The sequence below is a fragment of the Battus philenor genome, unplaced genomic scaffold (genome assembly GCF_028537555.1).
Source record: "Battus philenor isolate CCGP_79_NKW_IND1 unplaced genomic scaffold, ilBatPhil1.0.hap1 SCAF_46, whole genome shotgun sequence".
Classification (NCBI taxonomy): Eukaryota; Metazoa; Arthropoda; class Insecta; order Lepidoptera; family Papilionidae; genus Battus; species Battus philenor.
In genome coordinates, this window is record NW_027181711.1 from 8,400 (window position 1) to 79,610 (window position 71,211).

Genomic DNA, 71,211 nt, shown 5'->3' on the forward strand with positions numbered 1-71,211 from the left:
TCTGAAAAAATAAAAATTTCTAAAAGTAGATATAAACTTACTCTCATAATGTTTAAACAGCTATTTACAGCAGCTAAATAGTTCTTGTGTAATTAATTTAGGATGTGGTGGTTATTGTAACGTAACAATTTTATTATTTATTTATTGACATAAGAATTTCCTAGAGGTTTTTAACACTAATCATACCAACACTTATTAAGTACTTATTCCTACCATAATAGGTCTAATGACCCGACTTTGTTTCCTGCTTGAATGTATGAAATAAGTTTTTAGGAAGGAAATAAAAATTAAATTTAAGAACTGTAATAGCTGTAGATTGATTAGTAATAAAAAGATATGATATCAAAATTTTCAAAATCAATAACATGAACCTAAATGGGTCATTTTGACCCATAACGGTATATTTAGTGTTAATAAGACTGGTTGCAAGTAGCCGTAATCATAGAACTACGATCCCACAAGTGTACTGCGCTTGCCGGTCAGTGGTATCCTTTCCAAAATTTTAAGGCCACGGCGTCCATCAATTCTGCGTGCTACGTGACTGCTCAATGCCATTTCTACTTGCCAATCTGTTGGGCTATGTCGCTTAAATATAATTTCGACATTTTTCCATTAACCGGGCGCAAGCGCAAAATTGTTTAAAATGGGCGTAAATGAAAATCGGACGCTATTTAACGTTTAGTACAATACAATATATTTTACAATTGTTAAAAATATCTTAACGAATGAATTTAAAATTAGTAATGAGTTTCGATAAATAATTACAGCGTCCAGGTTTGGGCAATTTAGGTAAAATTACATTTACGCCCGGCTAACGGAAAACTACTGGAAATTCTTACTATGGATATCAGCTGCGAGAAGGCTTACTTGTATAGATAATTTGTAAAATATTGTTTATAATAGGTTGTCAAATATCTCCCTTCCGCCTTTTTGTCTTTTGAATTTCGCGGCTATGTACAAAGCGCTACAGAGCTCGTATCTGGCAATACTATACATAATTTGAAAGGTCTTGACATAACCTACAAAACGACGCTATGCATGATTAGTTTGGATATTGCGTTCAACAGTTATAGACGTGTAAACATGGAGTTCACTAATGCCGAAATTTGCGCTATTTTAAAGTTTTCGAAGGTTTGTATGTATAGCTAATTCATCAGCAAACCCTGGTCTCTATAAAGTAATCATTCAAAAATATTATTTTTTCCTAATTGAATTCGATCAGTAAATTACTTTTTACATTACAGTTTACAGGGACAGACAGCAATAAAAATAAAAATTAAGTTAAAATTTGAAAACCCTTTTTCCTACCAAAAAATTTTTTCATTGTCTTTGTATAGACTGCCGTATATTAATTAGCGGCAAATGTGGTATTCGCTGCTTTAAAGCCTATTTCAATCACCCTGTATAATTATATGAATACGTGATGAAACCAATAAAGCATATACCTAATCAAAGTAATACTTCCTTTTTTTGAGTGAAAATCTCTTACGATATCTTTATCTCTGCAGTAGTAGAAGGGTATAAGCCACAAAAAATCCATTGCTCTGACGGTAATACATTGTACCGATTATATTGCAATGCCTTGAATGGTACATCACTATAAGACATTTCTATTAGCAGCGTTTATCAGGCCTGAATACAGTAATGTAATTTTAATAATTCGATAACAGCAAACAATCGATTCTCAGTTTATGTCACAAGCACTCCTAGTTTCCGTTGCACCGTGTCACTTCAAAGAAAAAATAAATCCCTATTAGGCAGCCCAAGATCTAAGCGCCATCCCAATCTTATGAATCCCTAGGGCTCAGTTACAGCAGAAAAAGTTTAAGCGGAACTAACCCTATTCGGCCAGCTCAATCTCCATGAAACTTTTATAGCTAACGACCAAATAGCGTTCATCATCATTATCATCATTAAATCCGTAGAACGTCCACTGCTATGTAGATCTTCCCCATAGATTACTTATACAACCAGTTGAAATGTCTGTTTAAAAAAACTACTATGCATCTTAAACTAGATATATCATATTATGTCACCCTCACACTCACAGGGTGAGTCCAACGCTACGCAGTAAACTGGGAGTGGTTAAGGGCTCTGTCATTTACATATGTTGCTTTTAATCGTCGGTCTTAATGAAAACTGGATATCATAAAGGTCAAAAATAAAAGAAAATGTGACATTGAGAAAGCTAGATCTCTCTAAATTTTGGATCAAAAATTTTTCTGGTTATTCCCAATAACATTTTATTTTTGTACATTTATTTCATGTTTGGGTTGTATTTCTATGCATGTTACAAACGCCAAAATAACAAAACTTTCAATAATAAATGAATGCGTCAAACTGGAAGTAGACACAAATTTTACTTTTATTAATATATCTTTAAAGTATATATGACTAATCTGCTTTCTTTGGTCCGAACAAAAGAAAATATAAATTTCAAAGTAATTTCGTATAAAATTTTATGTACAAAGTTATCTAATTAAAACTATCTAGGAATTATATTTAAAAAACCATACTTAACAAGTAATAACATTAAACATAACAACTATACCGTACATTTTTATCATAATTTTTTTAAGGGTAAGACTAGGATAAAATGTTATTCACCTGTCATAATGTACAGGATAACGTTGGAATATTTTTTAGCGAGTCTTTACTCCTCCCCGAAAATTTGCAAATAAATTATTAATAAAAAAAGTATAATAATGAAAATTACAAGTAACACTTTTTAATTTGGTTCTATCACTATAATTTTGTTTCGATTTTAACCGTTATAAAATTTTATTGACCTTTTCTTAAAATAAATAACAGTAAGTTCCATATTTATTTTGCAAAATTCAGATTCTACGATGGTAATTCACGATTCTAAATATCAATGTCATAGATGTGACAATGAATTGTGATGTTATAACAATTTTTCCATGTATTCATATCCGTGTAGTTATATATTATGAAACAAATTATTGAACAGTGCGCAATTGATATATAATCTTTCTAAAAGTGTTATTCCCTAGATTTATTTTTAATACAATGGAGAATAACAGGAATTTTCAAAATTTACAATTATCTTTGTACCCGGAAACGCAATCTGAAATTTCAGTTCTTACTGAAAATGTAACCAATGCTAATATAGAAGCAAAATTATCACCAGTTGAAATTCAACAAGAATATTTTGAAAATTTACAGGATTATGATTGGTTAAAGTAAGTTAAATTTTAAAAATGATGTTATTTGTTATTAATCGATAAATTATTGCCCAATTATTTACGCACATACATAATTCACATACAGTTGATTTTTTTAAGTAAATAGAAAGCTTGTAATTAGTGAATAGTTGTATGTAATTATATTGCAATGTTAATGTTGAATATACATATCCACATATCTGTATTCAAATATGGTTGGTGGTGTTTCTAATGTGCTGTAATTAATAAAGGGTAATATCAAAATATTCTACATTGTTATTCCATGTAAATTTTACAGGTATGAAAAAAGTGACCGAAGGCTGTTGTTGCAAAATATTGCTTTTGCTTTATTTGGTGGGCCAAGTTCTGTAGGCGATTTATCTAATGCTGAAGATGGTACAGGGCAACTTGAAGGATACACCTCTAGACAAAAGGAACAAGTTATTAAGATATATGAAAAGTTATGTGAACAAAGTATGTATTTAATGAGCTAATTATTAAAAAGGTGCTATTGTAAATTATTAACTTTTTGAATTTCATTGTACAATACATTATAAATTTAAGAAAGGAGCCTTAAGGCTCCAGCAACTATCTGTTTTCTATGCTTTGTGGGAAACTGACTTGCTAATCTGTAGGACTATATTTGTATATTCTTATATTTATATTTTTATTCATAGTAAAACATGTTTAAAAAAAATCTTAAAAACATGTTTATCAGATACACTAGTTTAGCAACATGGTTAAATTTGAATGTAGTGAAAATATTGTATGCACAATGTAACCATAATTTCCATTTACAGAAGGGTTATAGTAACATAAAATAAAAATAAAAATATATTTGTAATGATGGTAATAGAAAGAACTTCACAAGGTGTTAATATTTCATTATTTTTTTAAATAGTCATAAATTAAAAAAAAAACCTGTGACAAAGATTGTTTAAGTTTCTAGGGTAAGCCTCTTTTTGCCTTTCACTGGATTTTGGTTTAATGTATATATCAAGGTCTTCTTTATGACCGTTTATTAAATGTATTATATAATTAACCTCTATAAATTTGTTAATTAACAATGTATGTGTTATTGCAAATTATAATAAAATTTTATGGCACACTTATTTGTTATGAGGTATTCTGTGCCATTGAAAGAACTTTTTAAACCCTCTTGTAAGCTTTTGAAAACTTTGGTAAATGTCATTATAGAAACTTTCAAATGTTTCTATTACTTTAATATACTTGATTATTTTCATTTTTAATTTATTTAAGTAAATTTATCTTTTTGCAGGTAAATATTCACAAAATGATGAGGATATTATGGTGTCAATACTATTAATTGTTTGTGCAAGACCTCAACCTACCAAATTTTATCAAATTCAACCATCAAACTATTGGTTAGACTTACATCAACGAAATGACATTGATATTTGGTGTACTGCTGTGTTCAAAGTCAGAAAATGCATTCCAACAACACTAAATAGTATGTTTTTTACATTAATTAATGCAATAGTATTTTAGCTAAGATTATTATAGTAACTACAACAAAATATTATGTATACCAAACATTAATTTTTACAAACACTAAACAAAAAAGAAATCAGTTTTCAAGTTTTCTATATCTAAGCAATACCTATGCTGTAACTGGACACTTGGACATTTTGATTGTTACATTTTTTATATACATGACTATGATGTTACTCTTAACATGAGGCCTAAAGGCTGAAGTTGCTAAATATGCTATATGTAACATAAGTTTTTGAAATATAACAGGGTCATAGATTTATGACAAAGATTGGCTAGCTAGTTTTGTAGTGTTCTCTTTTATTTTTATACTGTACTCGAATAGTGTAGTAAGTAAAAAGAATAATTTAGACAGATTGTATTTATAAAATTTTAGAATGTATGACTAAATTCAATGTGGGGGGGTACTTGTCACCATTTCTATTTGATATCTAAAATTTATAGTTATTAGCACCAGCTTGTTATTGGTTTTACAATTTTAATATATTTTCTTGATATTATCACTACTCAGATATATTACAATTATGTGACTAAAGACATTGAAGAATAACTATTATATTATTCTACTCAAACATCAAATATGATTGGTGTATTAACAATATGTTTTAATTTTTATGTTTGCAAGACATGTCTGCCATATAGTTTTTTTTTTTTTTTAATATGTTCATGATTTTTTATTGTTCTTATAGTCTACCTGTAAAATGGCTAAGATTAATTGCTTGCTAAATATTCGTAATAAAATGTGATAGATGTATTTGTATTTTTTATATTATTTGTTTTTTTAGCTAAACCATGTAGAATATATATTGATGATAATGCAAGAGTATATCAAGATTGGGATTCATATTTACAAAACAATACACTTCCAAAGTGTGTGATGATTGTTCCAGAAAATGGTGAATACAAAGGTATTATTGTTGAGGTAAGAAAAATAATTAATTAAAATGAAATTTTATTGAAACGTAAATATATGCATAAGTAGATACAAAGTACAACTTAATGCATGTGTACATCAGTTTTCATTTTATTTCTGAATTTCAAGTATAGATATTCAATTAGATTTATTATTTATATCTTTCTTCTCTCAACTGTGAGTCACATGATGTACAAATATATATAAACATATAATTTTTATTATGGTATAATTTAGAAGTTTTACTCAATTATATATTAATTGGTTTATTATTTTATTTCAAGCTACACACAATTGCTACACACTTAAATAAAAACTATTAGAACAATGATACCATGCAATAAATATTCCTTTTAAGTGAATGTTTTATTTTTTCAGGGTGAAGAAGCATTTGCTGTTAAACTAACAGCGGCGCCATCACCGGCCTTAGGCCTTAAGGCAAGAGTGCTGAGCTCTGTTGACACAGCTAACACAGTTGTGTCATTGGGGGCTGTGGGGGTTCTTGGTGCTGCTGCATTTACTCCTATTGGACCAGCTTTTCTTGTTGGAGCAACTGTTGCTACAGTGGCCACTGGCATATATGGTCTTGTTCGTTCTTCCATTCATCTCAATGACAGGAGGGTACATGAACAGGTATAATACTAATTACTCGAGTTACTTGACCATTATATAAATAATTAAAATTCGGATTTAACATTTAAACTGACTTATTTTTTGACAGCTTAAGCTTTAATATCCGTTTATGTAATGAGGGTGTGATTTTTAACAGGTTAAGATTGTTGAAAATTCATGTTGTTTTTTTGAGAGAAATTAAATTGTATTCACTTAAATCTGGAAACAGGGGGCTTAATTATATTGTTAATCAATCTATTTGTTTATTACATTCCAAACGTTTTATATCATAACTTAAAATAATATTTCAGAGTAATAGCCCAATGAATAGTGAAGCCCAAGGGAGTTGGTTAAATATAACAGCTTCAAGTGTTGGCTTAGCAGCCAGTGCAGCTACTACCCTGCTTGCCCGTTCCGCAGCTGCTGGCACTAACTTGTCAAAGGTCAGTTAATTTTGGTCATTCTTCACGTTAATATTACTTAAGTGTATATACATTTATGTATAATACACAGACACATCCCATAGATGTGTATATGTGACTGATATGTATGATACAAGGTTTTTCATTTCTTGCCTGATTAGCAAGCTCACAGTCGCTTTCAGAACCATGTAGAGGATTATTCTTTATAAGATTAAATCAGGAATAAGGACATCCGTAAAGGAGCAATATAACCCAGCGGATTGGATAATAGATCTCGTCGCCTGCTGACCAGATCGCAAACTAGTGGCAGCTTAAAATTCTATGTGGAAACCACTGATCTGTCATCTGTCCATCCCTCAAGCCGGATAGATGAACTTGTCAAGTTTGTTGGAAGATGGTGCAAGTCGCTTTCAATCGATCTATTAGGAAATTAATAGGGAAAACCTTAGTCCAGCAGTGGATGACCTGGGGCTGAAATGATGGTTACGATTTCAAAGATAAGCATGTATACACACTCTCGGACTCGCGCACAGTACATACTACGTGCAACATCGTATTGTTTTGCTCCTCAGTTGAAAAAGTTTTTTGATTGTTCAAAGTGACTCTCTGTCCAAATGACTGACTGTCTGTCTCTCTGCCCTCTGTTTGTGCATTGTGAGTTTAATTAACTGACTATGTATAACAAAGTGAAGTGTAATGTCAAAAAGTGTTTTAAACATCGAAATTAATAGTATCACCAAATAACAATTTTTTTATCTACCTTCAAACACAATTATTTCGCGATATACACGGGATATGCAACTCGTTTATTAAGAAAGCAAGACATTTATTAAGAGATCTTATCCTAAAACCACTAACAGAAATTTTCAATATGGGTCTTTTTAGTAGCATTTTTCTGGACGAATGGAATTTGGCTATTGTTGTCCCTATCCTTAGAAGCGGATCAAAGGATGACCCCGCTCGTTACCACTCTGTATCTTTTAAACTCATTCTCTAAAATACTTGACAAGTTAGTAAACAAGAGACTGGTGAGTTATCTGGAAACTATTAATCTAATATCGGAAAAGCAATTTGGCTTTCGTTGCGGCAAATCCACTGACGTCGCGATATCCCTGCTTACTTCTAAAATTTTAACGCACCTAGAACAAAAGAAAAGCTGTGTTTGCGTATTCCTGGATTTGGCCAATGCTTTTGACACTGTTTTCGTTCCAATCTTGATTAAAAAACTAGAGAACCTCGGAATTAGAGTATTTGCATTAGATTGGTTCCATAGCTACTTTACTTTCGTTGTTGCAACACTGTTTCCGTGTCCGATGCGTCCGTAACAACCATTTAACATTATTCTTCTTAAATTTAATTAGACCCGTCATAATTACTATACATACGAGCTGTTAAAAAAAAAAACTATCGAAAGATAAACTTTATGTACCTCTTCGACCTGATCTCACAGAGACTAAAAAAAAATCAAATTTACATATCTCGGCGGCTATTTATGTAAAGACGCTTATAATACCCAAGATCTATCACACAGATCCAAAAAATAAGATATCATTTCTTTAGTCAAGTTTAATAATGCTGTTTGTGTTTAAAAACTATGGCGCCATTACATATTGTAACGATAAATTTATTACCTTAACCTTTTGTTCCTAAATTTGTGTCTGGAGGTAGGCGCTATTTAAGCTATTGCGCAGCAAGATTAAAAATTAAATTATATTTCTTACGAACACGTTTATTCATATTATAGGAAAGTATGATTTAATAGTTTAATGGCTTTTTTGTTCTTTCAAATAATGTTGAAAATTGGTATTATACATACAATAACAACGAAATCTGATTTTGTTAATTTCAGTATGTTGTTTTTTTTTTCTTAGAGCAAAATTAATGAAATATTGATAAATATGATTTGTTCGCTTCGATCGTTACAATAAACAAAAGTTTTTAATATGTGTTTATAAATGTGTTCTAAGAAAACAATCGATAGTGGTCGTTTTAATGTTTTATTTTGAATGATTGATTTTCAATATCAAATTTACTATATATTATTTGCATATTTAAATTATTTTATTCTTTTGCATATATCTATACGCAATATATCGCCACCCCACCGAATTAAACGATAATTCTGAAAATACAACTTTTCAAAAGACTAAAATAAATATTGTTTATACCCCAACCCAATTGTATCTATTCTTAGCATGTTGAATAAGAGTAATAATAGAAAATAATAATAAAATCGCGATGATTCCGTCAGTTTGTCAAGCAAAGGCTCTCGAACTTTTAAATGCGCAACGCTTCCTAATCATCGTAATATCGAGCGAGAGTGCGTTCCAGAGAAGAATAGCTTGTATTGAAAAGGAGGAGTGGATAAAGTCGGTACTGTGAGGGGGACATCTCTGTAGACAATTGCTCGAGGAGTGAAGTGTCTTTTCGTGTGTATTGGCTAAGAACTGGAATTGAGATGTTAAGTAGGCAGGTTAGGTGGGAGAAAATAGTAAAGAGAAAAGCGTAGTCAGTGCACGCAAAGAACGGCACTGTCGGATAGGCAGCTATTTTAGCCGAGTAAGATAGGAAAATGTGGTCGAATTTGTTGAGGTTGAAAATGAATCGAAAGCAGTTATTCAGAAGGCGGTCTAGTTTGTTGAGGTCTGCATTCAGATAAAATAGCAAAGCTAAGGCATGTTAAGCCCAAACCTCGAGGAAAAGGTACTCAGCAGTAGTAGAGTCAGCAGGGGACGAAGCGACGAATGTCGGGTCGGTGACGCTACTTGCCTTTGGACCGAAGTTTAAGGCACACAGTGAAGGTTTGAGATGTCTGACAACCCTTAGCTCCTTCAGGACGTTGAGTACGACGTTACGGCAATCTCTGTTCTCTGCCTCTGGTACTCCCAGGAATAGTAGCGCTTTTGGCAGTGAAAATATTGTAGTGCGCGCTAAATAGGTTAGTGTGAATGATGTAAAGCAAGCTAAATAAGTTAGTATGGATATTGTAAAGCGCGCTAAATATATTAGATTAGTGCGGATGTTGTAAATCGCGCTGAGTAGTTTAGTATGGATGTTGTAAATCACGCTGAATAGGTTATTATGGATGTTGTAAAGCGCGCTAAATAGGTTAGTGTAAATATTGTAAAGCATGCTAATTAGGTTAGTGAAAATATATATATATATATATATATATATATATTGTATAAAACTACTTTATAAGATTAAAGTTACAGTTATAATAACGTAAGTGTGCCAACGCAAGTTCTGTTGCTTCTCACAGTAGGCAAGGCCTGTACCGCAGGGGCAGTACACACAAGAAAAAAAATAAATAAAAAAGTACAATATCACTTGGTACTGAATTTAAGCTCTAGAAGATACTATAAATTATAGAACTAAAAATTTTGTCATTGTTGCATACATATATACACACACATATATAAATATGTGTGTGTATATATGTATGTATAAATAATAAAAGTAATAGAATATAGTTTTTTGTTAGAAAGTCTTGCATCTCTAGCAAACAGATTTAAAAATGCAATATAAAGTGATAGCAGAGAACAATATCTAGCAGTAATTACACTTTATAATCAATTTTTACATTTTGTTCTACCATACAATTCTAATTTATGGTGTTGTGTAACGTTTTTCTTTGTTTCCTGTACATACTTATTCTATGAAGATTTTCATACTGACATCCGAAAACTATTTTCAGATACCAGTAGGAAAAGGAATAAAAATACGGGACCACATTTTTATTGCAGAAGCATATATATTGCTTTCCAAATTCTCCCTCTTCCAGATTTTCCCCAATTTTAATTGAGTTTAATCATTATTTACAATATTTTCAAATTAAATGATATTAAAATTTGCTTTTACATAATGCACTCAAACCATCGCTAAGAATTGATAAAAACTTTCTCTTCATTTTAATTGCAATTTTAGTGTAAACAGTATTATTGCTTTTACAGACGGGGCAAGCACTGGCAACGTCCGTAAAGGTTCTTCAGCATGCTAATATGATAACCGGCGGTGTCGGCGTTGTTAGCAGTCTTATGAATATTATTATTAAGGTAAATTTTGACTTCCATAAGTCTATCCTAACAAACCCAATATTATACATTACAGTGTTTGGTTAATAATCGTGTAAAGTGGTTAATCTATAGCTCATTTGTCAGCAAAAAGCTTTAAAGCTTTTATACCTATTAATAAAATAGTGATTAGCTACTGAAAGATGTTGCATTATATTATTTTTTTTATTTGATTGCAGGCCAATATTTTCGGACAGTAAAAGTTTTCAGGGACATGTATTAAACAATAATTAATTTTATTGTGTTATCCGAATCTTGCACACTTATTCTTACAATATTATACTATACCTACTATCTTATCATTACATTATTTTTTATTTCTGAAACCATTGATGATGAACCATGAGCTATACATTCAACTCTTTAAAGCTTCTACATCTATAACCAATCGCTCTGTATATGGTGATAATGTATGAATTCATATGTTTCAGTATCAAAAGCATGGAGAGAAGCCCTCAAAACTTGAGGTATTCCAGTTTTCAGCTGCAACACTTTTCTTTTTCCATGCAGTTGTTTCTAATAAAACTGCACAGAGCATTATTGAAGAAGCTCAAGCCAATACCATTAATGAATACAGAGCTTCTCTTAGAAGCAATAGACACAGGTAAGATTGCTGCTGTATTATTTTGTGTACACTGAATAATGAGATTTGTACATAGTACTGTTTATATTTTATAATGTACTCGCTGGCACGACAAACTTACTGTTATTAATTATTTATTCATATTAATGCTTCTTGGCACACAATATTATTTTTTAATGCATCTTTACTCGCTAACTTTATTGAATGACTTCGAAATTTTTCCAATTTTTTTCTCTCCATAAGAAACCTATCCAGTACCTTATTAGTTTTGATTTAGCGAATAATTTTTATTTAGATATATACACATAGATAATATAACAAATATTATGTCAATTTACTTTTTTAAGGAAAATATTCGATAAAATCAGCGCTGAATCTAGGAGAGTACAAGGCACTATTCAAGGAAACACAGAAGTCATTCGAGGCATCAAGACAATTCTTGATAAAGACCAATTTTTCACTGATGTCCTTCGTATAAACAAAGATGTTAATCAGCATAAGTTAAGGATATCAATGACAGCAGATGGACAAGTTAACTTAAATGCTCAGCACAAATTTAATCCTTCAGAGTTATATAATATGGGAAAGCAAAGCAGGTCCGAACTGTTCTCTAATCTTGGTCCAGCTAATGTTACATCAAGGAATGTTTCCACAAGGGTTATACCTAATTCATGTGTTGCAACATATTCAGATTCCAATAAAGATAATAGTTTCCTTGTTGGAATCCATCCAGGAGAAATAATAAGAGTTGGTGCCCATTTGATAAGAATAAGTGCTTTATGTGCTGAAGACATTGGAAAAATGTTAGAGAATCTTAGTCAAGACGTTTATGCTAAACTCATGACCATCTGTTTCAATGTACTCTCGAAACTCTTGCCGGTTGAAATCGCCAAAATGAAACTCTTGAGTCCAGAAGAAGATTTAATAGTTCAAGTTGTAAAATTCGTTTTCAACTACATGAAACATGAAAGACCTCTTGGCGAGCCATGTAGAAATTACGACAACAGTATTGTGATTGTTTTAAAAGAATTTTTCCAAGATGGAATGATTTGTCAAGAGACAGTATTGTTTCTTAAAGATCAATTGATGAAATGGGTTGATGAAGAAATCCTTCGAAAAAATACTCAATATCCTCAAAGGAAACAAATCATTTGCAAAACCTGTAATGGAATAGTTTTCGCCTAATCAAAGAAAAATAGTTTTAAACTTATGGTTACTTTTTTCTTATTACAATCTGCATGTACACAATTAGGAAGTTTTTACAAGTGTAAAACAATGAGTAAGGGAGAATATTAAACTATTGTTAGTATATATTTAACAATATCAAACAACTTCACTTTGGGTGAAAAATTCTGAAAAGCTTATTTAACTTTTCTTGCATATATTATATATATTTAGTTATAAGGCAGGAAAATAATGTTATTTAAAAAATTATAATTATATACGATCTATTCAGAAATAATATATAATGCACATATCAATATTTTTATTACTTATAGATATATTTATTCAATTAATATTATCATTCTAGAGCAGTGTTGGTATGTATAAAATAAGGTATTTTGTAAGATGAGAGAACTATGATTAATGAGTGTTTACTAACCTTTACACCAGTGCTTTTTTTAACTTCTGAAACTTATGCAATATGAAGTATATTACAAACAAGTAATTTTAGCGGAGGTTCGGCCCTTTCGGACGTCCTTGTATCGGAATGCTAAATCATGATTCCCACGAGCGCCTTTGAGCGTAGCTCCTGTAAATAGGTCTTAGTTAGTCTTAGTGCATGTCCAGTCCAAAAAAATATCTTAGTTCAGTGTAACACCTATAATCAGAGATTTGATATAATGGTTAAAGAAATTTATGTATCAAAAGAATTACATTATACAACTATATGAAAAAATTATACGAAAAATATCTTATAAATAATAATATTTTATAAACTGAGTCGCAGCAGCAGACGAATCAAAATAAAATGTAGGGTAATCTAATTTTTTCTATCACACGGGTTGTTTATGCTCTGCTGTATCCATCAAGTTAGTAGACAGTGGAAGTGGTAATTTAACTAAATGTTGAATGGTTCTCAAAATGTGGGTCTTGAGCGCTTTCTTGAAACATAGTAATGTTTTGCAGTCTTTAATGTCTGTGGCAAGTTTATTGTAGATATGTGCACCTTCATACATAATACTTTGTTTGCTCTTGTACTTTGTTTTTGGACACCATAGGACCAAGTTATTTGCACTTAGAACTTTTATAATTTATGACTTTTGTGAATGTTAAGGGGCTATCCGTTTTCTGTATTTCGTCCCCGTTAATTTTTAGTGGATCGTATTGTTTGTTTTTTGTAGCGTATATTACGTGTCTAACTTGTATTTACAGTTAGTAAGTTGATTTGGAGCCACCTGGAGAACCTATCAAGATGATTTTGAGCTTTGTTAACTATTTCATTAATTGTTGGGCCCAAATAAAACAAGCTAGTACCGTCCGTTTATAGAGTGACGTTACCATTTAGGCCAATTTCATGAACGCTGTTTATGTAAAACAGGAACAAAAGCGACCCAAGGATTGAAACCTGCGGGACTCTGCGTGTAATTTGCGCTGTAGTGCTCTGATGCTCACCAATTTTAACAACCTGGTACCTTTTTTCGAGATATGATTGAAAGATTTTGTGTGCCTTACCGATGCTTAAGCCGTCCAACTTATTTAATAGTATTTCGTGGCTAACAGTATCGTACGCCTTTTTTAAACCAAATAAATTTTTCCAGAGCAATAAATTTACAGTCTATTTGATGTTTTAGTTTAGTTGCGATGTCTATTGCAGTATGTATAAGTATAAGATATTTTTTGTATAAGTTTTTCATATAGTTGTATAATGTAATTCTTTTGATACATAAATTTCTTTAACCATTATATAAAATCTCTGATTATAGGTGTTACACTGAACTAAGATATTTTTTTGGACTGGACTAGCACTAAGACTATGTTTGATTTGGGTCGTAGCCTGTATTTTTTTTTTGTAAGGAAATAAATTTCATTTAGATGTACACAGGTAAAATAGATACAGGCCTGTAATTTCCAGGATCAGTTTTACATTCAGATTTGAAAATAGGAGATACTTTGGCTATTTTTAGAACATCAGGGAACATACAATTGCGGAGGCATTGGTTTAACCATCACGTAAGATTTTTGAGAATGGGGACTTTGATGCATTTTATAATCTTAGTGCTTATGTTGTCCAGTCCTACCGTCTGAGATTATTTCCGAAGGTGAAAATGTCTCTTTTTCTTTGTTGTTTTATAGCTCATTTATTAGCTCCCACGTTTTAAGAGGTTTCGTTTTACATTTCTTAAAGGTTTATGAAAGTAAGCAAGTTTCGCCTTCTGCATTGTTTCTGTTACTTTGTTTCTTTCAGCCTTAACCATTTTTTCAATTATTTCATTTTTTGGGTTTGCTTCATGTTTATGCCACAAGATGTGTCTTCTATTTATACCATCTATAATTGTTTTATTTATAAAATCGGTCTTTGATGTATTTAATATCTTAGTTTTAGTGATGGGTTTCTGTTAATACTTGCTATAATTTCACTCTCTAGGTCTTCATACTTTGATAGATCTTCAGTCTTAATCAATTCGTTTGTTTTATACATGGTTTCATAGTTAACGGCTTTATATCGGAACTTCTTCAGAGTAAAGTGTTTATACTTCTCTATTTCTTGGTAAATTTGTCTGTGATAGCTGATTCGATCAATGTATAGCAGGTGTTGTCCTTTAAGTTAATGCAAGCGTGGTTTATGCAGTTTTGGTCCTACGTATTCGGGTGTAATTCTGTTTGGAGTTACTAGTCCATTTTCTTTGAGCATTTCAATATATTGTTTGCTTGGATTATCTGGTTTAAGTAGTTTGAAATTGAAGACTGCCCGTTTTGCACAGAGTCTTGAAATTTGAATCTTTGAAATGGTGGCGTAATCAATTTTTTTTTGGGGTTTAGAAATTCCGAAAACAGCAGCTTAAATTTAAAGCTGTATATAATTCTAATAGGAGTAAGAAAGATTGCGGAATCTGCTTTCAATGAAATAACATGCCGAAAGACATCAAACAACATATGACTAATATTGTGAAACAAAACAAAATTTCTAAAATTAATTTTTAAGAAATTGTGTTCGTCAAAATGTCAAGATACTAAAATATAAAAGTTTAGTTTATGTAATTATTTTATGTTGAAGGTAGTAAATTCATAAAGAAAAGTATTCCGAAACGTCTCTAGTTGGTTAGTCTACGCGGAAACGTACTCGAGTGCCAAGGGTTAATATTCTTGTTTGCTCATCCATGATTTCTAAACCAAAATCTTAAGGTTCCAGCGGTCATCAATTCAGTGAAATCTTGTGACTTCCATACTATTATTTGCTACGTCGGTTATTGAGTTATTGAGAGAGGTTAATAGTCAAGGTACAAATCAAAACAAGAAAAGAAATATTTTGTTTTTAGTCTATGGACAAGCAGTGTTTTCGATTTTTAGCAAACTCTTCAAGTATATGTCCATCCGAACTAAACGTTTAACCTGCGAATAACAGACAAACCAAAAAAAAAGAAACTCCAACATTAATGACTTTCTATAAATTTATAGAAGTTATTAAACAGGAAACTACAGTATCCAGCGATAAATATTGCACATCGACTTTTGGAAAGAGATGGTCGACTATTTATCGCCAGGTACTGTAGTTTCCTTTTTATACAAACAAATTAACATGTTCAAAGATAAGTATTCAAATGCCGTTTAGTTTCAGCGAAACGCCCTGAATTATGTCCAGTGATATTTAGTACATTGATATTTAAATTTTATGTAAATACATGTTATGGAAACCAAATTAATGAATCAAAGCTTACATAGCTTTGATTCCAAAACGTTGTTTTGATTATACTTATACGTGAAAGAACGAACGAAACCAAGAACGTATTGGATCAAATATAGTAATTAAGTGCCTTCTTAAAAGCTTTTGTCGGTAAGGGTTTTTTAATTTTATTTATTTGTAAATAAAGGCTTTAAAATAAAATGCGTTATATTTATTGAAAAGTGAGACAAATTTAATTTTGTGTCGTTGTCATTGGCACAGTATCACCTTCATTTTGGCCATAGGATGCCCACAAGTGGACATTGCGTACTGTGCACTTCATTCCAAAACATTGTTTTGATAATATATAAATGTAAAAAAACCTATTTGACTAAATATAGTTATGTGCCTACATAGAAGCTTTTATCTTGTAAGGTTTTTGATTTATTATAAATAAAGGCTTTAAACTAAAATGCGTTTTATTTTTTGGAAAATGTGAAACTTTAAATTTATTGTTGACGTGACTGGCACTATCATCATTTCAGCATTCATAGGAGGTCCTCTGGTAGACATGGCGTTCCTGTAGATTTCCGATAGACCGTTAAGTGGCGTTGAAAGGTCCTTACAAAGCTCTTGGTCATAGGTGTAAAGCATGTTTGCACAGACTTATAAAGACTAGGAGCCACTCGAGCAAATCATGACCTGATGGCGGGTCTGCTGCCAGAAGTATAGGTAATTAAAGACAATAAAGAATTGATAATAACTTGGTCGTTATGAATTCAATATTTTTCGAATGTACGAGAATATTATTTTTGCTGTCCCATCAGTATTCGACCGGCGGACCGCGGTCTGTGCATCCATGGTGTAAAGACTGCTCTTCGCTATCAGCGACTGTAATGCCACTGTTAGCGACCGCTTGGCGACTATCGATGCGGACTAGTCTCCGTGGACGAGAGGCGCTTTACTGTATAATAGCGTTGAACACATTGTGCTTTGAAGTAACTGTTATGGATTTAATCCTTTTCTGTTATACGCGCGCAAGCGAAGTTAATTATTTTAGAGTACAACGTAAATAGATATATTAATACATAAGCACAATAATTTAGTTTCATATTAGCTTATATATCATATTCATAACGTTTATATTAAAAAGGAAAAGTAAAAACAAAACTTATTAAATAAACAACTAAATTATTCTCTTGAAAACAGCTCCAAAAGCATTCTATAAAATTTTTCAATAATGTCAAAGTAAGTCAAATTCATCACCAATACTGACTTACAATAACCTAACTTAATTAATGTTAAGGTGGTAATAAAAAAAAGTTGTGTAAATTTTTTATTATTATTAGTTCATGGTTATATTTTGGTATGCCGCTGATCTTTGAAAGCAAGTTAGCTTTCTTTTATTTTTTGATACCTTCTCTCCTGTCGGACTCTCGAATTGAATTCAAAAAACTTTGCAATGAAATACCTGTAGACAAAAAATAATGGTTATATGAACAAAACTCTATAACTACTTAGTATTAATTTTAAATGCAGTTAGCTTAATTGGTTTCACATTTTCCTTAACAACTTGAAAACCGATCCGATGATATGCAAACTAAATCGTAATAATACCTTAGTAAATTTGGAAAAATGGTATTATTTTATTTTTGCCAATCCCGAGAAATTTGAGAATGTTGCGGCCCGAGCCAAGGCTTCCCAAGCTCCGCAACTTTGAAAGGTTTTTGGTTATACGGCCTGCCCTTTTGCATTCTCAGAACCTGCAAATGCCACTTTAACAAAAGAGCAAGTGAGGACAAAAAAGAATATTAATTCTTTAATAACTGGTCCATTTAAAATCGTAGTTAAGATTTTGTAGACGTCGTTTCGTCCCATAGACGCTTACTTAAGACATAGACCTCTTCCAGAGATATCTCGAGGGATATATCGTGACCAAGCTTGACAAGGGATTTGGAGATCGCAGAATGGTATTATGGTAAGCAGAGAACGCTGCTACCCTTGCTAGGACTTACCCTGCGCAGGACTGCAAACTTATTTGGAAGTAGTGGTTGTCCTATATCGCAAGTCTCAGACACATACTGCTAAGAGCTACCTCTGCTCATATCATCCATACCTCTTTTAGTATTTACAATTTAAGTGTTTATTATTATTTGTGACAATAATTTCAACTTGTCTTTAAAATATAATAATTTAATAAACTTAATTGAGATATGCCTAACCTCGTTATAAATATTTAAATTTTGGTATATTTTAAATTAAAGACTATATAAATCAATAAGCTTGATCACCCACCAAACTAATATTTCAACTGTAACTAGTCCACAAGCTCCAAATATTTGTGACAAAATTTTGGTAGGAGGTTCCGAGCTACGTAATACAGTGAATAACAATGCATCACTCGCGTCCGAGGCTGCCTCCAAAGCAGCCACCATTAAGGCCGGTGCTGCCAACCAACGGGCGCCTCGTTGCCACCACGACTTCTAAACACAAGATTTCAAAGTTTAATAATAAGTACAAAAATAAAACTTTTGAGGGGGAAAGATACCAAATATTCAATGTTTAAGATATTTTAACCTAGTTATCCTTAGCCATAGACTACAAGACAGATTTTATTAGGAGTGTGTGGAAGAATGATATGATCGAGTTGTATTTGTATTGTGCATGCAGGTGATTGAAAATAGGTGTAAAAGCTTTAAAATGGTAAACCTCGAGCCAAAAATGTTGACGAGCGTGTGGACTGTATGAACGGATTGTAAAAATAAATGAAAACGATGGTGGTTATATAATTATAATTTTACAAAATTAGGTAACAGTAAAGTAATACGTAACAATAGACCGACAGAACAATCGAACCAGTAAAACTGCATAGCGACACAAACTGTTAACATAAAAAGTATTAAAAAAAAAACAAAAATATTAAGAGTTTTTAAATGACTCTGTCAGTCGCCAACATTTGCTATCAATTAACGAATGCTACATCCTGACCAAAAATCAATAATTAAAAAAAATAGTATGTATAGTAAAAAAAAGATTTTCAAAGTTCGGATTTCTACATATTAAAATTCTTCTACATAAAAAATTGATTAATGTAACACATTTCAGTGATCATTTTATACATGGTGATTGAAATTAGGTGTAAAATATTTCAAGGGGTGAATGCCTATTTGTCACCAAATTTACCCTTTTAAGCTCTTACTACCCTATTTCCAATCAACCTGTATTTAAATACAAACAACTCACAGAACTGAAATGGCAGTGGGCGAAGCACGCGGCTCGAGCAATCAAGGGCAGCAGCCGAAACATTATCGAATGGCGACCGTGGGTCATAAGGTGAACTGACGACATATTAAAGGTAGCGGGATTTCACTAGATACGGGCAGCGCAAGACCAGTCATCGTGGCGATGTTTGGAGGAGGTCTATACCTTGCAGTGAGCGTCTATCGGCGAAAATAACAAGAAGAACAGTCCTTACCTTAGACATCACTGCAAGAAGTAATAAAAGCGATGTTAAAGCTGTAACAATAGCACTACGAGTCCCGTAACCAATTATTAGACGGATAGTAGGTTTGGTGATTCTGAAAAAATAAAAATTTCTAAAAGTAGATATAAACTTACTCTCATAATGTTTAAACAGCTATTTACAGCAGCTAAATAGTTCTTGTGTAATTAATTTAGGATGTGGTGGTTATTGTAACGTAACAATTTTATTATTTATTTATTGACATAAGAATTTCCTAGAGGTTTTTAACACTAATCATACCAACACTTATTAAGTACTTATTCCTACCATAATAGGTCTAATGACCCGACTTTGTTTCCTGCTTGAATGTATGAAATAAGTTTTTAGGAAGGAAATAAAAATTAAATTTAAGAACTGTAATAGCTGTAGATTGATTAGTAATAAAAAGATATGATATCAAAATTTTCAAAATCAATAACATGAACCTAAATGGGTCATTTTGACCCATAACGGTATATTTAGTGTTAATAAGACTGGTTGCAAGTAGCCGTAATCATAGAACTACGATCCCACAAGTGTACTGCGCTTGCCGGTCAGTGGTATCCTTTCCAAAATTTTAAGGCCACGGCGTCCATCAATTCTGCGTGCTACGTGACTGCTCAATGCCATTTCTACTTGCCAATCTGTTGGGCTATGTCGCTTAAATATAATTTCGACATTTTTCCATTAACCGGGCGCAAGCGCAAAATTGTTTAAAATGGGCGTAAATGAAAATCGGACGCTATTTAACGTTTAGTACAATACAATATATTTTACAATTGTTAAAAATATCTTAACGAATGAATTTAAAATTAGTAATGAGTTTCGATAAATAATTACAGCGTCCAGGTTTGGGCAATTTAGGTAAAATTACATTTACGCCCGGCTAACGGAAAACTACTGGAAATTCTTACTATGGATATCAGCTGCGAGAAGGCTTACTTGTATAGATAATTTGTAAAATATTGTTTATAATAGGTTGTCAAATATCTCCCTTCCGCCTTTTTGTCTTTTGAATTTCGCGGCTATGTACAAAGCGCTACAGAGCTCGTATCTGGCAATACTATACATAATTTGAAAGGTCTTGACATAACCTACAAAACGACGCTATGCATGATTAGTTTGGATATTGCGTTCAACAGTTATAGACGTGTAAACATGGAGTTCACTAATGCCGAAATTTGCGCTATTTTAAAGTTTTCGAAGGTTTGTATGTATAGCTAATTCATCAGCAAACCCTGGTCTCTATAAAGTAATCATTCAAAAATATTATTTTTTCCTAATTGAATTCGATCAGTAAATTACTTTTTACATTACAGTTTACAGGGACAGACAGCAATAAAAATAAAAATTAAGTTAAAATTTGAAAACCCTTTTTCCTACCAAAAAATTTTTTCATTGTCTTTGTATAGACTGCCGTATATTAATTAGCGGCAAATGTGGTATTCGCTGCTTTAAAGCCTATTTCAATCACCCTGTATAATTATATGAATACGTGATGAAACCAATAAAGCATATACCTAATCAAAGTAATACTTCCTTTTTTTGAGTGAAAATCTCTTACGATATCTTTATCTCTGCAGTAGTAGAAGGGTATAAGCCACAAAAAATCCATTGCTCTGACGGTAATACATTGTACCGATTATATTGCAATGCCTTGAATGGTACATCACTATAAGACATTTCTATTAGCAGCGTTTATCAGGCCTGAATACAGTAATGTAATTTTAATAATTCGATAACAGCAAACAATCGATTCTCAGTTTATGTCACAAGCACTCCTAGTTTCCGTTGCACCGTGTCACTTCAAAGAAAAAATAAATCCCTATTAGGCAGCCCAAGATCTAAGCGCCATCCCAATCTTATGAATCCCTAGGGCTCAGTTACAGCAGAAAAAGTTTAAGCGGAACTAACCCTATTCGGCCAGCTCAATCTCCATGAAACTTTTATAGCTAACGACCAAATAGCGTTCATCATCATTATCATCATTAAATCCGTAGAACGTCCACTGCTATGTAGATCTTCCCCATAGATTACTTATACAACCAGTTGAAATGTCTGTTTAAAAAAACTACTATGCATCTTAAACTAGATATATCATATTATGTCACCCTCACACTCACAGGGTGAGTCCAACGCTACGCAGTAAACTGGGAGTGGTTAAGGGCTCTGTCATTTACATATGTTGCTTTTAATCGTCGGTCTTAATGAAAACTGGATATCATAAAGGTCAAAAATAAAAGAAAATGTGACATTGAGAAAGCTAGATCTCTCTAAATTTTGGATCAAAAATTTTTCTGGTTATTCCCAATAACATTTTATTTTTGTACATTTATTTCATGTTTGGGTTGTATTTCTATGCATGTTACAAACGCCAAAATAACAAAACTTTCAATAATAAATGAATGCGTCAAACTGGAAGTAGACACAAATTTTACTTTTATTAATATATCTTTAAAGTATATATGACTAATCTGCTTTCTTTGGTCCGAACAAAAGAAAATATAAATTTCAAAGTAATTTCGTATAAAATTTTATGTACAAAGTTATCTAATTAAAACTATCTAGGAATTATATTTAAAAAACCATACTTAACAAGTAATAACATTAAACATAACAACTATACCGTACATTTTTATCATAATTTTTTTAAGGGTAAGACTAGGATAAAATGTTATTCACCTGTCATAATGTACAGGATAACGTTGGAATATTTTTTAGCGAGTCTTTACTCCTCCCCGAAAATTTGCAAATAAATTATTAATAAAAAAAGTATAATAATGAAAATTACAAGTAACACTTTTTAATTTGGTTCTATCACTATAATTTTGTTTCGATTTTAACCGTTATAAAATTTTATTGACCTTTTCTTAAAATAAATAACAGTAAGTTCCATATTTATTTTGCAAAATTCAGATTCTACGATGGTAATTCACGATTCTAAATATCAATGTCATAGATGTGACAATGAATTGTGATGTTATAACAATTTTTCCATGTATTCATATCCGTGTAGTTATATATTATGAAACAAATTATTGAACAGTGCGCAATTGATATATAATCTTTCTAAAAGTGTTATTCCCTAGATTTATTTTTAATACAATGGAGAATAACAGGAATTTTCAAAATTTACAATTATCTTTGTACCCGGAAACGCAATCTGAAATTTCAGTTCTTACTGAAAATGTAACCAATGCTAATATAGAAGCAAAATTATCACCAGTTGAAATTCAACAAGAATATTTTGAAAATTTACAGGATTATGATTGGTTAAAGTAAGTTAAATTTTAAAAATGATGTTATTTGTTATTAATCGATAAATTATTGCCCAATTATTTACGCACATACATAATTCACATACAGTTGATTTTTTTAAGTAAATAGAAAGCTTGTAATTAGTGAATAGTTGTATGTAATTATATTGCAATGTTAATGTTGAATATACATATCCACATATCTGTATTCAAATATGGTTGGTGGTGTTTCTAATGTGCTGTAATTAATAAAGGGTAATATCAAAATATTCTACATTGTTATTCCATGTAAATTTTACAGGTATGAAAAAAGTGACCGAAGGCTGTTGTTGCAAAATATTGCTTTTGCTTTATTTGGTGGGCCAAGTTCTGTAGGCGATTTATCTAATGCTGAAGATGGTACAGGGCAACTTGAAGGATACACCTCTAGACAAAAGGAACAAGTTATTAAGATATATGAAAAGTTATGTGAACAAAGTATGTATTTAATGAGCTAATTATTAAAAAGGTGCTATTGTAAATTATTAACTTTTTGAATTTCATTGTACAATACATTATAAATTTAAGAAAGGAGCCTTAAGGCTCCAGCAACTATCTGTTTTCTATGCTTTGTGGGAAACTGACTTGCTAATCTGTAGGACTATATTTGTATATTCTTATATTTATATTTTTATTCATAGTAAAACATGTTTAAAAAAAATCTTAAAAACATGTTTATCAGATACACTAGTTTAGCAACATGGTTAAATTTGAATGTAGTGAAAATATTGTATGCACAATGTAACCATAATTTCCATTTACAGAAGGGTTATAGTAACATAAAATAAAAATAAAAATATATTTGTAATGATGGTAATAGAAAGAACTTCACAAGGTGTTAATATTTCATTATTTTTTTAAATAGTCATAAATTAAAAAAAAAACCTGTGACAAAGATTGTTTAAGTTTCTAGGGTAAGCCTCTTTTTGCCTTTCACTGGATTTTGGTTTAATGTATATATCAAGGTCTTCTTTATGACCGTTTATTAAATGTATTATATAATTAACCTCTATAAATTTGTTAATTAACAATGTATGTGTTATTGCAAATTATAATAAAATTTTATGGCACACTTATTTGTTATGAGGTATTCTGTGCCATTGAAAGAACTTTTTAAACCCTCTTGTAAGCTTTTGAAAACTTTGGTAAATGTCATTATAGAAACTTTCAAATGTTTCTATTACTTTAATATACTTGATTATTTTCATTTTTAATTTATTTAAGTAAATTTATCTTTTTGCAGGTAAATATTCACAAAATGATGAGGATATTATGGTGTCAATACTATTAATTGTTTGTGCAAGACCTCAACCTACCAAATTTTATCAAATTCAACCATCAAACTATTGGTTAGACTTACATCAACGAAATGACATTGATATTTGGTGTACTGCTGTGTTCAAAGTCAGAAAATGCATTCCAACAACACTAAATAGTATGTTTTTTACATTAATTAATGCAATAGTATTTTAGCTAAGATTATTATAGTAACTACAACAAAATATTATGTATACCAAACATTAATTTTTACAAACACTAAACAAAAAAGAAATCAGTTTTCAAGTTTTCTATATCTAAGCAATACCTATGCTGTAACTGGACACTTGGACATTTTGATTGTTACATTTTTTATATACATGACTATGATGTTACTCTTAACATGAGGCCTAAAGGCTGAAGTTGCTAAATATGCTATATGTAACATAAGTTTTTGAAATATAACAGGGTCATAGATTTATGACAAAGATTGGCTAGCTAGTTTTGTAGTGTTCTCTTTTATTTTTATACTGTACTCGAATAGTGTAGTAAGTAAAAAGAATAATTTAGACAGATTGTATTTATAAAATTTTAGAATGTATGACTAAATTCAATGTGGGGGGGTACTTGTCACCATTTCTATTTGATATCTAAAATTTATAGTTATTAGCACCAGCTTGTTATTGGTTTTACAATTTTAATATATTTTCTTGATATTATCACTACTCAGATATATTACAATTATGTGACTAAAGACATTGAAGAATAACTATTATATTATTCTACTCAAACATCAAATATGATTGGTGTATTAACAATATGTTTTAATTTTTATGTTTGCAAGACATGTCTGCCATATAGTTTTTTTTTTTTTTTAATATGTTCATGATTTTTTATTGTTCTTATAGTCTACCTGTAAAATGGCTAAGATTAATTGCTTGCTAAATATTCGTAATAAAATGTGATAGATGTATTTGTATTTTTTATATTATTTGTTTTTTTAGCTAAACCATGTAGAATATATATTGATGATAATGCAAGAGTATATCAAGATTGGGATTCATATTTACAAAACAATACACTTCCAAAGTGTGTGATGATTGTTCCAGAAAATGGTGAATACAAAGGTATTATTGTTGAGGTAAGAAAAATAATTAATTAAAATGAAATTTTATTGAAACGTAAATATATGCATAAGTAGATACAAAGTACAACTTAATGCATGTGTACATCAGTTTTCATTTTATTTCTGAATTTCAAGTATAGATATTCAATTAGATTTATTATTTATATCTTTCTTCTCTCAACTGTGAGTCACATGATGTACAAATATATATAAACATATAATTTTTATTATGGTATAATTTAGAAGTTTTACTCAATTATATATTAATTGGTTTATTATTTTATTTCAAGCTACACACAATTGCTACACACTTAAATAAAAACTATTAGAACAATGATACCATGCAATAAATATTCCTTTTAAGTGAATGTTTTATTTTTTCAGGGTGAAGAAGCATTTGCTGTTAAACTAACAGCGGCGCCATCACCGGCCTTAGGCCTTAAGGCAAGAGTGCTGAGCTCTGTTGACACAGCTAACACAGTTGTGTCATTGGGGGCTGTGGGGGTTCTTGGTGCTGCTGCATTTACTCCTATTGGACCAGCTTTTCTTGTTGGAGCAACTGTTGCTACAGTGGCCACTGGCATATATGGTCTTGTTCGTTCTTCCATTCATCTCAATGACAGGAGGGTACATGAACAGGTATAATACTAATTACTCGAGTTACTTGACCATTATATAAATAATTAAAATTCGGATTTAACATTTAAACTGACTTATTTTTTGACAGCTTAAGCTTTAATATCCGTTTATGTAATGAGGGTGTGATTTTTAACAGGTTAAGATTGTTGAAAATTCATGTTGTTTTTTTGAGAGAAATTAAATTGTATTCACTTAAATCTGGAAACAGGGGGCTTAATTATATTGTTAATCAATCTATTTGTTTATTACATTCCAAACGTTTTATATCATAACTTAAAATAATATTTCAGAGTAATAGCCCAATGAATAGTGAAGCCCAAGGGAGTTGGTTAAATATAACAGCTTCAAGTGTTGGCTTAGCAGCCAGTGCAGCTACTACCCTGCTTGCCCGTTCCGCAGCTGCTGGCACTAACTTGTCAAAGGTCAGTTAATTTTGGTCATTCTTCACGTTAATATTACTTAAGTGTATATACATTTATGTATAATACACAGACACATCCCATAGATGTGTATATGTGACTGATATGTATGATACAAGGTTTTTCATTTCTTGCCTGATTAGCAAGCTCACAGTCGCTTTCAGAACCATGTAGAGGATTATTCTTTATAAGATTAAATCAGGAATAAGGACATCCGTAAAGGAGCAATATAACCCAGCGGATTGGATAATAGATCTCGTCGCCTGCTGACCAGATCGCAAACTAGTGGCAGCTTAAAATTCTATGTGGAAACCACTGATCTGTCATCTGTCCATCCCTCAAGCCGGATAGATGAACTTGTCAAGTTTGTTGGAAGATGGTGCAAGTCGCTTTCAATCGATCTATTAGGAAATTAATAGGGAAAACCTTAGTCCAGCAGTGGATGACCTGGGGCTGAAATGATGGTTACGATTTCAAAGATAAGCATGTATACACACTCTCGGACTCGCGCACAGTACATACTACGTGCAACATCGTATTGTTTTGCTCCTCAGTTGAAAAAGTTTTTTGATTGTTCAAAGTGACTCTCTGTCCAAATGACTGACTGTCTGTCTCTCTGCCCTCTGTTTGTGCATTGTGAGTTTAATTAACTGACTATGTATAACAAAGTGAAGTGTAATGTCAAAAAGTGTTTTAAACATCGAAATTAATAGTATCACCAAATAACAATTTTTTTATCTACCTTCAAACACAATTATTTCGCGATATACACGGGATATGCAACTCGTTTATTAAGAAAGCAAGACATTTATTAAGAGATCTTATCCTAAAACCACTAACAGAAATTTTCAATATGGGTCTTTTTAGTAGCATTTTTCTGGACGAATGGAATTTGGCTATTGTTGTCCCTATCCTTAGAAGCGGATCAAAGGATGACCCCGCTCGTTACCACTCTGTATCTTTTAAACTCATTCTCTAAAATACTTGACAAGTTAGTAAACAAGAGACTGGTGAGTTATCTGGAAACTATTAATCTAATATCGGAAAAGCAATTTGGCTTTCGTTGCGGCAAATCCACTGACGTCGCGATATCCCTGCTTACTTCTAAAATTTTAACGCACCTAGAACAAAAGAAAAGCTGTGTTTGCGTATTCCTGGATTTGGCCAATGCTTTTGACACTGTTTTCGTTCCAATCTTGATTAAAAAACTAGAGAACCTCGGAATTAGAGTATTTGCATTAGATTGGTTCCATAGCTACTTTACTTTCGTTGTTGCAACACTGTTTCCGTGTCCGATGCGTCCGTAACAACCATTTAACATTATTCTTCTTAAATTTAATTAGACCCGTCATAATTACTATACATACGAGCTGTTAAAAAAAAAAACTATCGAAAGATAAACTTTATGTACCTCTTCGACCTGATCTCACAGAGACTAAAAAAAAATCAAATTTACATATCTCGGCGGCTATTTATGTAAAGACGCTTATAATACCCAAGATCTATCACACAGATCCAAAAAATAAGATATCATTTCTTTAGTCAAGTTTAATAATGCTGTTTGTGTTTAAAAACTATGGCGCCATTACATATTGTAACGATAAATTTATTACCTTAACCTTTTGTTCCTAAATTTGTGTCTGGAGGTAGGCGCTATTTAAGCTATTGCGCAGCAAGATTAAAAATTAAATTATATTTCTTACGAACACGTTTATTCATATTATAGGAAAGTATGATTTAATAGTTTAATGGCTTTTTTGTTCTTTCAAATAATGTTGAAAATTGGTATTATACATACAATAACAACGAAATCTGATTTTGTTAATTTCAGTATGTTGTTTTTTTTTTCTTAGAGCAAAATTAATGAAATATTGATAAATATGATTTGTTCGCTTCGATCGTTACAATAAACAAAAGTTTTTAATATGTGTTTATAAATGTGTTCTAAGAAAACAATCGATAGTGGTCGTTTTAATGTTTTATTTTGAATGATTGATTTTCAATATCAAATTTACTATATATTATTTGCATATTTAAATTATTTTATTCTTTTGCATATATCTATACGCAATATATCGCCACCCCACCGAATTAAACGATAATTCTGAAAATACAACTTTTCAAAAGACTAAAATAAATATTGTTTATACCCCAACCCAATTGTATCTATTCTTAGCATGTTGAATAAGAGTAATAATAGAAAATAATAATAAAATCGCGATGATTCCGTCAGTTTGTCAAGCAAAGGCTCTCGAACTTTTAAATGCGCAACGCTTCCTAATCATCGTAATATCGAGCGAGAGTGCGTTCCAGAGAAGAATAGCTTGTATTGAAAAGGAGGAGTGGATAAAGTCGGTACTGTGAGGGGGACATCTCTGTAGACAATTGCTCGAGGAGTGAAGTGTCTTTTCGTGTGTATTGGCTAAGAACTGGAATTGAGATGTTAAGTAGGCAGGTTAGGTGGGAGAAAATAGTAAAGAGAAAAGCGTAGTCAGTGCACGCAAAGAACGGCACTGTCGGATAGGCAGCTATTTTAGCCGAGTAAGATAGGAAAATGTGGTCGAATTTGTTGAGGTTGAAAATGAATCGAAAGCAGTTATTCAGAAGGCGGTCTAGTTTGTTGAGGTCTGCATTCAGATAAAATAGCAAAGCTAAGGCATGTTAAGCCCAAACCTCGAGGAAAAGGTACTCAGCAGTAGTAGAGTCAGCAGGGGACGAAGCGACGAATGTCGGGTCGGTGACGCTACTTGCCTTTGGACCGAAGTTTAAGGCACACAGTGAAGGTTTGAGATGTCTGACAACCCTTAGCTCCTTCAGGACGTTGAGTACGACGTTACGGCAATCTCTGTTCTCTGCCTCTGGTACTCCCAGGAATAGTAGCGCTTTTGGCAGTGAAAATATTGTAGTGCGCGCTAAATAGGTTAGTGTGAATGATGTAAAGCAAGCTAAATAAGTTAGTATGGATATTGTAAAGCGCGCTAAATATATTAGATTAGTGCGGATGTTGTAAATCGCGCTGAGTAGTTTAGTATGGATGTTGTAAATCACGCTGAATAGGTTATTATGGATGTTGTAAAGCGCGCTAAATAGGTTAGTGTAAATATTGTAAAGCATGCTAATTAGGTTAGTGAAAATATATATATATATATATATATATATATATTGTATAAAACTACTTTATAAGATTAAAGTTACAGTTATAATAACGTAAGTGTGCCAACGCAAGTTCTGTTGCTTCTCACAGTAGGCAAGGCCTGTACCGCAGGGGCAGTACACACAAGAAAAAAAATAAATAAAAAAGTACAATATCACTTGGTACTGAATTTAAGCTCTAGAAGATACTATAAATTATAGAACTAAAAATTTTGTCATTGTTGCATACATATATACACACACATATATAAATATGTGTGTGTATATATGTATGTATAAATAATAAAAGTAATAGAATATAGTTTTTTGTTAGAAAGTCTTGCATCTCTAGCAAACAGATTTAAAAATGCAATATAAAGTGATAGCAGAGAACAATATCTAGCAGTAATTACACTTTATAATCAATTTTTACATTTTGTTCTACCATACAATTCTAATTTATGGTGTTGTGTAACGTTTTTCTTTGTTTCCTGTACATACTTATTCTATGAAGATTTTCATACTGACATCCGAAAACTATTTTCAGATACCAGTAGGAAAAGGAATAAAAATACGGGACCACATTTTTATTGCAGAAGCATATATATTGCTTTCCAAATTCTCCCTCTTCCAGATTTTCCCCAATTTTAATTGAGTTTAATCATTATTTACAATATTTTCAAATTAAATGATATTAAAATTTGCTTTTACATAATGCACTCAAACCATCGCTAAGAATTGATAAAAACTTTCTCTTCATTTTAATTGCAATTTTAGTGTAAACAGTATTATTGCTTTTACAGACGGGGCAAGCACTGGCAACGTCCGTAAAGGTTCTTCAGCATGCTAATATGATAACCGGCGGTGTCGGCGTTGTTAGCAGTCTTATGAATATTATTATTAAGGTAAATTTTGACTTCCATAAGTCTATCCTAACAAACCCAATATTATACATTACAGTGTTTGGTTAATAATCGTGTAAAGTGGTTAATCTATAGCTCATTTGTCAGCAAAAAGCTTTAAAGCTTTTATACCTATTAATAAAATAGTGATTAGCTACTGAAAGATGTTGCATTATATTATTTTTTTTATTTGATTGCAGGCCAATATTTTCGGACAGTAAAAGTTTTCAGGGACATGTATTAAACAATAATTAATTTTATTGTGTTATCCGAATCTTGCACACTTATTCTTACAATATTATACTATACCTACTATCTTATCATTACATTATTTTTTATTTCTGAAACCATTGATGATGAACCATGAGCTATACATTCAACTCTTTAAAGCTTCTACATCTATAACCAATCGCTCTGTATATGGTGATAATGTATGAATTCATATGTTTCAGTATCAAAAGCATGGAGAGAAGCCCTCAAAACTTGAGGTATTCCAGTTTTCAGCTGCAACACTTTTCTTTTTCCATGCAGTTGTTTCTAATAAAACTGCACAGAGCATTATTGAAGAAGCTCAAGCCAATACCATTAATGAATACAGAGCTTCTCTTAGAAGCAATAGACACAGGTAAGATTGCTGCTGTATTATTTTGTGTACACTGAATAATGAGATTTGTACATAGTACTGTTTATATTTTATAATGTACTCGCTGGCACGACAAACTTACTGTTATTAATTATTTATTCATATTAATGCTTCTTGGCACACAATATTATTTTTTAATGCATCTTTACTCGCTAACTTTATTGAATGACTTCGAAATTTTTCCAATTTTTTTCTCTCCATAAGAAACCTATCCAGTACCTTATTAGTTTTGATTTAGCGAATAATTTTTATTTAGATATATACACATAGATAATATAACAAATATTATGTCAATTTACTTTTTTAAGGAAAATATTCGATAAAATCAGCGCTGAATCTAGGAGAGTACAAGGCACTATTCAAGGAAACACAGAAGTCATTCGAGGCATCAAGACAATTCTTGATAAAGACCAATTTTTCACTGATGTCCTTCGTATAAACAAAGATGTTAATCAGCATAAGTTAAGGATATCAATGACAGCAGATGGACAAGTTAACTTAAATGCTCAGCACAAATTTAATCCTTCAGAGTTATATAATATGGGAAAGCAAAGCAGGTCCGAACTGTTCTCTAATCTTGGTCCAGCTAATGTTACATCAAGGAATGTTTCCACAAGGGTTATACCTAATTCATGTGTTGCAACATATTCAGATTCCAATAAAGATAATAGTTTCCTTGTTGGAATCCATCCAGGAGAAATAATAAGAGTTGGTGCCCATTTGATAAGAATAAGTGCTTTATGTGCTGAAGACATTGGAAAAATGTTAGAGAATCTTAGTCAAGACGTTTATGCTAAACTCATGACCATCTGTTTCAATGTACTCTCGAAACTCTTGCCGGTTGAAATCGCCAAAATGAAACTCTTGAGTCCAGAAGAAGATTTAATAGTTCAAGTTGTAAAATTCGTTTTCAACTACATGAAACATGAAAGACCTCTTGGCGAGCCATGTAGAAATTACGACAACAGTATTGTGATTGTTTTAAAAGAATTTTTCCAAGATGGAATGATTTGTCAAGAGACAGTATTGTTTCTTAAAGATCAATTGATGAAATGGGTTGATGAAGAAATCCTTCGAAAAAATACTCAATATCCTCAAAGGAAACAAATCATTTGCAAAACCTGTAATGGAATAGTTTTCGCCTAATCAAAGAAAAATAGTTTTAAACTTATGGTTACTTTTTTCTTATTACAATCTGCATGTACACAATTAGGAAGTTTTTACAAGTGTAAAACAATGAGTAAGGGAGAATATTAAACTATTGTTAGTATATATTTAACAATATCAAACAACTTCACTTTGGGTGAAAAATTCTGAAAAGCTTATTTAACTTTTCTTGCATATATTATATATATTTAGTTATAAGGCAGGAAAATAATGTTATTTAAAAAATTATAATTATATACGATCTATTCAGAAATAATATATAATGCACATATCAATATTTTTATTACTTATAGATATATTTATTCAATTAATATTATCATTCTAGAGCAGTGTTGGTATGTATAAAATAAGGTATTTTGTAAGATGAGAGAACTATGATTAATGAGTGTTTACTAACCTTTACACCAGTGCTTTTTTTAACTTCTGAAACTTATGCAATATGAAGTATATTACAAACAAGTAATTTTAGCGGAGGTTCGGCCCTTTCGGACGTCCTTGTATCGGAATGCTAAATCATGATTCCCACGAGCGCCTTTGAGCGTAGCTCCTGTAAATAGGTCTTAGTTAGTCTTAGTGCATGTCCAGTCCAAAAAAATATCTTAGTTCAGTGTAACACCTATAATCAGAGATTTGATATAATGGTTAAAGAAATTTATGTATCAAAAGAATTACATTATACAACTATATGAAAAAATTATACGAAAAATATCTTATAAATAATAATATTTTATAAACTGAGTCGCAGCAGCAGACGAATCAAAATAAAATGTAGGGTAATCTAATTTTTTCTATCACACGGGTTGTTTATGCTCTGCTGTATCCATCAAGTTAGTAGACAGTGGAAGTGGTAATTTAACTAAATGTTGAATGGTTCTCAAAATGTGGGTCTTGAGCGCTTTCTTGAAACATAGTAATGTTTTGCAGTCTTTAATGTCTGTGGCAAGTTTATTGTAGATATGTGCACCTTCATACATAATACTTTGTTTGCTCTTGTACTTTGTTTTTGGACACCATAGGACCAAGTTATTTGCACTTAGAACTTTTATAATTTATGACTTTTGTGAATGTTAAGGGGCTATCCGTTTTCTGTATTTCGTCCCCGTTAATTTTTAGTGGATCGTATTGTTTGTTTTTTGTAGCGTATATTACGTGTCTAACTTGTATTTACAGTTAGTAAGTTGATTTGGAGCCACCTGGAGAACCTATCAAGATGATTTTGAGCTTTGTTAACTATTTCATTAATTGTTGGGCCCAAATAAAACAAGCTAGTACCGTCCGTTTATAGAGTGACGTTACCATTTAGGCCAATTTCATGAACGCTGTTTATGTAAAACAGGAACAAAAGCGACCCAAGGATTGAAACCTGCGGGACTCTGCGTGTAATTTGCGCTGTAGTGCTCTGATGCTCACCAATTTTAACAACCTGGTACCTTTTTTCGAGATATGATTGAAAGATTTTGTGTGCCTTACCGATGCTTAAGCCGTCCAACTTATTTAATAGTATTTCGTGGCTAACAGTATCGTACGCCTTTTTTAAACCAAATAAATTTTTCCAGAGCAATAAATTTACAGTCTATTTGATGTTTTAGTTTAGTTGCGATGTCTATTGCAGTATGTATAAGTATAAGATATTTTTTGTATAAGTTTTTCATATAGTTGTATAATGTAATTCTTTTGATACATAAATTTCTTTAACCATTATATAAAATCTCTGATTATAGGTGTTACACTGAACTAAGATATTTTTTTGGACTGGACTAGCACTAAGACTATGTTTGATTTGGGTCGTAGCCTGTATTTTTTTTTTGTAAGGAAATAAATTTCATTTAGATGTACACAGGTAAAATAGATACAGGCCTGTAATTTCCAGGATCAGTTTTACATTCAGATTTGAAAATAGGAGATACTTTGGCTATTTTTAGAACATCAGGGAACATACAATTGCGGAGGCATTGGTTTAACCATCACGTAAGATTTTTGAGAATGGGGACTTTGATGCATTTTATAATCTTAGTGCTTATGTTGTCCAGTCCTACCGTCTGAGATTATTTCCGAAGGTGAAAATGTCTCTTTTTCTTTGTTGTTTTATAGCTCATTTATTAGCTCCCACGTTTTAAGAGGTTTCGTTTTACATTTCTTAAAGGTTTATGAAAGTAAGCAAGTTTCGCCTTCTGCATTGTTTCTGTTACTTTGTTTCTTTCAGCCTTAACCATTTTTTCAATTATTTCATTTTTTGGGTTTGCTTCATGTTTATGCCACAAGATGTGTCTTCTATTTATACCATCTATAATTGTTTTATTTATAAAATCGGTCTTTGATGTATTTAATATCTTAGTTTTAGTGATGGGTTTCTGTTAATACTTGCTATAATTTCACTCTCTAGGTCTTCATACTTTGATAGATCTTCAGTCTTAATCAATTCGTTTGTTTTATACATGGTTTCATAGTTAACGGCTTTATATCGGAACTTCTTCAGAGTAAAGTGTTTATACTTCTCTATTTCTTGGTAAATTTGTCTGTGATAGCTGATTCGATCAATGTATAGCAGGTGTTGTCCTTTAAGTTAATGCAAGCGTGGTTTATGCAGTTTTGGTCCTACGTATTCGGGTGTAATTCTGTTTGGAGTTACTAGTCCATTTTCTTTGAGCATTTCAATATATTGTTTGCTTGGATTATCTGGTTTAAGTAGTTTGAAATTGAAGACTGCCCGTTTTGCACAGAGTCTTGAAATTTGAATCTTTGAAATGGTGGCGTAATCAATTTTTTTTTGGGGTTTAGAAATTCCGAAAACAGCAGCTTAAATTTAAAGCTGTATATAATTCTAATAGGAGTAAGAAAGATTGCGGAATCTGCTTTCAATGAAATAACATGCCGAAAGACATCAAACAACATATGACTAATATTGTGAAACAAAACAAAATTTCTAAAATTAATTTTTAAGAAATTGTGTTCGTCAAAATGTCAAGATACTAAAATATAAAAGTTTAGTTTATGTAATTATTTTATGTTGAAGGTAGTAAATTCATAAAGAAAAGTATTCCGAAACGTCTCTAGTTGGTTAGTCTACGCGGAAACGTACTCGAGTGCCAAGGGTTAATATTCTTGTTTGCTCATCCATGATTTCTAAACCAAAATCTTAAGGTTCCAGCGGTCATCAATTCAGTGAAATCTTGTGACTTCCATACTATTATTTGCTACGTCGGTTATTGAGTTATTGAGAGAGGTTAATAGTCAAGGTACAAATCAAAACAAGAAAAGAAATATTTTGTTTTTAGTCTATGGACAAGCAGTGTTTTCGATTTTTAGCAAACTCTTCAAGTATATGTCCATCCGAACTAAACGTTTAACCTGCGAATAACAGACAAACCAAAAAAAAAGAAACTCCAACATTAATGACTTTCTATAAATTTATAGAAGTTATTAAACAGGAAACTACAGTATCCAGCGATAAATATTGCACATCGACTTTTGGAAAGAGATGGTCGACTATTTATCGCCAGGTACTGTAGTTTCCTTTTTATACAAACAAATTAACATGTTCAAAGATAAGTATTCAAATGCCGTTTAGTTTCAGCGAAACGCCCTGAATTATGTCCAGTGATATTTAGTACATTGATATTTAAATTTTATGTAAATACATGTTATGGAAACCAAATTAATGAATCAAAGCTTACATAGCTTTGATTCCAAAACGTTGTTTTGATTATACTTATACGTGAAAGAACGAACGAAACCAAGAACGTATTGGATCAAATATAGTAATTAAGTGCCTTCTTAAAAGCTTTTGTCGGTAAGGGTTTTTTAATTTTATTTATTTGTAAATAAAGGCTTTAAAATAAAATGCGTTATATTTATTGAAAAGTGAGACAAATTTAATTTTGTGTCGTTGTCATTGGCACAGTATCACCTTCATTTTGGCCATAGGATGCCCACAAGTGGACATTGCGTACTGTGCACTTCATTCCAAAACATTGTTTTGATAATATATAAATGTAAAAAAACCTATTTGACTAAATATAGTTATGTGCCTACATAGAAGCTTTTATCTTGTAAGGTTTTTGATTTATTATAAATAAAGGCTTTAAACTAAAATGCGTTTTATTTTTTGGAAAATGTGAAACTTTAAATTTATTGTTGACGTGACTGGCACTATCATCATTTCAGCATTCATAGGAGGTCCTCTGGTAGACATGGCGTTCCTGTAGATTTCCGATAGACCGTTAAGTGGCGTTGAAAGGTCCTTACAAAGCTCTTGGTCATAGGTGTAAAGCATGTTTGCACAGACTTATAAAGACTAGGAGCCACTCGAGCAAATCATGACCTGATGGCGGGTCTGCTGCCAGAAGTATAGGTAATTAAAGACAATAAAGAATTGATAATAACTTGGTCGTTATGAATTCAATATTTTTCGAATGTACGAGAATATTATTTTTGCTGTCCCATCAGTATTCGACCGGCGGACCGCGGTCTGTGCATCCATGGTATAAAGACTGCTCTTCGCTATCAGCGACTGTAATGCCACTGTTAGCGACCGCTTGGCGACTATCGATGCGGACTAGTCTCCGTGGACGAGAGGCGCTTTACTGTATAATAGCGTTGAACACATTGTGCTTTGAAGTAACTGTTATGGATTTAATCCTTTTCTGTTATACGCGCGCAAGCGAAGTTAATTATTTTAGAGTACAACGTAAATAGATATATTAATACATAAGCACAATAATTTAGTTTCATATTAGCTTATATATCATATTCATAACGTTTATATTAAAAAGGAAAAGTAAAAACAAAACTTATTAAATAAACAACTAAATTATTCTCTTGAAAACAGCTCCAAAAGCATTCTATAAAATTTTTCAATAATGTCAAAGTAAGTCAAATTCATCACCAATACTGACTTACAATAACCTAACTTAATTAATGTTAAGGTGGTAATAAAAAAAAGTTGTGTAAATTTTTTATTATTATTAGTTCATGGTTATATTTTGGTATGCCGCTGATCTTTGAAAGCAAGTTAGCTTTCTTTTATTTTTTGATACCTTCTCTCCTGTCGGACTCTCGAATTGAATTCAAAAAACTTTGCAATGAAATACCTGTAGACAAAAAATAATGGTTATATGAACAAAACTCTATAACTACTTAGTATTAATTTTAAATGCAGTTAGCTTAATTGGTTTCACATTTTCCTTAACAACTTGAAAACCGATCCGATGATATGCAAACTAAATCGTAATAATACCTTAGTAAATTTGGAAAAATGGTATTATTTTATTTTTGCCAATCCCGAGAAATTTGAGAATGTTGCGGCCCGAGCCAAGGCTTCCCAAGCTCCGCAACTTTGAAAGGTTTTTGGTTATACGGCCTGCCCTTTTGCATTCTCAGAACCTGCAAATGCCACTTTAACAAAAGAGCAAGTGAGGACAAAAAAGAATATTAATTCTTTAATAACTGGTCCATTTAAAATCGTAGTTAAGATTTTGTAGACGTCGTTTCGTCCCATAGACGCTTACTTAAGACATAGACCTCTTCCAGAGATATCTCGAGGGATATATCGTGACCAAGCTTGACAAGGGATTTGGAGATCGCAGAATGGTATTATGGTAAGCAGAGAACGCTGCTACCCTTGCTAGGACTTACCCTGCGCAGGACTGCAAACTTATTTGGAAGTAGTGGTTGTCCTATATCGCAAGTCTCAGACACATACTGCTAAGAGCTACCTCTGCTCATATCATCCATACCTCTTTTAGTATTTACAATTTAAGTGTTTATTATTATTTGTGACAATAATTTCAACTTGTCTTTAAAATATAATAATTTAATAAACTTAATTGAGATATGCCTAACCTCGTTATAAATATTTAAATTTTGGTATATTTTAAATTAAAGACTATATAAATCAATAAGCTTGATCACCCACCAAACTAATATTTCAACTGTAACTAGTCCACAAGCTCCAAATATTTGTGACAAAATTTTGGTAGGAGGTTCCGAGCTACGTAATACAGTGAATAACAATGCATCACTCGCGTCCGAGGCTGCCTCCAAAGCAGCCACCATTAAGGCCGGTGCTGCCAACCAACGGGCGCCTCGTTGCCACCACGACTTCTAAACACAAGATTTCAAAGTTTAATAATAAGTACAAAAATAAAACTTTTGAGGGGGAAAGATACCAAATATTCAATGTTTAAGATATTTTAACCTAGTTATCCTTAGCCATAGACTACAAGACAGATTTTATTAGGAGTGTGTGGAAGAATGATATGATCGAGTTGTATTTGTATTGTGCATGCAGGTGATTGAAAATAGGTGTAAAAGCTTTAAAATGGTAAACCTCGAGCCAAAAATGTTGACGAGCGTGTGGACTGTATGAACGGATTGTAAAAATAAATGAAAACGATGGTGGTTATATAATTATAATTTTACAAAATTAGGTAACAGTAAAGTAATACGTAACAATAGACCGACAGAACAATCGAACCAGTAAAACTGCATAGCGACACAAACTGTTAACATAAAAAGTATTAAAAAAAAAACAAAAATATTAAGAGTTTTTAAATGACTCTGTCAGTCGCCAACATTTGCTATCAATTAACGAATGCTACATCCTGACCAAAAATCAATAATTAAAAAAAATAGTATGTATAGTAAAAAAAAGATTTTCAAAGTTCGGATTTCTACATATTAAAATTCTTCTACATAAAAAATTGATTAATGTAACACATTTCAGTGATCATTTTATACATGGTGATTGAAATTAGGTGTAAAATATTTCAAGGGGTGAATGCCTATTTGTCACCAAATTTACCCTTTTAAGCTCTTACTACCCTATTTCCAATCAACCTGTATTTAAATACAAACAACTCACAGAACTGAAATGGCAGTGGGCGAAGCACGCGGCTCGAGCAATCAAGGGCAGCAGCCGAAACATTATCGAATGGCGACCGTGGGTCATAAGGTGAACTGACGACATATTAAAGGTAGCGGGATTTCACTAGATACGGGCAGCGCAAGACCAGTCATCGTGGCGATGTTTGGAGGAGGTCTATACCTTGCAGTGAGCGTCTATCGGCGAAAATAACAAGAAGAACAGTCCTTACCTTAGACATCACTGCAAGAAGTAATAAAAGCGATGTTAAAGCTGTAACAATAGCACTACGAGTCCCGTAACCAATTATTAGACGGATAGTAGGTTTGGTGATTCTGAAAAAATAAAAATTTCTAAAAGTAGATATAAACTTACTCTCATAATGTTTAAACAGCTATTTACAGCAGCTAAATAGTTCTTGTGTAATTAATTTAGGATGTGGTGGTTATTGTAACGTAACAATTTTATTATTTATTTATTGACATAAGAATTTCCTAGAGGTTTTTAACACTAATCATACCAACACTTATTAAGTACTTATTCCTACCATAATAGGTCTAATGACCCGACTTTGTTTCCTGCTTGAATGTATGAAATAAGTTTTTAGGAAGGAAATAAAAATTAAATTTAAGAACTGTAATAGCTGTAGATTGATTAGTAATAAAAAGATATGATATCAAAATTTTCAAAATCAATAACATGAACCTAAATGGGTCATTTTGACCCATAACGGTATATTTAGTGTTAATAAGACTGGTTGCAAGTAGCCGTAATCATAGAACTACGATCCCACAAGTGTACTGCGCTTGCCGGTCAGTGGTATCCTTTCCAAAATTTTAAGGCCACGGCGTCCATCAATTCTGCGTGCTACGTGACTGCTCAATGCCATTTCTACTTGCCAATCTGTTGGGCTATGTCGCTTAAATATAATTTCGACATTTTTCCATTAACCGGGCGCAAGCGCAAAATTGTTTAAAATGGGCGTAAATGAAAATCGGACGCTATTTAACGTTTAGTACAATACAATATATTTTACAATTGTTAAAAATATCTTAACGAATGAATTTAAAATTAGTAATGAGTTTCGATAAATAATTACAGCGTCCAGGTTTGGGCAATTTAGGTAAAATTACATTTACGCCCGGCTAACGGAAAACTACTGGAAATTCTTACTATGGATATCAGCTGCGAGAAGGCTTACTTGTATAGATAATTTGTAAAATATTGTTTATAATAGGTTGTCAAATATCTCCCTTCCGCCTTTTTGTCTTTTGAATTTCGCGGCTATGTACAAAGCGCTACAGAGCTCGTATCTGGCAATACTATACATAATTTGAAAGGTCTTGACATAACCTACAAAACGACGCTATGCATGATTAGTTTGGATATTGCGTTCAACAGTTATAGACGTGTAAACATGGAGTTCACTAATGCCGAAATTTGCGCTATTTTAAAGTTTTCGAAGGTTTGTATGTATAGCTAATTCATCAGCAAACCCTGGTCTCTATAAAGTAATCATTCAAAAATATTATTTTTTCCTAATTGAATTCGATCAGTAAATTACTTTTTACATTACAGTTTACAGGGACAGACAGCAATAAAAATAAAAATTAAGTTAAAATTTGAAAACCCTTTTTCCTACCAAAAAATTTTTTCATTGTCTTTGTATAGACTGCCGTATATTAATTAGCGGCAAATGTGGTATTCGCTGCTTTAAAGCCTATTTCAATCACCCTGTATAATTATATGAATACGTGATGAAACCAATAAAGCATATACCTAATCAAAGTAATACTTCCTTTTTTTGAGTGAAAATCTCTTACGATATCTTTATCTCTGCAGTAGTAGAAGGGTATAAGCCACAAAAAATCCATTGCTCTGACGGTAATACATTGTACCGATTATATTGCAATGCCTTGAATGGTACATCACTATAAGACATTTCTATTAGCAGCGTTTATCAGGCCTGAATACAGTAATGTAATTTTAATAATTCGATAACAGCAAACAATCGATTCTCAGTTTATGTCACAAGCACTCCTAGTTTCCGTTGCACCGTGTCACTTCAAAGAAAAAATAAATCCCTATTAGGCAGCCCAAGATCTAAGCGCCATCCCAATCTTATGAATCCCTAGGGCTCAGTTACAGCAGAAAAAGTTTAAGCGGAACTAACCCTATTCGGCCAGCTCAATCTCCATGAAACTTTTATAGCTAACGACCAAATAGCGTTCATCATCATTATCATCATTAAATCCGTAGAACGTCCACTGCTATGTAGATCTTCCCCATAGATTACTTATACAACCAGTTGAAATGTCTGTTTAAAAAAACTACTATGCATCTTAAACTAGATATATCATATTATGTCACCCTCACACTCACAGGGTGAGTCCAACGCTACGCAGTAAACTGGGAGTGGTTAAGGGCTCTGTCATTTACATATGTTGCTTTTAATCGTCGGTCTTAATGAAAACTGGATATCATAAAGGTCAAAAATAAAAGAAAATGTGACATTGAGAAAGCTAGATCTCTCTAAATTTTGGATCAAAAATTTTTCTGGTTATTCCCAATAACATTTTATTTTTGTACATTTATTTCATGTTTGGGTTGTATTTCTATGCATGTTACAAACGCCAAAATAACAAAACTTTCAATAATAAATGAATGCGTCAAACTGGAAGTAGACACAAATTTTACTTTTATTAATATATCTTTAAAGTATATATGACTAATCTGCTTTCTTTGGTCCGAACAAAAGAAAATATAAATTTCAAAGTAATTTCGTATAAAATTTTATGTACAAAGTTATCTAATTAAAACTATCTAGGAATTATATTTAAAAAACCATACTTAACAAGTAATAACATTAAACATAACAACTATACCGTACATTTTTATCATAATTTTTTTAAGGGTAAGACTAGGATAAAATGTTATTCACCTGTCATAATGTACAGGATAACGTTGGAATATTTTTTAGCGAGTCTTTACTCCTCCCCGAAAATTTGCAAATAAATTATTAATAAAAAAAGTATAATAATGAAAATTACAAGTAACACTTTTTAATTTGGTTCTATCACTATAATTTTGTTTCGATTTTAACCGTTATAAAATTTTATTGACCTTTTCTTAAAATAAATAACAGTAAGTTCCATATTTATTTTGCAAAATTCAGATTCTACGATGGTAATTCACGATTCTAAATATCAATGTCATAGATGTGACAATGAATTGTGATGTTATAACAATTTTTCCATGTATTCATATCCGTGTAGTTATATATTATGAAACAAATTATTGAACAGTGCGCAATTGATATATAATCTTTCTAAAAGTGTTATTCCCTAGATTTATTTTTAATACAATGGAGAATAACAGGAATTTTCAAAATTTACAATTATCTTTGTACCCGGAAACGCAATCTGAAATTTCAGTTCTTACTGAAAATGTAACCAATGCTAATATAGAAGCAAAATTATCACCAGTTGAAATTCAACAAGAATATTTTGAAAATTTACAGGATTATGATTGGTTAAAGTAAGTTAAATTTTAAAAATGATGTTATTTGTTATTAATCGATAAATTATTGCCCAATTATTTACGCACATACATAATTCACATACAGTTGATTTTTTTAAGTAAATAGAAAGCTTGTAATTAGTGAATAGTTGTATGTAATTATATTGCAATGTTAATGTTGAATATACATATCCACATATCTGTATTCAAATATGGTTGGTGGTGTTTCTAATGTGCTGTAATTAATAAAGGGTAATATCAAAATATTCTACATTGTTATTCCATGTAAATTTTACAGGTATGAAAAAAGTGACCGAAGGCTGTTGTTGCAAAATATTGCTTTTGCTTTATTTGGTGGGCCAAGTTCTGTAGGCGATTTATCTAATGCTGAAGATGGTACAGGGCAACTTGAAGGATACACCTCTAGACAAAAGGAACAAGTTATTAAGATATATGAAAAGTTATGTGAACAAAGTATGTATTTAATGAGCTAATTATTAAAAAGGTGCTATTGTAAATTATTAACTTTTTGAATTTCATTGTACAATACATTATAAATTTAAGAAAGGAGCCTTAAGGCTCCAGCAACTATCTGTTTTCTATGCTTTGTGGGAAACTGACTTGCTAATCTGTAGGACTATATTTGTATATTCTTATATTTATATTTTTATTCATAGTAAAACATGTTTAAAAAAAATCTTAAAAACATGTTTATCAGATACACTAGTTTAGCAACATGGTTAAATTTGAATGTAGTGAAAATATTGTATGCACAATGTAACCATAATTTCCATTTACAGAAGGGTTATAGTAACATAAAATAAAAATAAAAATATATTTGTAATGATGGTAATAGAAAGAACTTCACAAGGTGTTAATATTTCATTATTTTTTTAAATAGTCATAAATTAAAAAAAAAACCTGTGACAAAGATTGTTTAAGTTTCTAGGGTAAGCCTCTTTTTGCCTTTCACTGGATTTTGGTTTAATGTATATATCAAGGTCTTCTTTATGACCGTTTATTAAATGTATTATATAATTAACCTCTATAAATTTGTTAATTAACAATGTATGTGTTATTGCAAATTATAATAAAATTTTATGGCACACTTATTTGTTATGAGGTATTCTGTGCCATTGAAAGAACTTTTTAAACCCTCTTGTAAGCTTTTGAAAACTTTGGTAAATGTCATTATAGAAACTTTCAAATGTTTCTATTACTTTAATATACTTGATTATTTTCATTTTTAATTTATTTAAGTAAATTTATCTTTTTGCAGGTAAATATTCACAAAATGATGAGGATATTATGGTGTCAATACTATTAATTGTTTGTGCAAGACCTCAACCTACCAAATTTTATCAAATTCAACCATCAAACTATTGGTTAGACTTACATCAACGAAATGACATTGATATTTGGTGTACTGCTGTGTTCAAAGTCAGAAAATGCATTCCAACAACACTAAATAGTATGTTTTTTACATTAATTAATGCAATAGTATTTTAGCTAAGATTATTATAGTAACTACAACAAATTATTATGTATACCAAACATTAATTTTTACAAACACTAAACAAAAAAGAAATCAGTTTTCAAGTTTTCTATATCTAAGCAATACCTATGCTGTAACTGGACACTTGGACATTTTGATTGTTACATTTTTTATATACATGACTATGATGTTACTCTTAACATGAGGCCTAAAGGCTGAAGTTGCTAAATAAGCTATATGTAACATAAGTTTTTGAAATATAACAGGGTCATAGATTTATGACAAAGATTGGCTAGGTACAGTTTTGTAGTGTTCTCTTTTATTTTTAAACTGTACTCGAATAGTGTAGTAAGTAAAAAGAATAATTTAGACAGATTGTATTTATAAAATTTTAGAATGTATGACTAAACTCAATGTGGGGGGGTACTTGTCACCATTTCTATTTGATATCTAAAATTTATAGTTATTAGCACCAGCTTGTTATTGGTTTTACCATTTTAATATATTTTCTTGATATTGTCACTACTCAGATATATTACAATTATGTGACTAAAGAAATTGAAGAATAACTATCATATTATTCTACTCAAACATCAAATATGATTGGTGTATTAGCAATATGTTTTAGTTTTCATGTTTGCAAGACATGTCTTCCATATAGTTTTTTTTTAATATGTTCATGATTTTTTATTGTTCTTATAGTCTACCTGTAAAATGGCTAAGATTAATTGCTTGCTAAATATTCGTAATAAAATGTGATAGATGTATTTGTATTTTTTATATCATTTGTTTTTTTTTTTTAATTTTTTTAGCTAAACCATGTAGAATATATATTGATGATAATGCAAGAGTATATCAAGATTGGGATTCATATTTACAAAACAATACACTTCCAAAGTGTGTGATGATTGTTCCAGAAAATGGTGAATACAAAGGTATTATTGTTGAGGTAAGAAAAATAATTAATTAAAATGAAATTTTATTGAAACGTAAATATATGCCTAAGTAGATACAAAGTACAACTTAATGCATGTGTACATCAGTTTTCATTTTATTTCTGAATTTCAAGTATAGATATTCAATTAGATTTATTATTTATATCTTTCTTTTCTCAACTGTGAGTCACATGATGTACAAATATATATATACATATAATTTTTATTATGGTATAATTTAGAAGTTTTACTCAATTATATATTAATTGGTTCATTATTTTATTTCAAGCTACACACAATTGCTACACACTTAAATAAAAACTATAAGAACAATGATACCATGCAATAAATACTCCTTTTAAGTGAATGTTTTATTTTTTCAGGGTGAAGAAGCATTTGCTGTTAAACTAACAGTGGCGCCATCACCGGCCTTAGGCCTTAAGGCAAGAGTGCTGAGCTCTGTTGACACAGCTAACACAGTTGTGTCATTGGGGGTTCTTGGTGCTGCTGCATTTACTCCTATTGGACCAGCTTTTCTTGTTGGAGCAACTGTTGCTACAGTGGCCACTCGCATATATGGTCTTGTTCGTTCTTCCATTCATCTTAATGACAGGAGGGTTCATGAACAGGTATAATACTACTAATTACTCGTGTTACTTAATCATTATATAAATAATTAAAATTCGGATTTAACATTTAAACTGATTTATTTTTTGACAGCTTAAGCTTTAATAGCCGTTTATGTAATGGGGGTGTGATTTTTAACAGGTTAAGATTGTTGAAAATTCATGTTGTTTTTTTGAGAGAAATTAAATTGTATTCACTTAAATCTGGAAACAGAGGGCTTAAATATATTGTTAATCAATCTATTTGTTTATTACATTCCGAACGTTTTATATCATAACTTAAAATAATATTTCAGAGTATTAGCCCAATGAATAGTGAAGCCCAAGGGAGTTGGTTAAATATAACAGCTTCAAGTGTTGGCTTAGCAGCCAGTGCAGCTACTACCCTGCTTGCCCGTTCCGCAGCTGCTGGCACTAACTTGTCAAAGGTCAGTTAATTTTGTGCATTCTTCACATTAATATTACTTAAGTGTATATACAGAGACTGATATGTTTGATACAAGGTTTTTCATCTCTTGCCTGATTAGCAAGCTCACAGTCGCTTTCGGAACCATGTAGAGGATTATATAATCTTTATAAGATTAAATCAGGAATGAGGACATCTGTAAAGGAGCAATATAACCCAGCAGATTGGATAATAGATCTCGTCGCCTGCTGACCAGATCGCAAACCAGTGGCAGCTTAAAATTCTATGTGGAAACCACGGATCTGTCATCTGTCCATCCCTCAAGCCGGATAGATGAACTTGTCAAGTTTGTTGGAAGATGGTGCAGGTCGCTTTCAATCGATCTATTAGGAAATTAATAGGGAAAACCTTAGTCCAGCAGTGGATGACCTGGGGCTGAAATGATGGTTACGATTTCAAAGATAAGCATGTATATACACTCTCGGACTTGCGCACGGTACATACTACGTGCAACATCGTATTGTTTTGCTCCTCAGTTGAAAAAGTTTTTTGGTTGTTCAAAGTGACTCTCTGTCCAAATGACTGACTGTCTGTCTCTCTGCCCTTTGTTGGTGCATTGTGAGTTTAATTAACTGACTATGTATAACAAAGTGAAGTGTAATGTCAAAAAGTGTTTTAAACATCGAAATTAATAGTATCACCAAATAACAAATTTTTTATCTACCTTCAAACACAATTATCTCGCGATATACACGGGATATGCAACTCGTTTATTAAGAAAGCAAGACATTTATTAAGAGATCTTATCCTAAAACCACTAACAGAAATTTTCAATATGGGTCTTTTTAGTAGCATTTTCCTGGACGAATGGAAGTTGGCTATTGTTGTCCCTATCCTTAGAAGCGGATCAAAGGATGACCCCACTAGTTACCACTCTGTATCTTTTAAACTCATTCTCTAAAATACTTGACAAGTTAGTAAACAAGAGACTGGTGAATTACCTGGAAACTATCAATCTAATATCGGAAAAGCAATTTGGCTTTCGTTGCGGCAAATCCACTGAAGTCGCGATATCCCTCCTTACTTCTAAAATTTTAACGCACCTAGAACAAAAGAAAAGCTATGTTTGCGTATACCTGGATTTGGCCAATGCTTTTGACACTGTTTTCGTTCCAATCTTGATTAAAAAACTAGAGAACCTCGGAATTAGGGTATTTGCATTAGATTGGTTCCATAGCTACATTTACTTTCGTTGCTGCAACACTGTTTCCGTGTCCGATGCGTAACAACCATTTAACATTATTCTCCTTAAATTTAATTAGACCGGTCATAATTACTATACATACGAGTTAAAAAAATTATCGAAAGATAAACTTTATGTACCTCTTCGACCTGATCTCACAGAGACTAAAAAAAAATCAAATTTACATATCTCGGCGGCTATTTATGTAAAGACGCTTATAATACCCAAGATCTATCACACAGATCCAAAAAATAAGATATCATTTCTTTAGTCAAGTTTAATAATGCTGTTTGTGTTTAAAAACTATGGCGCCATTACATATTGTAACGATAAATTTATTACCTTAACCTTTTGTTCCTAAATTTGTGTCTGGAGGTAGGCGCTATTTAAGCTATTGCGCAGCAAGATTAAAAATTAAATTATATTTCTTACGAACACGTTTATTCATATTATAGGAAAGTATGATTTAATAGTTTAATGGCTTTTTTGTTCTTTCAAATAATGTTGAAAATTGGTATTATACATACAATAACAACGAAATCTGATTTTGTTAATTTCAGTATGTTGTTTTTTTTTTCTTAGAGCAAAATTAATGAAATATTGATAAATATGATTTGTTCGCTTCGATCGTTACAATAAACAAAAGTTTTTAATATGTGTTTATAAATGTGTTCTAAGAAAACAATCGATAGTGGTCGTTTTAATGTTTTATTTTGAATGATTGATTTTCAATATCAAATTTACTATATATTATTTGCATATTTAAATTATTTTATTCTTTTGCATATATCTATACGCAATATATCGCCACCCCACCGAATTAAACGATAATTCTGAAAATACAACTTTTCAAAAGACTAAAATAAATATTGTTTATACCCCAACCCAATTGTATCTATTCTTAGCATGTTGAATAAGAGTAATAATAGAAAATAATAATAAAATCGCGATGATTCCGTCAGTTTGTCAAGCAAAGGCTCTCGAACTTTTAAATGCGCAACGCTTCCTAATCATCGTAATATCGAGCGAGAGTGCGTTCCAGAGAAGAATAGCTTGTATTGAAAAGGAGGAGTGGATAAAGTCGGTACTGTGAGGGGGACATCTCTGTAGACAATTGCTCGAGGAGTGAAGTGTCTTTTCGTGTGTATTGGCTAAGAACTGGAATTGAGATGTTAAGTAGGCAGGTTAGGTGGGAGAAAATAGTAAAGAGAAAAGCGTAGTCAGTGCACGCAAAGAACGGCACTGTCGGATAGGCAGCTATTTTAGCCGAGTAAGATAGGAAAATGTGGTCGAATTTGTTGAGGTTGAAAATGAATCGAAAGCAGTTATTCAGAAGGCGGTCTAGTTTGTTGAGGTCTGCATTCAGATAAAATAGCAAAGCTAAGGCATGTTAAGCCCAAACCTCGAGGAAAAGGTACTCAGCAGTAGTAGAGTCAGCAGGGGACGAAGCGACGAATGTCGGGTCGGTGACGCTACTTGCCTTTGGACCGAAGTTTAAGGCACACAGTGAAGGTTTGAGATGTCTGACAACCCTTAGCTCCTTCAGGACGTTGAGTACGACGTTACGGCAATCTCTGTTCTCTGCCTCTGGTACTCCCAGGAATAGTAGCGCTTTTGGCAGTGAAAATATTGTAGTGCGCGCTAAATAGGTTAGTGTGAATGATGTAAAGCAAGCTAAATAAGTTAGTATGGATATTGTAAAGCGCGCTAAATATATTAGATTAGTGCGGATGTTGTAAATCGCGCTGAGTAGTTTAGTATGGATGTTGTAAATCACGCTGAATAGGTTATTATGGATGTTGTAAAGCGCGCTAAATAGGTTAGTGTAAATATTGTAAAGCATGCTAATTAGGTTAGTGAAAATATATATATATATATATATATATATATATTGTATAAAACTACTTTATAAGATTAAAGTTACAGTTATAATAACGTAAGTGTGCCAACGCAAGTTCTGTTGCTTCTCACAGTAGGCAAGGCCTGTACCGCAGGGGCAGTACACACAAGAAAAAAAATAAATAAAAAAGTACAATATCACTTGGTACTGAATTTAAGCTCTAGAAGATACTATAAATTATAGAACTAAAAATTTTGTCATTGTTGCATACATATATACACACACATATATAAATATGTGTGTGTATATATGTATGTATAAATAATAAAAGTAATAGAATATAGTTTTTTGTTAGAAAGTCTTGCATCTCTAGCAAACAGATTTAAAAATGCAATATAAAGTGATAGCAGAGAACAATATCTAGCAGTAATTACACTTTATAATCAATTTTTACATTTTGTTCTACCATACAATTCTAATTTATGGTGTTGTGTAACGTTTTTCTTTGTTTCCTGTACATACTTATTCTATGAAGATTTTCATACTGACATCCGAAAACTATTTTCAGATACCAGTAGGAAAAGGAATAAAAATACGGGACCACATTTTTATTGCAGAAGCATATATATTGCTTTCCAAATTCTCCCTCTTCCAGATTTTCCCCAATTTTAATTGAGTTTAATCATTATTTACAATATTTTCAAATTAAATGATATTAAAATTTGCTTTTACATAATGCACTCAAACCATCGCTAAGAATTGATAAAAACTTTCTCTTCATTTTAATTGCAATTTTAGTGTAAACAGTATTATTGCTTTTACAGACGGGGCAAGCACTGGCAACGTCCGTAAAGGTTCTTCAGCATGCTAATATGATAACCGGCGGTGTCGGCGTTGTTAGCAGTCTTATGAATATTATTATTAAGGTAAATTTTGACTTCCATAAGTCTATCCTAACAAACCCAATATTATACATTACAGTGTTTGGTTAATAATCGTGTAAAGTGGTTAATCTATAGCTCATTTGTCAGCAAAAAGCTTTAAAGCTTTTATACCTATTAATAAAATAGTGATTAGCTACTGAAAGATGTTGCATTATATTATTTTTTTTATTTGATTGCAGGCCAATATTTTCGGACAGTAAAAGTTTTCAGGGACATGTATTAAACAATAATTAATTTTATTGTGTTATCCGAATCTTGCACACTTATTCTTACAATATTATACTATACCTACTATCTTATCATTACATTATTTTTTATTTCTGAAACCATTGATGATGAACCATGAGCTATACATTCAACTCTTTAAAGCTTCTACATCTATAACCAATCGCTCTGTATATGGTGATAATGTATGAATTCATATGTTTCAGTATCAAAAGCATGGAGAGAAGCCCTCAAAACTTGAGGTATTCCAGTTTTCAGCTGCAACACTTTTCTTTTTCCATGCAGTTGTTTCTAATAAAACTGCACAGAGCATTATTGAAGAAGCTCAAGCCAATACCATTAATGAATACAGAGCTTCTCTTAGAAGCAATAGACACAGGTAAGATTGCTGCTGTATTATTTTGTGTACACTGAATAATGAGATTTGTACATAGTACTGTTTATATTTTATAATGTACTCGCTGGCACGACAAACTTACTGTTATTAATTATTTATTCATATTAATGCTTCTTGGCACACAATATTATTTTTTAATGCATCTTTACTCGCTAACTTTATTGAATGACTTCGAAATTTTTCCAATTTTTTTCTCTCCATAAGAAACCTATCCAGTACCTTATTAGTTTTGATTTAGCGAATAATTTTTATTTAGATATATACACATAGATAATATAACAAATATTATGTCAATTTACTTTTTTAAGGAAAATATTCGATAAAATCAGCGCTGAATCTAGGAGAGTACAAGGCACTATTCAAGGAAACACAGAAGTCATTCGAGGCATCAAGACAATTCTTGATAAAGACCAATTTTTCACTGATGTCCTTCGTATAAACAAAGATGTTAATCAGCATAAGTTAAGGATATCAATGACAGCAGATGGACAAGTTAACTTAAATGCTCAGCACAAATTTAATCCTTCAGAGTTATATAATATGGGAAAGCAAAGCAGGTCCGAACTGTTCTCTAATCTTGGTCCAGCTAATGTTACATCAAGGAATGTTTCCACAAGGGTTATACCTAATTCATGTGTTGCAACATATTCAGATTCCAATAAAGATAATAGTTTCCTTGTTGGAATCCATCCAGGAGAAATAATAAGAGTTGGTGCCCATTTGATAAGAATAAGTGCTTTATGTGCTGAAGACATTGGAAAAATGTTAGAGAATCTTAGTCAAGACGTTTATGCTAAACTCATGACCATCTGTTTCAATGTACTCTCGAAACTCTTGCCGGTTGAAATCGCCAAAATGAAACTCTTGAGTCCAGAAGAAGATTTAATAGTTCAAGTTGTAAAATTCGTTTTCAACTACATGAAACATGAAAGACCTCTTGGCGAGCCATGTAGAAATTACGACAACAGTATTGTGATTGTTTTAAAAGAATTTTTCCAAGATGGAATGATTTGTCAAGAGACAGTATTGTTTCTTAAAGATCAATTGATGAAATGGGTTGATGAAGAAATCCTTCGAAAAAATACTCAATATCCTCAAAGGAAACAAATCATTTGCAAAACCTGTAATGGAATAGTTTTCGCCTAATCAAAGAAAAATAGTTTTAAACTTATGGTTACTTTTTTCTTATTACAATCTGCATGTACACAATTAGGAAGTTTTTACAAGTGTAAAACAATGAGTAAGGGAGAATATTAAACTATTGTTAGTATATATTTAACAATATCAAACAACTTCACTTTGGGTGAAAAATTCTGAAAAGCTTATTTAACTTTTCTTGCATATATTATATATATTTAGTTATAAGGCAGGAAAATAATGTTATTTAAAAAATTATAATTATATACGATCTATTCAGAAATAATATATAATGCACATATCAATATTTTTATTACTTATAGATATATTTATTCAATTAATATTATCATTCTAGAGCAGTGTTGGTATGTATAAAATAAGGTATTTTGTAAGATGAGAGAACTATGATTAATGAGTGTTTACTAACCTTTACACCAGTGCTTTTTTTAACTTCTGAAACTTATGCAATATGAAGTATATTACAAACAAGTAATTTTAGCGGAGGTTCGGCCCTTTCGGACGTCCTTGTATCGGAATGCTAAATCATGATTCCCACGAGCGCCTTTGAGCGTAGCTCCTGTAAATAGGTCTTAGTTAGTCTTAGTGCATGTCCAGTCCAAAAAAATATCTTAGTTCAGTGTAACACCTATAATCAGAGATTTGATATAATGGTTAAAGAAATTTATGTATCAAAAGAATTACATTATACAACTATATGAAAAAATTATACGAAAAATATCTTATAAATAATAATATTTTATAAACTGAGTCGCAGCAGCAGACGAATCAAAATAAAATGTAGGGTAATCTAATTTTTTCTATCACACGGGTTGTTTATGCTCTGCTGTATCCATCAAGTTAGTAGACAGTGGAAGTGGTAATTTAACTAAATGTTGAATGGTTCTCAAAATGTGGGTCTTGAGCGCTTTCTTGAAACATAGTAATGTTTTGCAGTCTTTAATGTCTGTGGCAAGTTTATTGTAGATATGTGCACCTTCATACATAATACTTTGTTTGCTCTTGTACTTTGTTTTTGGACACCATAGGACCAAGTTATTTGCACTTAGAACTTTTATAATTTATGACTTTTGTGAATGTTAAGGGGCTATCCGTTTTCTGTATTTCGTCCCCGTTAATTTTTAGTGGATCGTATTGTTTGTTTTTTGTAGCGTATATTACGTGTCTAACTTGTATTTACAGTTAGTAAGTTGATTTGGAGCCACCTGGAGAACCTATCAAGATGATTTTGAGCTTTGTTAACTATTTCATTAATTGTTGGGCCCAAATAAAACAAGCTAGTACCGTCCGTTTATAGAGTGACGTTACCATTTAGGCCAATTTCATGAACGCTGTTTATGTAAAACAGGAACAAAAGCGACCCAAGGATTGAAACCTGCGGGACTCTGCGTGTAATTTGCGCTGTAGTGCTCTGATGCTCACCAATTTTAACAACCTGGTACCTTTTTTCGAGATATGATTGAAAGATTTTGTGTGCCTTACCGATGCTTAAGCCGTCCAACTTATTTAATAGTATTTCGTGGCTAACAGTATCGTACGCCTTTTTTAAACCAAATAAATTTTTCCAGAGCAATAAATTTACAGTCTATTTGATGTTTTAGTTTAGTTGCGATGTCTATTGCAGTATGTATAAGTATAAGATATTTTTTGTATAAGTTTTTCATATAGTTGTATAATGTAATTCTTTTGATACATAAATTTCTTTAACCATTATATAAAATCTCTGATTATAGGTGTTACACTGAACTAAGATATTTTTTTGGACTGGACTAGCACTAAGACTATGTTTGATTTGGGTCGTAGCCTGTATTTTTTTTTTGTAAGGAAATAAATTTCATTTAGATGTACACAGGTAAAATAGATACAGGCCTGTAATTTCCAGGATCAGTTTTACATTCAGATTTGAAAATAGGAGATACTTTGGCTATTTTTAGAACATCAGGGAACATACAATTGCGGAGGCATTGGTTTAACCATCACGTAAGATTTTTGAGAATGGGGACTTTGATGCATTTTATAATCTTAGTGCTTATGTTGTCCAGTCCTACCGTCTGAGATTATTTCCGAAGGTGAAAATGTCTCTTTTTCTTTGTTGTTTTATAGCTCATTTATTAGCTCCCACGTTTTAAGAGGTTTCGTTTTACATTTCTTAAAGGTTTATGAAAGTAAGCAAGTTTCGCCTTCTGCATTGTTTCTGTTACTTTGTTTCTTTCAGCCTTAACCATTTTTTCAATTATTTCATTTTTTGGGTTTGCTTCATGTTTATGCCACAAGATGTGTCTTCTATTTATACCATCTATAATTGTTTTATTTATAAAATCGGTCTTTGATGTATTTAATATCTTAGTTTTAGTGATGGGTTTCTGTTAATACTTGCTATAATTTCACTCTCTAGGTCTTCATACTTTGATAGATCTTCAGTCTTAATCAATTCGTTTGTTTTATACATGGTTTCATAGTTAACGGCTTTATATCGGAACTTCTTCAGAGTAAAGTGTTTATACTTCTCTATTTCTTGGTAAATTTGTCTGTGATAGCTGATTCGATCAATGTATAGCAGGTGTTGTCCTTTAAGTTAATGCAAGCGTGGTTTATGCAGTTTTGGTCCTACGTATTCGGGTGTAATTCTGTTTGGAGTTACTAGTCCATTTTCTTTGAGCATTTCAATATATTGTTTGCTTGGATTATCTGGTTTAAGTAGTTTGAAATTGAAGACTGCCCGTTTTGCACAGAGTCTTGAAATTTGAATCTTTGAAATGGTGGCGTAATCAATTTTTTTTTGGGGTTTAGAAATTCCGAAAACAGCAGCTTAAATTTAAAGCTGTATATAATTCTAATAGGAGTAAGAAAGATTGCGGAATCTGCTTTCAATGAAATAACATGCCGAAAGACATCAAACAACATATGACTAATATTGTGAAACAAAACAAAATTTCTAAAATTAATTTTTAAGAAATTGTGTTCGTCAAAATGTCAAGATACTAAAATATAAAAGTTTAGTTTATGTAATTATTTTATGTTGAAGGTAGTAAATTCATAAAGAAAAGTATTCCGAAACGTCTCTAGTTGGTTAGTCTACGCGGAAACGTACTCGAGTGCCAAGGGTTAATATTCTTGTTTGCTCATCCATGATTTCTAAACCAAAATCTTAAGGTTCCAGCGGTCATCAATTCAGTGAAATCTTGTGACTTCCATACTATTATTTGCTACGTCGGTTATTGAGTTATTGAGAGAGGTTAATAGTCAAGGTACAAATCAAAACAAGAAAAGAAATATTTTGTTTTTAGTCTATGGACAAGCAGTGTTTTCGATTTTTAGCAAACTCTTCAAGTATATGTCCATCCGAACTAAACGTTTAACCTGCGAATAACAGACAAACCAAAAAAAAAGAAACTCCAACATTAATGACTTTCTATAAATTTATAGAAGTTATTAAACAGGAAACTACAGTATCCAGCGATAAATATTGCACATCGACTTTTGGAAAGAGATGGTCGACTATTTATCGCCAGGTACTGTAGTTTCCTTTTTATACAAACAAATTAACATGTTCAAAGATAAGTATTCAAATGCCGTTTAGTTTCAGCGAAACGCCCTGAATTATGTCCAGTGATATTTAGTACATTGATATTTAAATTTTATGTAAATACATGTTATGGAAACCAAATTAATGAATCAAAGCTTACATAGCTTTGATTCCAAAACGTTGTTTTGATTATACTTATACGTGAAAGAACGAACGAAACCAAGAACGTATTGGATCAAATATAGTAATTAAGTGCCTTCTTAAAAGCTTTTGTCGGTAAGGGTTTTTTAATTTTATTTATTTGTAAATAAAGGCTTTAAAATAAAATGCGTTATATTTATTGAAAAGTGAGACAAATTTAATTTTGTGTCGTTGTCATTGGCACAGTATCACCTTCATTTTGGCCATAGGATGCCCACAAGTGGACATTGCGTACTGTGCACTTCATTCCAAAACATTGTTTTGATAATATATAAATGTAAAAAAACCTATTTGACTAAATATAGTTATGTGCCTACATAGAAGCTTTTATCTTGTAAGGTTTTTGATTTATTATAAATAAAGGCTTTAAACTAAAATGCGTTTTATTTTTTGGAAAATGTGAAACTTTAAATTTATTGTTGACGTGACTGGCACTATCATCATTTCAGCATTCATAGGAGGTCCTCTGGTAGACATGGCGTTCCTGTAGATTTCCGATAGACCGTTAAGTGGCGTTGAAAGGTCCTTACAAAGCTCTTGGTCATAGGTGTAAAGCATGTTTGCACAGACTTATAAAGACTAGGAGCCACTCGAGCAAATCATGACCTGATGGCGGGTCTGCTGCCAGAAGTATAGGTAATTAAAGACAATAAAGAATTGATAATAACTTGGTCGTTATGAATTCAATATTTTTCGAATGTACGAGAATATTATTTTTGCTGTCCCATCAGTATTCGACCGGCGGACCGCGGTCTGTGCATCCATGGTGTAAAGACTGCTCTTCGCTATCAGCGACTGTAATGCCACTGTTAGCGACCGCTTGGCGACTATCGATGCGGACTAGTCTCCGTGGACGAGAGGCGCTTTACTGTATAATAGCGTTGAACACATTGTGCTTTGAAGTAACTGTTATGGATTTAATCCTTTTCTGTTATACGCGCGCAAGCGAAGTTAATTATTTTAGAGTACAACGTAAATAGATATATTAATACATAAGCACAATAATTTAGTTTCATATTAGCTTATATATCATATTCATAACGTTTATATTAAAAAGGAAAAGTAAAAACAAAACTTATTAAATAAACAACTAAATTATTCTCTTGAAAACAGCTCCAAAAGCATTCTATAAAATTTTTCAATAATGTCAAAGTAAGTCAAATTCATCACCAATACTGACTTACAATAACCTAACTTAATTAATGTTAAGGTGGTAATAAAAAAAAGTTGTGTAAATTTTTTATTATTATTAGTTCATGGTTATATTTTGGTATGCCGCTGATCTTTGAAAGCAAGTTAGCTTTCTTTTATTTTTTGATACCTTCTCTCCTGTCGGACTCTCGAATTGAATTCAAAAAACTTTGCAATGAAATACCTGTAGACAAAAAATAATGGTTATATGAACAAAACTCTATAACTACTTAGTATTAATTTTAAATGCAGTTAGCTTAATTGGTTTCACATTTTCCTTAACAACTTGAAAACCGATCCGATGATATGCAAACTAAATCGTAATAATACCTTAGTAAATTTGGAAAAATGGTATTATTTTATTTTTGCCAATCCCGAGAAATTTGAGAATGTTGCGGCCCGAGCCAAGGCTTCCCAAGCTCCGCAACTTTGAAAGGTTTTTGGTTATACGGCCTGCCCTTTTGCATTCTCAGAACCTGCAAATGCCACTTTAACAAAAGAGCAAGTGAGGACAAAAAAGAATATTAATTCTTTAATAACTGGTCCATTTAAAATCGTAGTTAAGATTTTGTAGACGTCGTTTCGTCCCATAGACGCTTACTTAAGACATAGACCTCTTCCAGAGATATCTCGAGGGATATATCGTGACCAAGCTTGACAAGGGATTTGGAGATCGCAGAATGGTATTATGGTAAGCAGAGAACGCTGCTACCCTTGCTAGGACTTACCCTGCGCAGGACTGCAAACTTATTTGGAAGTAGTGGTTGTCCTATATCGCAAGTCTCAGACACATACTGCTAAGAGCTACCTCTGCTCATATCATCCATACCTCTTTTAGTATTTACAATTTAAGTGTTTATTATTATTTGTGACAATAATTTCAACTTGTCTTTAAAATATAATAATTTAATAAACTTAATTGAGATATGCCTAACCTCGTTATAAATATTTAAATTTTGGTATATTTTAAATTAAAGACTATATAAATCAATAAGCTTGATCACCCACCAAACTAATATTTCAACTGTAACTAGTCCACAAGCTCCAAATATTTGTGACAAAATTTTGGTAGGAGGTTCCGAGCTACGTAATACAGTGAATAACAATGCATCACTCGCGTCCGAGGCTGCCTCCAAAGCAGCCACCATTAAGGCCGGTGCTGCCAACCAACGGGCGCCTCGTTGCCACCACGACTTCTAAACACAAGATTTCAAAGTTTAATAATAAGTACAAAAATAAAACTTTTGAGGGGGAAAGATACCAAATATTCAATGTTTAAGATATTTTAACCTAGTTATCCTTAGCCATAGACTACAAGACAGATTTTATTAGGAGTGTGTGGAAGAATGATATGATCGAGTTGTATTTGTATTGTGCATGCAGGTGATTGAAAATAGGTGTAAAAGCTTTAAAATGGTAAACCTCGAGCCAAAAATGTTGACGAGCGTGTGGACTGTATGAACGGATTGTAAAAATAAATGAAAACGATGGTGGTTATATAATTATAATTTTACAAAATTAGGTAACAGTAAAGTAATACGTAACAATAGACCGACAGAACAATCGAACCAGTAAAACTGCATAGCGACACAAACTGTTAACATAAAAAGTATTAAAAAAAAAACAAAAATATTAAGAGTTTTTAAATGACTCTGTCAGTCGCCAACATTTGCTATCAATTAACGAATGCTACATCCTGACCAAAAATCAATAATTAAAAAAAATAGTATGTATAGTAAAAAAAAGATTTTCAAAGTTCGGATTTCTACATATTAAAATTCTTCTACATAAAAAATTGATTAATGTAACACATTTCAGTGATCATTTTATACATGGTGATTGAAATTAGGTGTAAAATATTTCAAGGGGTGAATGCCTATTTGTCACCAAATTTACCCTTTTAAGCTCTTACTACCCTATTTCCAATCAACCTGTATTTAAATACAAACAACTCACAGAACTGAAATGGCAGTGGGCGAAGCACGCGGCTCGAGCAATCAAGGGCAGCAGCCGAAACATTATCGAATGGCGACCGTGGGTCATAAGGTGAACTGACGACATATTAAAGGTAGCGGGATTTCACTAGATACGGGCAGCGCAAGACCAGTCATCGTGGCGATGTTTGGAGGAGGTCTATACCTTGCAGTGAGCGTCTATCGGCGAAAATAACAAGAAGAACAGTCCTTACCTTAGACATCACTGCAAGAAGTAATAAAAGCGATGTTAAAGCTGTAACAATAGCACTACGAGTCCCGTAACCAATTATTAGACGGATAGTAGGTTTGGTGATTCTGAAAAAATAAAAATTTCTAAAAGTAGATATAAACTTACTCTCATAATGTTTAAACAGCTATTTACAGCAGCTAAATAGTTCTTGTGTAATTAATTTAGGATGTGGTGGTTATTGTAACGTAACAATTTTATTATTTATTTATTGACATAAGAATTTCCTAGAGGTTTTTAACACTAATCATACCAACACTTATTAAGTACTTATTCCTACCATAATAGGTCTAATGACCCGACTTTGTTTCCTGCTTGAATGTATGAAATAAGTTTTTAGGAAGGAAATAAAAATTAAATTTAAGAACTGTAATAGCTGTAGATTGATTAGTAATAAAAAGATATGATATCAAAATTTTCAAAATCAATAACATGAACCTAAATGGGTCATTTTGACCCATAACGGTATATTTAGTGTTAATAAGACTGGTTGCAAGTAGCCGTAATCATAGAACTACGATCCCACAAGTGTACTGCGCTTGCCGGTCAGTGGTATCCTTTCCAAAATTTTAAGGCCACGGCGTCCATCAATTCTGCGTGCTACGTGACTGCTCAATGCCATTTCTACTTGCCAATCTGTTGGGCTATGTCGCTTAAATATAATTTCGACATTTTTCCATTAACCGGGCGCAAGCGCAAAATTGTTTAAAATGGGCGTAAATGAAAATCGGACGCTATTTAACGTTTAGTACAATACAATATATTTTACAATTGTTAAAAATATCTTAACGAATGAATTTAAAATTAGTAATGAGTTTCGATAAATAATTACAGCGTCCAGGTTTGGGCAATTTAGGTAAAATTACATTTACGCCCGGCTAACGGAAAACTACTGGAAATTCTTACTATGGATATCAGCTGCGAGAAGGCTTACTTGTATAGATAATTTGTAAAATATTGTTTATAATAGGTTGTCAAATATCTCCCTTCCGCCTTTTTGTCTTTTGAATTTCGCGGCTATGTACAAAGCGCTACAGAGCTCGTATCTGGCAATACTATACATAATTTGAAAGGTCTTGACATAACCTACAAAACGACGCTATGCATGATTAGTTTGGATATTGCGTTCAACAGTTATAGACGTGTAAACATGGAGTTCACTAATGCCGAAATTTGCGCTATTTTAAAGTTTTCGAAGGTTTGTATGTATAGCTAATTCATCAGCAAACCCTGGTCTCTATAAAGTAATCATTCAAAAATATTATTTTTTCCTAATTGAATTCGATCAGTAAATTACTTTTTACATTACAGTTTACAGGGACAGACAGCAATAAAAATAAAAATTAAGTTAAAATTTGAAAACCCTTTTTCCTACCAAAAAATTTTTTCATTGTCTTTGTATAGACTGCCGTATATTAATTAGCGGCAAATGTGGTATTCGCTGCTTTAAAGCCTATTTCAATCACCCTGTATAATTATATGAATACGTGATGAAACCAATAAAGCATATACCTAATCAAAGTAATACTTCCTTTTTTTGAGTGAAAATCTCTTACGATATCTTTATCTCTGCAGTAGTAGAAGGGTATAAGCCACAAAAAATCCATTGCTCTGACGGTAATACATTGTACCGATTATATTGCAATGCCTTGAATGGTACATCACTATAAGACATTTCTATTAGCAGCGTTTATCAGGCCTGAATACAGTAATGTAATTTTAATAATTCGATAACAGCAAACAATCGATTCTCAGTTTATGTCACAAGCACTCCTAGTTTCCGTTGCACCGTGTCACTTCAAAGAAAAAATAAATCCCTATTAGGCAGCCCAAGATCTAAGCGCCATCCCAATCTTATGAATCCCTAGGGCTCAGTTACAGCAGAAAAAGTTTAAGCGGAACTAACCCTATTCGGCCAGCTCAATCTCCATGAAACTTTTATAGCTAACGACCAAATAGCGTTCATCATCATTATCATCATTAAATCCGTAGAACGTCCACTGCTATGTAGATCTTCCCCATAGATTACTTATACAACCAGTTGAAATGTCTGTTTAAAAAAACTACTATGCATCTTAAACTAGATATATCATATTATGTCACCCTCACACTCACAGGGTGAGTCCAACGCTACGCAGTAAACTGGGAGTGGTTAAGGGCTCTGTCATTTACATATGTTGCTTTTAATCGTCGGTCTTAATGAAAACTGGATATCATAAAGGTCAAAAATAAAAGAAAATGTGACATTGAGAAAGCTAGATCTCTCTAAATTTTGGATCAAAAATTTTTCTGGTTATTCCCAATAACATTTTATTTTTGTACATTTATTTCATGTTTGGGTTGTATTTCTATGCATGTTACAAACGCCAAAATAACAAAACTTTCAATAATAAATGAATGCGTCAAACTGGAAGTAGACACAAATTTTACTTTTATTAATATATCTTTAAAGTATATATGACTAATCTGCTTTCTTTGGTCCGAACAAAAGAAAATATAAATTTCAAAGTAATTTCGTATAAAATTTTATGTACAAAGTTATCTAATTAAAACTATCTAGGAATTATATTTAAAAAACCATACTTAACAAGTAATAACATTAAACATAACAACTATACCGTACATTTTTATCATAATTTTTTTAAGGGTAAGACTAGGATAAAATGTTATTCACCTGTCATAATGTACAGGATAACGTTGGAATATTTTTTAGCGAGTCTTTACTCCTCCCCGAAAATTTGCAAATAAATTATTAATAAAAAAAGTATAATAATGAAAATTACAAGTAACACTTTTTAATTTGGTTCTATCACTATAATTTTGTTTCGATTTTAACCGTTATAAAATTTTATTGACCTTTTCTTAAAATAAATAACAGTAAGTTCCATATTTATTTTGCAAAATTCAGATTCTACGATGGTAATTCACGATTCTAAATATCAATGTCATAGATGTGACAATGAATTGTGATGTTATAACAATTTTTCCATGTATTCATATCCGTGTAGTTATATATTATGAAACAAATTATTGAACAGTGCGCAATTGATATATAATCTTTCTAAAAGTGTTATTCCCTAGATTTATTTTTAATACAATGGAGAATAACAGGAATTTTCAAAATTTACAATTATCTTTGTACCCGGAAACGCAATCTGAAATTTCAGTTCTTACTGAAAATGTAACCAATGCTAATATAGAAGCAAAATTATCACCAGTTGAAATTCAACAAGAATATTTTGAAAATTTACAGGATTATGATTGGTTAAAGTAAGTTAAATTTTAAAAATGATGTTATTTGTTATTAATCGATAAATTATTGCCCAATTATTTACGCACATACATAATTCACATACAGTTGATTTTTTTAAGTAAATAGAAAGCTTGTAATTAGTGAATAGTTGTATGTAATTATATTGCAATGTTAATGTTGAATATACATATCCACATATCTGTATTCAAATATGGTTGGTGGTGTTTCTAATGTGCTGTAATTAATAAAGGGTAATATCAAAATATTCTACATTGTTATTCCATGTAAATTTTACAGGTATGAAAAAAGTGACCGAAGGCTGTTGTTGCAAAATATTGCTTTTGCTTTATTTGGTGGGCCAAGTTCTGTAGGCGATTTATCTAATGCTGAAGATGGTACAGGGCAACTTGAAGGATACACCTCTAGACAAAAGGAACAAGTTATTAAGATATATGAAAAGTTATGTGAACAAAGTATGTATTTAATGAGCTAATTATTAAAAAGGTGCTATTGTAAATTATTAACTTTTTGAATTTCATTGTACAATACATTATAAATTTAAGAAAGGAGCCTTAAGGCTCCAGCAACTATCTGTTTTCTATGCTTTGTGGGAAACTGACTTGCTAATCTGTAGGACTATATTTGTATATTCTTATATTTATATTTTTATTCATAGTAAAACATGTTTAAAAAAAATCTTAAAAACATGTTTATCAGATACACTAGTTTAGCAACATGGTTAAATTTGAATGTAGTGAAAATATTGTATGCACAATGTAACCATAATTTCCATTTACAGAAGGGTTATAGTAACATAAAATAAAAATAAAAATATATTTGTAATGATGGTAATAGAAAGAACTTCACAAGGTGTTAATATTTCATTATTTTTTTAAATAGTCATAAATTAAAAAAAAAACCTGTGACAAAGATTGTTTAAGTTTCTAGGGTAAGCCTCTTTTTGCCTTTCACTGGATTTTGGTTTAATGTATATATCAAGGTCTTCTTTATGACCGTTTATTAAATGTATTATATAATTAACCTCTATAAATTTGTTAATTAACAATGTATGTGTTATTGCAAATTATAATAAAATTTTATGGCACACTTATTTGTTATGAGGTATTCTGTGCCATTGAAAGAACTTTTTAAACCCTCTTGTAAGCTTTTGAAAACTTTGGTAAATGTCATTATAGAAACTTTCAAATGTTTCTATTACTTTAATATACTTGATTATTTTCATTTTTAATTTATTTAAGTAAATTTATCTTTTTGCAGGTAAATATTCACAAAATGATGAGGATATTATGGTGTCAATACTATTAATTGTTTGTGCAAGACCTCAACCTACCAAATTTTATCAAATTCAACCATCAAACTATTGGTTAGACTTACATCAACGAAATGACATTGATATTTGGTGTACTGCTGTGTTCAAAGTCAGAAAATGCATTCCAACAACACTAAATAGTATGTTTTTTACATTAATTAATGCAATAGTATTTTAGCTAAGATTATTATAGTAACTACAACAAATTATTATGTATACCAAACATTAATTTTTACAAACACTAAACAAAAAAGAAATCAGTTTTCAAGTTTTCTATATCTAAGCAATACCTATGCTGTAACTGGACACTTGGACATTTTGATTGTTACATTTTTTATATACATGACTATGATGTTACTCTTAACATGAGGCCTAAAGGCTGAAGTTGCTAAATAAGCTATATGTAACATAAGTTTTTGAAATATAACAGGGTCATAGATTTATGACAAAGATTGGCTAGGTACAGTTTTGTAGTGTTCTCTTTTATTTTTAAACTGTACTCGAATAGTGTAGTAAGTAAAAAGAATAATTTAGACAGATTGTATTTATAAAATTTTAGAATGTATGACTAAACTCAATGTGGGGGGGTACTTGTCACCATTTCTATTTGATATCTAAAATTTATAGTTATTAGCACCAGCTTGTTATTGGTTTTACCATTTTAATATATTTTCTTGATATTGTCACTACTCAGATATATTACAATTATGTGACTAAAGAAATTGAAGAATAACTATCATATTATTCTACTCAAACATCAAATATGATTGGTGTATTAGCAATATGTTTTAGTTTTCATGTTTGCAAGACATGTCTTCCATATAGTTTTTTTTTAATATGTTCATGATTTTTTATTGTTCTTATAGTCTACCTGTAAAATGGCTAAGATTAATTGCTTGCTAAATATTCGTAATAAAATGTGATAGATGTATTTGTATTTTTTATATCATTTGTTTTTTTTTTTTAATTTTTTTAGCTAAACCATGTAGAATATATATTGATGATAATGCAAGAGTATATCAAGATTGGGATTCATATTTACAAAACAATACACTTCCAAAGTGTGTGATGATTGTTCCAGAAAATGGTGAATACAAAGGTATTATTGTTGAGGTAAGAAAAATAATTAATTAAAATGAAATTTTATTGAAACGTAAATATATGCCTAAGTAGATACAAAGTACAACTTAATGCATGTGTACATCAGTTTTCATTTTATTTCTGAATTTCAAGTATAGATATTCAATTAGATTTATTATTTATATCTTTCTTTTCTCAACTGTGAGTCACATGATGTACAAATATATATATACATATAATTTTTATTATGGTATAATTTAGAAGTTTTACTCAATTATATATTAATTGGTTCATTATTTTATTTCAAGCTACACACAATTGCTACACACTTAAATAAAAACTATAAGAACAATGATACCATGCAATAAATACTCCTTTTAAGTGAATGTTTTATTTTTTCAGGGTGAAGAAGCATTTGCTGTTAAACTAACAGTGGCGCCATCACCGGCCTTAGGCCTTAAGGCAAGAGTGCTGAGCTCTGTTGACACAGCTAACACAGTTGTGTCATTGGGGGTTCTTGGTGCTGCTGCATTTACTCCTATTGGACCAGCTTTTCTTGTTGGAGCAACTGTTGCTACAGTGGCCACTCGCATATATGGTCTTGTTCGTTCTTCCATTCATCTTAATGACAGGAGGGTTCATGAACAGGTATAATACTACTAATTACTCGTGTTACTTAATCATTATATAAATAATTAAAATTCGGATTTAACATTTAAACTGATTTATTTTTTGACAGCTTAAGCTTTAATAGCCGTTTATGTAATGGGGGTGTGATTTTTAACAGGTTAAGATTGTTGAAAATTCATGTTGTTTTTTTGAGAGAAATTAAATTGTATTCACTTAAATCTGGAAACAGAGGGCTTAAATATATTGTTAATCAATCTATTTGTTTATTACATTCCGAACGTTTTATATCATAACTTAAAATAATATTTCAGAGTATTAGCCCAATGAATAGTGAAGCCCAAGGGAGTTGGTTAAATATAACAGCTTCAAGTGTTGGCTTAGCAGCCAGTGCAGCTACTACCCTGCTTGCCCGTTCCGCAGCTGCTGGCACTAACTTGTCAAAGGTCAGTTAATTTTGTGCATTCTTCACATTAATATTACTTAAGTGTATATACAGAGACTGATATGTTTGATACAAGGTTTTTCATCTCTTGCCTGATTAGCAAGCTCACAGTCGCTTTCGGAACCATGTAGAGGATTATATAATCTTTATAAGATTAAATCAGGAATGAGGACATCTGTAAAGGAGCAATATAACCCAGCAGATTGGATAATAGATCTCGTCGCCTGCTGACCAGATCGCAAACCAGTGGCAGCTTAAAATTCTATGTGGAAACCACGGATCTGTCATCTGTCCATCCCTCAAGCCGGATAGATGAACTTGTCAAGTTTGTTGGAAGATGGTGCAGGTCGCTTTCAATCGATCTATTAGGAAATTAATAGGGAAAACCTTAGTCCAGCAGTGGATGACCTGGGGCTGAAATGATGGTTACGATTTCAAAGATAAGCATGTATATACACTCTCGGACTTGCGCACGGTACATACTACGTGCAACATCGTATTGTTTTGCTCCTCAGTTGAAAAAGTTTTTTGGTTGTTCAAAGTGACTCTCTGTCCAAATGACTGACTGTCTGTCTCTCTGCCCTTTGTTGGTGCATTGTGAGTTTAATTAACTGACTATGTATAACAAAGTGAAGTGTAATGTCAAAAAGTGTTTTAAACATCGAAATTAATAGTATCACCAAATAACAAATTTTTTATCTACCTTCAAACACAATTATCTCGCGATATACACGGGATATGCAACTCGTTTATTAAGAAAGCAAGACATTTATTAAGAGATCTTATCCTAAAACCACTAACAGAAATTTTCAATATGGGTCTTTTTAGTAGCATTTTCCTGGACGAATGGAAGTTGGCTATTGTTGTCCCTATCCTTAGAAGCGGATCAAAGGATGACCCCACTAGTTACCACTCTGTATCTTTTAAACTCATTCTCTAAAATACTTGACAAGTTAGTAAACAAGAGACTGGTGAATTACCTGGAAACTATCAATCTAATATCGGAAAAGCAATTTGGCTTTCGTTGCGGCAAATCCACTGAAGTCGCGATATCCCTCCTTACTTCTAAAATTTTAACGCACCTAGAACAAAAGAAAAGCTATGTTTGCGTATACCTGGATTTGGCCAATGCTTTTGACACTGTTTTCGTTCCAATCTTGATTAAAAAACTAGAGAACCTCGGAATTAGGGTATTTGCATTAGATTGGTTCCATAGCTACATTTACTTTCGTTGCTGCAACACTGTTTCCGTGTCCGATGCGTCCGTAACAACCATTTAACATTATTCTCCTTAAATTTAATTAGACCGGTCATAATTACTATACATACGAGTTAAAAAAATTATCGAAAGATAAACTTTATGTACCTCTTCGACCTGATCTCACAGAGACTAAAAAAAAATCAAATTTACATATCTCGGCGGCTATTTATGTAAAGACGCTTATAATACCCAAGATCTATCACACAGATCCAAAAAATAAGATATCATTTCTTTAGTCAAGTTTAATAATGCTGTTTGTGTTTAAAAACTATGGCGCCATTACATATTGTAACGATAAATTTATTACCTTAACCTTTTGTTCCTAAATTTGTGTCTGGAGGTAGGCGCTATTTAAGCTATTGCGCAGCAAGATTAAAAATTAAATTATATTTCTTACGAACACGTTTATTCATATTATAGGAAAGTATGATTTAATAGTTTAATGGCTTTTTTGTTCTTTCAAATAATGTTGAAAATTGGTATTATACATACAATAACAACGAAATCTGATTTTGTTAATTTCAGTATGTTGTTTTTTTTTTCTTAGAGCAAAATTAATGAAATATTGATAAATATGATTTGTTCGCTTCGATCGTTACAATAAACAAAAGTTTTTAATATGTGTTTATAAATGTGTTCTAAGAAAACAATCGATAGTGGTCGTTTTAATGTTTTATTTTGAATGATTGATTTTCAATATCAAATTTACTATATATTATTTGCATATTTAAATTATTTTATTCTTTTGCATATATCTATACGCAATATATCGCCACCCCACCGAATTAAACGATAATTCTGAAAATACAACTTTTCAAAAGACTAAAATAAATATTGTTTATACCCCAACCCAATTGTATCTATTCTTAGCATGTTGAATAAGAGTAATAATAGAAAATAATAATAAAATCGCGATGATTCCGTCAGTTTGTCAAGCAAAGGCTCTCGAACTTTTAAATGCGCAACGCTTCCTAATCATCGTAATATCGAGCGAGAGTGCGTTCCAGAGAAGAATAGCTTGTATTGAAAAGGAGGAGTGGATAAAGTCGGTACTGTGAGGGGGACATCTCTGTAGACAATTGCTCGAGGAGTGAAGTGTCTTTTCGTGTGTATTGGCTAAGAACTGGAATTGAGATGTTAAGTAGGCAGGTTAGGTGGGAGAAAATAGTAAAGAGAAAAGCGTAGTCAGTGCACGCAAAGAACGGCACTGTCGGATAGGCAGCTATTTTAGCCGAGTAAGATAGGAAAATGTGGTCGAATTTGTTGAGGTTGAAAATGAATCGAAAGCAGTTATTCAGAAGGCGGTCTAGTTTGTTGAGGTCTGCATTCAGATAAAATAGCAAAGCTAAGGCATGTTAAGCCCAAACCTCGAGGAAAAGGTACTCAGCAGTAGTAGAGTCAGCAGGGGACGAAGCGACGAATGTCGGGTCGGTGACGCTACTTGCCTTTGGACCGAAGTTTAAGGCACACAGTGAAGGTTTGAGATGTCTGACAACCCTTAGCTCCTTCAGGACGTTGAGTACGACGTTACGGCAATCTCTGTTCTCTGCCTCTGGTACTCCCAGGAATAGTAGCGCTTTTGGCAGTGAAAATATTGTAGTGCGCGCTAAATAGGTTAGTGTGAATGATGTAAAGCAAGCTAAATAAGTTAGTATGGATATTGTAAAGCGCGCTAAATATATTAGATTAGTGCGGATGTTGTAAATCGCGCTGAGTAGTTTAGTATGGATGTTGTAAATCACGCTGAATAGGTTATTATGGATGTTGTAAAGCGCGCTAAATAGGTTAGTGTAAATATTGTAAAGCATGCTAATTAGGTTAGTGAAAATATATATATATATATATATATATATTGTATAAAACTACTTTATAAGATTAAAGTTACAGTTATAATAACGTAAGTGTGCCAACGCAAGTTCTGTTGCTTCTCACAGTAGGCAAGGCCTGTACCGCAGGGGCAGTACACACAAGAAAAAAAATAAATAAAAAAGTACAATATCACTTGGTACTGAATTTAAGCTCTAGAAGATACTATAAATTATAGAACTAAAAATTTTGTCATTGTTGCATACATATATACACACACATATATAAATATGTGTGTGTATATATGTATGTATAAATAATAAAAGTAATAGAATATAGTTTTTTGTTAGAAAGTCTTGCATCTCTAGCAAACAGATTTAAAAATGCAATATAAAGTGATAGCAGAGAACAATATCTAGCAGTAATTACACTTTATAATCAATTTTTACATTTTGTTCTACCATACAATTCTAATTTATGGTGTTGTGTAACGTTTTTCTTTGTTTCCTGTACATACTTATTCTATGAAGATTTTCATACTGACATCCGAAAACTATTTTCAGATACCAGTAGGAAAAGGAATAAAAATACGGGACCACATTTTTATTGCAGAAGCATATATATTGCTTTCCAAATTCTCCCTCTTCCAGATTTTCCCCAATTTTAATTGAGTTTAATCATTATTTACAATATTTTCAAATTAAATGATATTAAAATTTGCTTTTACATAATGCACTCAAACCATCGCTAAGAATTGATAAAAACTTTCTCTTCATTTTAATTGCAATTTTAGTGTAAACAGTATTATTGCTTTTACAGACGGGGCAAGCACTGGCAACGTCCGTAAAGGTTCTTCAGCATGCTAATATGATAACCGGCGGTGTCGGCGTTGTTAGCAGTCTTATGAATATTATTATTAAGGTAAATTTTGACTTCCATAAGTCTATCCTAACAAACCCAATATTATACATTACAGTGTTTGGTTAATAATCGTGTAAAGTGGTTAATCTATAGCTCATTTGTCAGCAAAAAGCTTTAAAGCTTTTATACCTATTAATAAAATAGTGATTAGCTACTGAAAGATGTTGCATTATATTATTTTTTTTATTTGATTGCAGGCCAATATTTTCGGACAGTAAAAGTTTTCAGGGACATGTATTAAACAATAATTAATTTTATTGTGTTATCCGAATCTTGCACACTTATTCTTACAATATTATACTATACCTACTATCTTATCATTACATTATTTTTTATTTCTGAAACCATTGATGATGAACCATGAGCTATACATTCAACTCTTTAAAGCTTCTACATCTATAACCAATCGCTCTGTATATGGTGATAATGTATGAATTCATATGTTTCAGTATCAAAAGCATGGAGAGAAGCCCTCAAAACTTGAGGTATTCCAGTTTTCAGCTGCAACACTTTTCTTTTTCCATGCAGTTGTTTCTAATAAAACTGCACAGAGCATTATTGAAGAAGCTCAAGCCAATACCATTAATGAATACAGAGCTTCTCTTAGAAGCAATAGACACAGGTAAGATTGCTGCTGTATTATTTTGTGTACACTGAATAATGAGATTTGTACATAGTACTGTTTATATTTTATAATGTACTCGCTGGCACGACAAACTTACTGTTATTAATTATTTATTCATATTAATGCTTCTTGGCACACAATATTATTTTTTAATGCATCTTTACTCGCTAACTTTATTGAATGACTTCGAAATTTTTCCAATTTTTTTCTCTCCATAAGAAACCTATCCAGTACCTTATTAGTTTTGATTTAGCGAATAATTTTTATTTAGATATATACACATAGATAATATAACAAATATTATGTCAATTTACTTTTTTAAGGAAAATATTCGATAAAATCAGCGCTGAATCTAGGAGAGTACAAGGCACTATTCAAGGAAACACAGAAGTCATTCGAGGCATCAAGACAATTCTTGATAAAGACCAATTTTTCACTGATGTCCTTCGTATAAACAAAGATGTTAATCAGCATAAGTTAAGGATATCAATGACAGCAGATGGACAAGTTAACTTAAATGCTCAGCACAAATTTAATCCTTCAGAGTTATATAATATGGGAAAGCAAAGCAGGTCCGAACTGTTCTCTAATCTTGGTCCAGCTAATGTTACATCAAGGAATGTTTCCACAAGGGTTATACCTAATTCATGTGTTGCAACATATTCAGATTCCAATAAAGATAATAGTTTCCTTGTTGGAATCCATCCAGGAGAAATAATAAGAGTTGGTGCCCATTTGATAAGAATAAGTGCTTTATGTGCTGAAGACATTGGAAAAATGTTAGAGAATCTTAGTCAAGACGTTTATGCTAAACTCATGACCATCTGTTTCAATGTACTCTCGAAACTCTTGCCGGTTGAAATCGCC

The 71,211-nt window shown here is 31.7% G+C and overlaps 4 protein-coding genes across 4 annotated transcripts; all 4 read left to right on the top strand.

The window, feature by feature from the left end:
* The first annotated feature begins 2,905 nt into the window (after positions 1 to 2,905).
* LOC137929240 (uncharacterized) lies at positions 2,906 to 16,579 on the top strand. The gene is made up of 9 exons (XM_068772140.1): positions 2,906 to 3,203; positions 3,484 to 3,659; positions 4,465 to 4,656; positions 5,483 to 5,619; positions 5,989 to 6,243; positions 6,534 to 6,665; positions 10,598 to 10,699; positions 11,149 to 11,321; positions 11,648 to 16,579. The coding sequence occupies exons 1-9, from the start codon at positions 3,031 to 3,033 to the stop codon at positions 12,483 to 12,485; spliced, it is 2,178 nt and encodes a 725-aa protein (XP_068628241.1). The 5' UTR covers positions 2,906 to 3,030; the 3' UTR covers positions 12,486 to 16,579.
* Positions 16,580 to 22,607: 6,028 nt separating this feature from the next.
* On the top strand, positions 22,608 to 36,281 carry LOC137929238 (uncharacterized). The gene is made up of 9 exons (XM_068772139.1): positions 22,608 to 22,905; positions 23,186 to 23,361; positions 24,167 to 24,358; positions 25,185 to 25,321; positions 25,691 to 25,945; positions 26,236 to 26,367; positions 30,300 to 30,401; positions 30,851 to 31,023; positions 31,350 to 36,281. Exons 1-9 carry the CDS (start codon positions 22,733 to 22,735, stop codon positions 32,185 to 32,187), a joined length of 2,178 nt encoding a protein of 725 aa, XP_068628240.1. The 5' UTR covers positions 22,608 to 22,732; the 3' UTR covers positions 32,188 to 36,281.
* Positions 36,282 to 42,309: 6,028 nt separating this feature from the next.
* LOC137929237 (uncharacterized) lies at positions 42,310 to 55,940 on the top strand. Its single transcript, XM_068772138.1, has 9 exons — positions 42,310 to 42,607; positions 42,888 to 43,063; positions 43,869 to 44,060; positions 44,897 to 45,033; positions 45,403 to 45,648; positions 45,942 to 46,073; positions 49,959 to 50,060; positions 50,510 to 50,682; positions 51,009 to 55,940. The coding sequence occupies exons 1-9, from the start codon at positions 42,435 to 42,437 to the stop codon at positions 51,844 to 51,846; spliced, it is 2,169 nt and encodes a 722-aa protein (XP_068628239.1). The 5' UTR covers positions 42,310 to 42,434; the 3' UTR covers positions 51,847 to 55,940.
* Positions 55,941 to 61,968: 6,028 nt separating this feature from the next.
* Positions 61,969 to 71,205, top strand: LOC137929241 (uncharacterized; the record flags this gene model as incomplete). The annotated part of the gene is made up of 9 exons (XM_068772141.1): positions 61,969 to 62,266; positions 62,547 to 62,722; positions 63,528 to 63,719; positions 64,556 to 64,692; positions 65,062 to 65,307; positions 65,601 to 65,732; positions 69,618 to 69,719; positions 70,169 to 70,341; positions 70,668 to 71,205. Coding segments are annotated over exons 1-9 (1,869 nt in total), but the record flags the coding sequence as incomplete, so codon positions are not given.
* Between the last annotated feature and the right edge of the window lie 6 nt (positions 71,206 to 71,211).

Coding starts and splice junctions, on each gene's coding strand:
- LOC137929240 (XM_068772140.1), top strand. CDS start 3,031: ATGGAGAATAACAGGAATTTTCAAAATTTACAATTATCTTTGTACCCG. Junction 3,660..4,464: donor TGAAAAGTTATGTGAACAAA/GTATGTATTTAA, acceptor ATCTTTTTGCAG/GTAAATATTCACAAAATGAT. Junction 4,657..5,482: donor CATTCCAACAACACTAAATA/GTATGTTTTTTA, acceptor TTGTTTTTTTAG/CTAAACCATGTAGAATATAT.
- LOC137929238 (XM_068772139.1), top strand. CDS start 22,733: ATGGAGAATAACAGGAATTTTCAAAATTTACAATTATCTTTGTACCCG. Junction 22,906..23,185: donor CAGGATTATGATTGGTTAAA/GTAAGTTAAATT, acceptor TAAATTTTACAG/GTATGAAAAAAGTGACCGAA. Junction 31,024..31,349: donor CTTAGAAGCAATAGACACAG/GTAAGATTGCTG, acceptor TACTTTTTTAAG/GAAAATATTCGATAAAATCA.
- LOC137929237 (XM_068772138.1), top strand. CDS start 42,435: ATGGAGAATAACAGGAATTTTCAAAATTTACAATTATCTTTGTACCCG. Junction 43,064..43,868: donor TGAAAAGTTATGTGAACAAA/GTATGTATTTAA, acceptor ATCTTTTTGCAG/GTAAATATTCACAAAATGAT. Junction 44,061..44,896: donor CATTCCAACAACACTAAATA/GTATGTTTTTTA, acceptor TAATTTTTTTAG/CTAAACCATGTAGAATATAT.